The sequence below is a fragment of the Porites lutea genome, chromosome 4 (assembly GCF_958299795.1).
Source record: "Porites lutea chromosome 4, jaPorLute2.1, whole genome shotgun sequence".
Taxonomy (NCBI): domain Eukaryota; kingdom Metazoa; phylum Cnidaria; class Anthozoa; order Scleractinia; family Poritidae; genus Porites; species Porites lutea.
In genome coordinates this window covers 36,009,111-36,081,199 of record NC_133204.1, presented here as the reverse complement: position 1 = coordinate 36,081,199, position 72,089 = coordinate 36,009,111, and the positions used below count along the sequence as shown (strand labels likewise).

General features: G+C 38.2%; 5 protein-coding genes across 6 annotated transcripts; all 5 read right to left on the bottom strand.

Annotated features, from left to right (window-relative positions):
- Nucleotides 1–845: 845 nt before the first annotated feature.
- On the bottom strand, nt 846–9,276 carry LOC140933437 (substance-K receptor-like). 2 transcript variants are annotated; one of them, XM_073382994.1, is made up of 2 exons: nt 9,131–9,276; nt 846–4,276 (listed from the first exon to the last, which is right to left on the bottom strand). In XM_073382994.1, the coding sequence occupies exon 2, from the start codon at nt 4,256–4,258 to the stop codon at nt 3,134–3,136; it is 1,125 nt and encodes a 374-aa protein (XP_073239095.1). In that variant the 5' UTR covers nt 4,259–4,276; nt 9,131–9,276; the 3' UTR covers nt 846–3,133. The 2 variants fall into 2 exon arrangements, with proteins under 2 accessions (XP_073239095.1, XP_073239096.1); XM_073382995.1 differs by lacking the exon at nt 9,131–9,276 and adding an exon at nt 5,517–5,765.
- A 7,954-nt stretch (nt 9,277–17,230) lies between these two features.
- LOC140935506 (substance-K receptor-like) lies at nt 17,231–25,962 on the bottom strand. The gene is made up of 2 exons (XM_073385062.1): nt 25,845–25,962; nt 17,231–18,640 (listed from the first exon to the last, which is right to left on the bottom strand). Exon 2 carries the CDS (start codon nt 18,623–18,625, stop codon nt 17,507–17,509), a length of 1,119 nt encoding a protein of 372 aa, XP_073241163.1. The 5' UTR covers nt 18,626–18,640; nt 25,845–25,962; the 3' UTR covers nt 17,231–17,506.
- Nucleotides 25,963–33,454: 7,492 nt separating this feature from the next.
- LOC140933436 (galanin receptor 2a-like) lies at nt 33,455–37,976 on the bottom strand. Its single transcript, XM_073382993.1, has 2 exons — nt 37,778–37,976; nt 33,455–35,401 (listed from the first exon to the last, which is right to left on the bottom strand). The coding sequence occupies exons 1-2, from the start codon at nt 37,959–37,961 to the stop codon at nt 34,242–34,244; spliced, it is 1,344 nt and encodes a 447-aa protein (XP_073239094.1). The 5' UTR covers nt 37,962–37,976; the 3' UTR covers nt 33,455–34,241.
- A 5,500-nt stretch (nt 37,977–43,476) lies between these two features.
- Nucleotides 43,477–50,224, bottom strand: LOC140935505 (uncharacterized). Its single transcript, XM_073385060.1, has 4 exons — nt 50,024–50,224; nt 46,482–46,638; nt 45,626–45,661; nt 43,477–43,799 (listed from the first exon to the last, which is right to left on the bottom strand). The coding sequence occupies exons 1-4, from the start codon at nt 50,195–50,197 to the stop codon at nt 43,552–43,554; spliced, it is 615 nt and encodes a 204-aa protein (XP_073241161.1). The 5' UTR covers nt 50,198–50,224; the 3' UTR covers nt 43,477–43,551.
- Nucleotides 50,225–58,677: 8,453 nt separating this feature from the next.
- On the bottom strand, nt 58,678–59,972 carry LOC140934600 (galanin receptor 2a-like). The gene has a single exon (XM_073384198.1). The coding sequence runs from the start codon at nt 59,970–59,972 to the stop codon at nt 58,860–58,862; it is 1,113 nt and encodes a 370-aa protein (XP_073240299.1). The 3' UTR covers nt 58,678–58,859.
- Nucleotides 59,973–72,089: the final 12,117 nt, after the last annotated feature.

The following is a 72,089-nucleotide window of genomic DNA, read 5'->3' as shown; positions in this document are numbered from 1 at the left end:
GTAAAATCTGTGTGCAGTCCATTAGGTTCCTACCCTGCAATTGAAACTGACCTCTGCTTGCAAATTATCAGGTTCTTGTAGCTGTGGCCAGGGTGGTCACAATGACATCACCAAACGACACTCGTGCGCCCTTCAAAAGACCCGCATTGTTATCTGTGACAATATACCTTGCGACCAATTTTGTACCTGCCATCAAGGAAATACGGACAGATTTTGTTGTCGATGTCAGTGGCATCGATATACAACAAATGAAACCTTGGATTGCAACGAATTCGGCGAACCAAGGTTATAACAGGAATTTGGCTGAATTTAAGGATTTTTACCACGTTTACATTTCAAAAACTTCAGAGACCACATGAGACCATCGTTGGCAGAAACCACAAAATTTCACTTGCAGCACTAATGATACTCCGAGAGACTCTTGGCAAACTATTTTTAACTATTTTAAAAAGTCTACCTAGGTAAATACTTGACCATGAGCACACAATACAGCGAAGTTATATCTTTTGTCCGTTTCAAGGGCCTTATCGACTACTCCGAGTAATGTTTATAACGAGGGTTAGAAACTATACTAAGGGGAAGGCTTTACTACTATTCATAGATCACGCCACTTAAATCAATCTGAGAAATCTGAGAACTGTAATTCATCTCTCTGGGCTCGGAAGCTGAGCTAGCGATGCAGCTTTCTTGTGGGGGGGGGGGGGGGGGCGGGGGGGGGGAGCTAGAAGTCCCAGTCTTTCCGCTCATCTCATCTCTATCCTTAGGTATACTGTCATTAGCCAATTTTCCTCATGAAAACGGATAAATTCGCTGCCAAATGTCCGAATAAAATGAGCGCTACAACACCAATTTAAATCGTTTACTTTTATTAAGCATTGTTCGCATACATTCACTACATAATTACAGAACTAGTAGATATTTAGGGGAAAAGATATTGTTGACCGATTCTCAATGTATTGAGTGCAAATACAGGCCACCCCATGTAAAGCTGATGTTACACGAGACAATTCGCAAAGACGATGTTTAGCGCAACACAGCTTTGCAACAATGTTACGACATTGTTTCGAATGGTTCCAACATTGTTCCAACATCACAACGTTGTGTTGCGCTAAAAACCGTCGTTGCGAATCGTCCCGTGTGACATCACCTTAAGAGAAACTGGATTCCGCAATCCGGGAAATTTTTGCTTGTGGAATGCGGAATCCAGGGATTTAGAATCCCTAAAACAGCTCTAGGAATCCGGAATCCAACTAACGATTAGAATCCGGAGATCCGGAGTCCACGGCGTGGAATCCAGCATCCAAGACTGTCTTAAATTCCATTACATGGGGCGAAAACCTACAAAGCAAACTTACGGAGAAAGCGCAATTATAAAGTATAAATTACTGACAACTGTAACGCTAGGAATAAAAAAAATTACACTCCACTACACTAAAAACTGGCAATAGCAACATTACAATTCTCTATTTATGTTTCAGTTAGTGATCTTGTCAATATGCATCTTAAGCAAACAACTCACTGAAGAGTCTTCAAACCGGATACAACATATTAAGCAAAAGATTTGGGAAAGAAAATTTCAACATCAATCCTCTTCGCATACCTGTTTAGCTTCAAAAATTTGCCTTAAGAATAAGACATTGTAAATTCAGTTTCTTAGTTACTGACTCTACTTTTCAAGAGAGACTTTAGATACCAAGACGAGGAAGACTACTACGTTTTAATACGAAATAGTGCGCACTCGTGAACCAGCGACACTTTGGCAGGAGAACGCGATAGCGTTCGTCATTCTAATATGGTTTTTAACGAGAATCTCTTAGTGGTGGAAAGAAGTTATCAAATTTTAGAACATTTCTCATTTTACGATAAGGAGAGGGCTTAACCACTTTCAATAAAAAATAACCGTACTAACTTTTCTGTTAAAAAAAGTAAAATTAAAAAACTTTCCAGGGTACCTCACGTATCTTCATTCAACACACTTAGCCGCGAGTCAAGGCTTCTTGTCTCTCAGGGTTCATCTATCTTCCAAGACGGAATTTAACAAATTTGATTTGTTTTAGAATTCGCCCGAAAAACTTGAAGTCAATTCTTGTCCACAGTCATCCCCGTCCTAGAATCTTAAGATCCCTATGATAAAACTAAGACGAATCTTTTGTGCGTCATAAAATAACCACTAGGCAATCACTCTAGCGGTGACCAGCCCTAGGTGTCTATCTACCGTCAGTAGGCTAGAAGGGCACTTCGCAAGGAAGCTGTAAGTCCGACCGAGTGACCTTCCTTGATGGGTAGGCTTGTGCTTGGTAAAGCTGGTAAAACAAGTCAAACGAAATAAGACTTAAAAAACATTTGCTTTTTTGGCAAAATGAATGCCTCTAAAATAAAAACTATGAATATAGGCGAAATAAATTGGCATCAAGACAAAGCAAGTATCTTTAATGTATCAAACGCTTTTAGGTCATAATCATAACAATGGCGAATCTAATCTCACTCCTTAGTGATTTGTGTTCAACACTTAGGGCACGTATGGCCAGCTGTGGTTACCACAGTTCGAAACGTGCGGGAAGAGAGTCAAAAAACAAGTTTTCCTCTACCGTTAACCGTTATATATATTTTTCTGCTTTCTCAGGGCGCGCTTTTGTCGTGTTATTTATTTTAAAGTTTTCTTTCGGACCGAGTTAGCTCTCCCTTTCAGCGCTGACTCTCTTTCCAGGTCTTTTCACTGTGCTCCTGATGAGAATGACAGAAATCTGAGCAGACTATGCCATCACTCTATTTTCCTGTACATAAGTGAGCTTACTAAAACTAAATAATAGAGTACCATAGCTATTTCTCAATTTAGTTTTTGTGTCATCCCTAAATGAGTATTTACCACTTAGGTAATGATAAGCATTTATGTACTTAAAAAATCTAACGTATTACTGGCTATTTCCGCCGCAGCGGCATGTAGCCTACGCTCATGAACTAATGTTTGATCACTGAATCGCTGGCGTGTTTATTGGACTATTGTGTGTTTTTTTTACCTATGTTAACATTAATGGTCAAATAGGCTGCATCTTTCATTTAGATGTCCTGAGTGAATAGAATCAACCGGAGTTCGGTACCCTTCCTTAAATCAGCATGGTCCAACATGCACACATTAGCTCAGCAAGCGTTCAGCACGGCCGCGAACGCTGCCTTTGGGGGGCGTGACAGACCGGGAAAGAGGATCATTTACGGTTGCCAAACTTGGAGTGGACCCGTGACGCAATCTCAGCTGGTTTGGTTTACACATATCTCGAAATATCTCCTTTGTTCCCTCTCTGAGATGCTCACTGAATGCTATGAACAGCCACGGATGAATTGCAGCATTAGCATGCGCCAGCCAGAAGAACAGCCATCTGAGAACCTCTGGAATATCGCTGTAAGCATCTTGGTGAAACTTAGACATTATGTGACTGACGTGCACAGGGAACCAACAGACCGCAAAAACGGTGACAACTGTAATCAACATCTTGATCACTGTCTTGCGTTTTCTGATCTGATTATTGTAAGCATGTTGGTTGACACTGACTGGTGGCTTGCGCTTCCACAGAAACCTAGCAATCAAAAAATACAAGATTGCTATGACGAAAAGTGGAATCGCGTAGGTGATGACAACCCTCGTAACCATTTCCGTTCTGTAGATAAGCAGAGACGTCTCCGCCGATTGATCGTTCCACTCGTCGATACAGTAGGCTGTCCCATCGTCTTCTATTTCCATTTTGAATTTGTACAGCTGCCCGATGGATACTAACGCAGCACACAGCCAAACGGCGCAAATGGAACACAACACTGATCGGGATGACAGGGCCCTTCTTCGGAGACATACAATAACTAGATATCTGTCAACAGCAATGACTGTGAGCGTCCAAATGGCAGCACAAATGGAAGTTACAAGCAGAAAAGGAATGATCTTGCACAGGAAAGCTCCAAATGCTCCAAGTCCCCATCTTTCCTCATATAAGAAGTATGCCACTGAGAAGGCAGACGCTGTGACCACATCCATGAGATCAGCAACTGCTGTATTGACAATAAGCCAGTAAAACTGGTTCTTGCGAATACTCTTACGGGTGCGGACAAGATGAAAGATAAGGGAATTGCCAACTAGAGAGAACAAGAAGATAATGACGTAGAGACCAATCATGGTCATCTTTGCCACCTTATGATCTGTCCCTTCGTTAGGCAGCGGCTGGTCGTCCTCCCCATGGCTTTCTAGTTGGGTGAAATTGCTTGGCTCCTCCATCGCACTTCAGTTCAGATCCTACGAGGAGAATAATAGTTAAAATTAGTAGAGGCCTCATGTCTAACTGGCGTACCAAGAAAAACACCTACCTTAAATCATGATTTAGCAAATAACGCATCGATTTGATGGCTTTTTCTATGCCGTACAAAAGACGTGAGATTCTAATTGTTTTTGGCGTTTCTTTTGCTTCGAGATCTACCAAGTTGGCACATTTATTTTGCATTGACAATTTTTAGTAACCTTCACTAGGTTGACCTTGAGAAGAAGTGGCCCACTTTCAATAGTGTGATGTTAAAAAAAGTTTTGATTCAGTTGTTAAAGCAAAATATTGAGACCACTTCACCGATTCACTTTGCCTATAGCTCATTTGTGAAATGTAAACAGGAGATCGGTTCTATCCGCTAGTGGCATTCAACTTTTCCCGATCTACTTTTTCAACTTCTTTTTCAACTTCTACTATTCAAGTTCTTATTCAGTTGTAAATTACGGTAGGCCATGGTTATAGCTCCGGCGAGTCTAGCTAGTTGTCCTTTGAAGAATCAAATTAGGAACATGTTTGGGTAAGGCGTTTTTTCCGTCCAAAACACCTAAAGGAAAGTTCTTCGAGTAAACTTGGCTGTCCTCTAGCGTTAGCGGACGTAAACCTCTAAAAAAAAGTTTGAAAACTAAGACAACTTGTGCAAAAACAATTTTAAAGGCCAGTCATAATGCAGAGATGACTTGTAGAGGAGATTTGTGTGCGTAATAACACATGAATTTCTCCAAACAAATGATTCAAAAATTTGCAGACTCGCGGGTTTGCATAATTGTCTCGAATTCCAACACCATCTCTCGTTCATATCAAGCTATGAAAACAAGTACGTTTTCTCTGTTGCTTAATTCGAATCATGCAAGGATTTCAGTCTTTTCAGAAAAGAGCTAGATAAGCTATGCTGTTCTGGGCTTCTTTCTATCAAAAGCAGTACTTAACTGACAGAAAAATTATATCAATCATACGAAAGCCGAGGAAGGACTTCAGACTTCAGACTTCAGACTTCATACGTTGGTGATTTCTGTTTTCAGACTCAATTCTGGCATGTTGCTGTATGAGTTCTTCACGCTGGTATCAGAGATCTCAAATCTTGAGTCTGAAGTCAACTCTGTATGTCTGTAGTCTGAAGCAGTCTGAAGTCTGAAGTCCAAAGTAGATTCAGCTAGGTATCACTTTCAACAACAACCTAAAACGTAGCAAAACATAACAACTGCGTGAGGAACTTACATAGCAAAACAAGCCAAAACTGCGTTTGAAGTCACAAATCAGAAATCGGGAGTTCAAACTTTGTAAGTCTGAAGACTGTTCCGTCCCCCCTCGGTTTTCGTACAATCCATCAAATTCTATGCAAGACTTTGCAACAGGTAAACCCCGACTCCTCAATTTCAATTCGACCTTCTAGTATAAACAGTCAACCGAATGTTCTCGTGCAGATGTGATTGATGTCAAGACTGACAAGCGGCTTGAAGGAGAAAGAAGATGGTCCAAGAAATTGCATGTAAAAAAGCATGTCTAGACTTTGGGGGGAAAAATTGAAATGACCCATACCTGCTCTTATCGAGTAAAAATAATGATACTAATAAATTAGAAAGCTGCCACACCGCTTTGGACAGGAATGGTGCCCATAAACAAGATCAACGTTAACATCTCTCCAGATCAGCCATAATAAAATTCCTTGTACTATTTTTGCTTTTTTATCGCACCTAAAAGACTCTATTAAAAGAATTAACAAGAAACTAAAACCTTTATCAGTTTCCCTTTCCTACAGTGACGCTAATCAGGTAGTCGTGAATACACACCCGTGGAATGTCAACTATTATCAGCAATATCTATTTTCTTCTAGTTATTTGAGCGAGTACCTTTTCGTACTGAAACAAGTCGAAGGAGCAACTGTAAACAAAGTATTTAATGCACGTGGCAGTTCCATTTAACATTTTATCGGCAAAGTATTTTTTGCTTGAAAATTTAGCAGAGTGTTCAGCCTCACACGCGCGTGTACATCTAATTCTCATAATATGGTACTTAAACAAGAGACTCGACTTTCCCCGCAAGTTTTTTTTTCCACTTAGTTTCTTTCTTCAGAGTATCTAATTCAGTTGCCTATTTTTCTATGTTCTTTCAGCCAATAAAAAGAATGAAGCGACTAGAGATATTTCAGGTATTCCTTTTTCAGTTTCCCTTCATCATCATTATGTCTCAGCAAAGGGGTTTTATAATCTCAGACTCTCGCCTACGTAAGTAGTTTTAATTAATGATTATTGGATTATATCAATTATTGCGACAACAACCTTTAATACATATTACTTGTGCCGCGTAAATAAGCATTTTCACTTCTTTCAGTATTTTTTTTTTGGCAGCGTTACATATTTCCTGATCATATCCTTGCTCAACTGTTTTTCTAAAAAGAGGTTTTCCTACATGAGAATATCACCTGAATTTTCAGCGCACATAAAAAAAACACGCACTGTAAACGGGGCCTCTTTAGTTTACTTGACAATGTTATTTTGTGAACGACCAGATGGACCGATAAAATTAGAAGTACATGCTTGAAATGAGATATCGTTATTCACTGGGCGCGATCTGGTGTTCCTTTTACAGTTTCCCTTCATTGCCATTTTGTCACAAAAGATTTCACAACCGCTGAATTAGTCGCTTTTGACACCTTTATTTCCGGTTTTACTGCTAAGTTTCACATCTATTTAGAAAATTCTAACGATTTTTGGATTCTTTCAATTGTACCGATAACCATTTGAGGACTGGTGTTAAGCCAAGAAACTGCGAAATATTTCAACGTGATATTGAGAACGACCATATAACCGAACGGAAACTATTAATTTTGAAGTATCTCCATTGAAAATATTGTCTCATATTTAGCTCGCATGAAATCTGAGTATACTTTTTCCTCTTGGCTTTGAAATAGAGAAATGATGAAATACGTGTTTGTCTTAGCCGTATGGTAATTATTTAGCGTAAATAAGGAATTTTGCCAATTATAATATTGTGACCGTGATGATCAACTAAATTATAAGTACTCTCTCGAAATGAAATACTTTCCTTTATTAGGATTGTATAAATCCTAAATGAACTTTTATTTTCCCATTTTTTTGGAAACAAGTGGAAATGGCTTTTCCAATTTGGGATCTGTTAGTAGCCATCGCACGCCAGTATGGGTTTATCGATATTTCGCTATATCGGAGCAGAAATGAATGTTTTTCTCTCTCTTTGAGGGGATCGATGACATAATTCTAGATTCCTCGTAGATGTACCAACAAAATATACATTCAATAAATATTTTTCATTTAGAAACATTTAAAGAGTTACTTTCGGTATTGATCAATTTCAATGTGTGCTCGTGCATTGTAAATCCCGCTTAATTGAACTTGAAACTATGAAACAGTGACATACACATGAGTTTTGTTTTAGCCAGATAGCATACTTTGTGAAAAAAAAGGGCTATTTCCAACTGAAATATTGTGCGTGACGTACAGTATCGGTTTATTCGAAGTATTCCTTTACCCGCGTCCTTTGCATCAAATATGTTTCTATATTGGGCTCGCGTGAGTTCAAAATGCTTCTTTCGTTTTCTTTCATTACAAAATAGGGAAACGATGTCGTGCTTCAGGAATTTTTCGTGCTTTCATTTTAATTTCATACGTCAAGTCATCTCATAGCTGCCAGGTACGTCCATGATTTTCGGTGACGAGTGCACGAGACGATGCTTTACTAGCTGATTAACCGATCAGACCAGAGAAATGTTAAGGAATGTATCTACTATTTGCTTTGAAACTGAATGAAAGTTTGCGCGTTAGTTAGTAGAGTTTACTAGAAAATATTTTAGTGGAAGATTGATCGGATCAGTATATTGCCCTCTCCAACAGTGTGTAAAAGTTTGGACCCCTCTAATAAAAATGTCATTGATCCTCACCTGTTCTGTTCAGAGATAATTTTGGTAAAACCTCGACTTTTTGACAACTCAACTCTAAATATAACTCATTTAGCCTTCCAGTATTTACTTACTTATGAAAAGTGCTTATTAAAAAATAATGGTCAATGCATAAATAATTGTAGCTTGTTGTGAATCATTTGCTTAACAATTATACATTGTTGTTGGATTTTTAGTTAGATTGTTGAAGAAAAGTTATCTTTTACTGATAAATCAACCAAATTTCTGTCAATGTAATCATAATGTTTTACTACGAAATTCTTAAGGCTGTGTGACAATTTGTTGAAAACCACTAAGATGCAAACAAGATACAATATGAACCACAGGCCCTCACAATATTTAGATGTAGCCAACTGAAGCTTCACAAGGCTGTCTTAAGTCTGTAAGAGCTCGGTATTTAGGGTAAAAGGTAATAGTTTAGCTAGGCAGCAATAGAAATCGGGATTAACTGAACAACTGACTCTGATCGAACTCAGCAGTTACCCATGTCACTAAGCCCCCTACGCAAACTAAGACAACGTAACCTCAAAGTGCGATCACTTAGCGGTAGCTTTGCAACGGCAAAACAGGGGCAGATACTGTCTTGATTCCAACTTGATTCAACTGGGAAACACTGATCTGAGAGCAAAAATGTTGTGCTGGCAAACACTATAAGTAGTTATTCTTCCCGGTTACATCGTTATAGTGACAAGGTTTTTTTTTTCTTAAGGGATACCTACATTCTGACCATTTAAAGATATTTAGGTACGTTCATGTTGAATTGCGCAGTACATAAGGTGTGTCCTTGAAATGGAGAGTAAAGGCCCAGGACCATCAGCATCCATCAGTTTGCGCGATAAAATACGCTTGTAAGCTAAATTTCAGCTAGATTTAGAAGTAAGATGAACTATATTATTACCTTGTTCGTTAGTCTTGTTGCTGCTGCTGCACCCAAAGCAACTGCAATACAGTAATGCATCACAGTAACAAACAACTGTGTTTCTTGCCAGCTGCATTATCCATAATCCATATGCATTATCCATCCGAACCTTATTTCGAACCTATTCCGAACCTGCTCCGATTCGAACCCGGCTCCGATTGTATCTCATTGGCCAGAAATAAGTCGGAAATAATCGATACCTTAACGAGTTTGCACAGTCAATGTTCCATTTATATTGCCGATATTGATTTGAAAGTTGGCGAGGTAATGTTAAGAGGGCATAAATATCTATGAATTGACGTTAAAAAATAGCAATGACATGTTGTTTTTAATTCCTTTGTGCCATTCATACCGAACAGTTTATGACATCTTATGTAAATAGACTGATTTCTAAACACAAGACAAGGTAGTTTCTACGTAGTATTCTATCATCCATTTGTTAACTAGTTTAATTTTTAGGGTAGATTTTTTATTGAGTGTATAGGCAACGAGAATGTAACAAAAGATATGTCCTTTTATCTTTTGGTAATAAAGGCTATTAGTATTTATTAATATTATTCTAATTTTGATGCTCACTTTCAACCCTCTCCAGATGTGCAGATATTTTGGTTTTTGTTAATGATATATGAAATAAAGCATATTTGTTAGTTAAGAAATTTATAGCTAAATGAAAAGGGCACATATGTACTCTCCTCAATATATCTTCTTTCACCCTCCAACTTTGAAATCAGGTGAAAGCATGAAAGTGCAAGACTACGTCTCTTTCATTTATCAAAAATATCAGTTTTTATCCCCAAATTAGAGGGTGGGGCACTCGAGTGGGTTTGAATATGTGTTAGCTACTCTGGATTTTGCAGTCCAAATCATACCCCAGTTCTAACGAAGGTGCGAGATACCTTGCTTGTTGAGTGACACCCTCTAAAACAAACTCATTTGATTGTCTTTATTCATAAGAAGCATTTATATTTGTTAGAAAGGAAAAACGTCTACCCGTCTAGCACCTGTCATGTAATCGAGCGCAATCCTTTTGAAAACTAAAAATAGTTCTGACTGTTAATATTATAAAAGAAACCACTCAGAGTCTGCTCATCCAACTTCAAGGCAGTCAAGCCAGCTAAATAAACTACATCAATTCTTGTTACCCCCGGCAACACAAAAATCAGAAACAAATGCGATTGAAAGAAAATATCTCACCAAAAAATTACAACTAAGTAGGTCGGGGATCTCTTTATTATTGCTAAGAAAAAAGTACCATCTGATATTTTGGCTGAAAGGGAAAAGGGAGTTCTCCAAAACAACAATCAAAAGCGACAGACAGCGCGCGGCTAAATTGGCTGGAAATACTTGGCTCATTAGAATAATCGCTCTTTACGAAACAGCGGCCCATAGAATACTTAGCCCGTATAATATGGTAGAAAAAATAGGTATACATTAATAAGAGCCAATACGTTTAGCTCTTAAGTGCTAAATTAAGAACATGCGTAGTTTTTGCGATTGGACGCACGGTCATTTCTGAGTAATCATCAGATCCAAGAGAAGACCAAACCTCGAATCTACCAGCTGTTTGCCGAGCAAAGGCAGTAACCTCATTCCATGAATTAACATTTGACCACCCTGCACTACCGCAGCGGGTATCGAACCCCTCGACTTGTTGCTCTGCAGTTCATTGAGAGATCTATTGGCCGAGCTAATCTTCCCTTATTTCACACATACTTTCCTTTATTTACACCTAGGTTTAACCAGTTTTCACTTTTTCTGTTACTACACGATATCACCAGTGGGTTGTGGCCAATAATTCTGGCAGTTACTGATATCATCAAGATGAAATATTCTTTCTTTTTTTAACATTTGATATGTACATAGATAGTGAGCTACCCCTTTTGTACGACTTAGACTTAAAGTTTTCGACAATATCAGAAAAGAAAAACACCAAAGCTACGTAATTTTAAAGAATTTGAAACAGCCTCTTTGAGCCAATAAATGAAAAAAAACTTACCATTCATTAGAGTTTTTATCTTATAAGTCGTCTATTTGTTCACTTTGAATATTAATTTATAATTCTTTTATTATATTCAGATCTAAAAGCATGTCATGATTTCTTTCACACACATATTCAAAATTTACAAAAACGCACCTTTCAACCAAATTAAATGAAAGCACTATAGCTTTTTGTCATCTTAGTAAAACTGACAAATAAGATTGAAATATGCCACATCATCAGGAAATAAACTGTGCTAATACCTTAAGAGTTCAAAAGCACGTATACATTTTCCCTATGATAAAATTTTAAATGTTTTTATTAGTTTGAACTACCGTGAATATGAACTTGACTTGAGTTGGCTTAAAGTCAAACATATATTGGGGATAAAATGGTTTAATTTTTTTTCCCGCAGAAAAAGAGCCCTCCTTAACAGGCGTAGTCACCTTAATTCATTTTGCAAAGACTGGAGAAGGTAGACATTTCTTGCAGAGTGTTGCTCTTCGCACCGAAGAACAGAACACGGGAGACTGAGGCTGACCTACGACCATGAATGCCAAACGCAAGAAAGCAGCGACTTTTAAGACTGAAAAATAATTTAGGTCGTAATCGAGGGAAAGCCTGCTGGAAGACACAGTTGCAGCAGGCTCGAGGAAATCGCTAGAGAAGCCAGTCTGGTAATGTTGAATGACTACTTCTCAGGTACCAGCTAAAGCTTTACCGCCAACTTTTTGTCATGACAAGACTGAGTACCCAGATCAACGAAGCATATTCTTGCAACGCAAAGAAAACAAAAGCAAGTTGAGCGCAGCAGCAGATAAACTGACACTACGCCTGTCGAGCACCATTTCAAAGATTCAGACCGGTGAGTTCTATAATTGTTAGCCTAGAGAATGCAAACAATACTATTAGGCAACAGGGAAATTTCATGTTTTCGAAGTGCCGTTAAAAAAATCTTAAATCTACGTCCGTCTATGGACGATGAGCAATAAAACTCAATATGCCTTTCTAACTGAGTGCTTTCCCTCCTATTCAAAAAGAATTATTTTAATCTTTTAAGCCTCATGATCATAATTCATTACATGATGCCAAAGTATACATAAACGTTATGTTATGTTTAACTAAAGCTTTAGAAAAAAGGGAAGCGATGAAGCAGAAAAAAACCTCAGATTGGTTTGTCTATATCATGACTCATTCACAAATTGATCTCCTTCGGGGCTCCAGTGCAACAGGTTCTTGCTTTGCCACAAAAATCATAAGCAATGTGCCACGCAACCATTCAATTTCAAAGCACACTGAGTTATAAAATACCGAAACCAAGTTGAAAGCGATACCACAAGGCACATCAAGCCTACTACCCGACTCTCGAGTCCTTTGGCAAAGAAGGACCGAGATTAGAAGGACGACATTGGACCAAATACATTGTCAACTAAACAGTCCAAGGACTCGGTCCCCTGTCCAAAACCAATAAGGGTATTGGGAAACCTAATGGTAACAAGTTGCGCAGGCACTCAATGGTGCACCCAGACCGAATCTTAATCAATTCGCTTCAATTCCGGGGATTGTATCAGTAAATTTAGCAAAGAGGTAGAATTCCGCCATGGTTTTTAAACTCTGACAATATTAAAGGAAATGAAATTAGAGATAAACATGCACTGAAGGCGAAAAAATGTTAAAACAGGTTTTTAATTCGTTTTCTTTTTAAAATATGAATAAACCTGCTTTAAGGTACATTAATAATGCATAGTAGTTTACAGTAAACGTAGTTGAATGTTGTTACTCTAGCAATTTAGTTTCTGAGGTCTTAAAAGCGGTTTAGATCCTGCGCTTTTAGGGCCTTTTCTTTCAAGCGTCACACATTCCTACACCACTGTAACCGACCGTACCCGAAGTAGGAAAATTATGAGCAAAAATTCCGAAATCCTCCTCCTTGTCCAAGTGGTAATATGGTTTATAGGCAAGATAAAGGAACACATCTGTAACCTCACGATACGACCTCCAAGCTTCCCAAGCGGACCTCTTTCCCTTGCCCTTGAAGCAGGAGGTGGTGTCACAAACAGTAAAGCAGTGAAGCAGGGGCATTGCTCGAGATGTATCAGGACCAAGAGATGCACAGATGGCTTTAACACTTGCAAGCTGGAAGTGCTTTCCCATACCCAAACTTATCCGTACATTTGCAGAGGGACGGTAAAGATAACGATTACCGTAAAATTCCGAAAATAAGCCCCTCCATGTATAAGCCCCTCCAAATATAAGCCCCCCAAACTCGTAACGCAAAAAACCCTCCGTTAAATCGCCCCTCCGAATATAAGCCCCGCCAGGGGCTTGTACTTGGAAATTGCCCTCAAATACAAAGCAAAACTACGAAAAACCGGTAAACTTCATTCCAACTATGAGGCTAGCCCAATCGATTTTGAAACGCAAATTTCCCTCCGTAGATAAGCCCCTCCAAAAATAAGCCCCTCAAAAAGGGCTTTTGAAAAATATAAGCCCCGGGCTTATTTTCGGAATTTTACGGTAGTTGAAGAGCCTAATCATTATTTCAACAATGTCTGTGTCCACTGTTCGAATAAGAATCTTCATGATTGTGTCATTTATTGAGAGCGTGCAGGACATACACAGCAATTTTTGAGTCGGCTTCCTTGTGGTCACATCTTTGCATATCTGAGGCCCCTCTGCTCGAGGAAACATTTTCTCTTGAAGTGATATTCACCTCCTTATTTTCTGGAAACTGAAAATCTTTTACTTTTTCAGTCAAAAGAGAAAATAGCTCTTCCTCGTTGGTAGTAACTTGCAGAAACATTTTCCACTTTGATGGAAGCTTGGTTTCACTTGTCACTTTTCGTCTCTGACGTGCGCCTCTCTTCTCTCTGGTTGATTCTTTCAAACTCTTTTCCTTGTATTTTTTAACAAATTATGGGACATATTCAAAATGTAGTGGAATATCCCGCCATGGTCAAGGTGACGGAGTTTTCAACATCGAAAATAGCGCGATGAGTAATAAAGATACTCGGACAATCTTTTTTCTGAATATTTTATATTCTCAATCGCGAAATAAAGCACGAAGAGCTTCGCCTTCACTTTCAGCCTTGCAGCTTTCATGCGGACGTAAAATGGTGCCAAATTGGGCGCTTTCTTCCACTCTGTAACGATTTCGCCAAATAAAATGACTATATGCAACTGCATTATTTCTTAGTTTTAAGTCGACCAATCAAAACCCAAGACATTCAACCACCTAAACATTAACAAAAAACCTGTCAAAGCGGTTAAAGAAAACTAGAACCGGTCAAGGGTAGGTGAGTCTTATGTTTCTATAGTATCAAAAACACACAGAAAAAAAGATGATAACAAGAATCGTTAGTGCCCTCGTTCATGAGATTCCTGCCCAAAAAAGGGATTAATTCGGTCCCTACCTCAATACAGTCGAACCTGCATACAGCGGCCACCCTTGAGACTTGAGGAACTGGCCGCTTAATACAGAATCACTAAAAATACTCACTGGGCGTGGCCTAATGTCAATTTTAATGGCTCAACACAAAAAAAAACACTTCATGCAAGAAAACAATTATCAACACTCTTTCAAGCGATCAGAACTTTAAACAAAGTTCAGTGCGAACTTGTAACTTAACGGTATAATATACTTAACATTGTGTGAATACTGTGCAGTAAATCTGGTAACATCTGAAAAGCATTAACCATGCATACTAAACGGCCGATTATCAGCTTACAGTAGCACTGTACATGTTATTTCTTCATAGTGACGATGGATCGCATTTTAAACACAATGAAATACCGTATAAAATGGCATATAGCTTAGTTTCCGTTCAAGGCTGGCTGCTTAATACAGGTAAAAATACTGAATTAAGAAACACGATCATAGGGCTGCTACAGGGTGGCCGCGGCCGCTTAAAAGAGGTGGCCGCCTAATACAGTTAACAAATACAGCGTTTGTATGAGCGCAAAACCGGGGCTTAGAAAACTGGCCGCTTAATAGAGGGTGGCGGCTTCATACAGGGCCGTAATATACAGGTTCGACTGTACTTATGATAGGCAAATGAAAATACTGTAAATACTTTCTGGGCCTGGCGGAGCCTCCCGTTTAAAACGTTGTTACATGAATGATTCAATGTATCCCAATTGCCTGTTAGACGCAAAAGAAGTTGGCAAGTTTGGGTTAAAAGGAAAACAAAGAGCTCCCTCAATGGCCAGTTTATTTAATAAGCTTTTGTTATAGCACAAAGTTATTCCAGGTACAAGGTTATTACATTCCAGTAAGAACCGTTATGTAAGAAAAACCTTCAAACTTTTCAATCTTTCATTTGTCACTTAATTTATAATGCATTCAAATCAAATCAAATCAAATCCTTTATTTAAACACGTAACACCCACGAACACTACAGTTCTCGTTAACACGTGTACGTGTATACAAATTAAAAAATAAAAAAAAATTATGCTAGCAACCTATACATAACTACTGTAAAAATACTAGCTATAAATAGATCTACAAAATGGCTAAAAGCAGAATCTAAAACTAAAGCTATTTACAAAATTTACAAGCAGTACACCCTAAGCCATGTGAGCTTTAAGAGATCGCTTAAATGACGTAATGTCTTGTGATTCTCTGACTTTTGGAGGTAACTCATTCCAAAGTTTGCTGGCTAAAAATGTAAAGGATCGATGCATAAACTCCAGATTAAAGGGAGGTAGATCTAGCCTTGTGCTCAGCCCACGTAAGTTGTACGGTACATCCTTAAAATTAAAAAATTCACTGATATAAGGTGCCCCCTTGTCATACAAGCATATGTATAACATAACTAAAGATTGGAATTGCCTACGTTACTCCAAGGACTTGATATCAGCCATCTTAAGGAAGTCATATGACACAGACTTCGAATAGCCTAATATAGTTCTTAATATAAAATAATTAGTTGTCTCTATTTTGGTAGTCTCCGCATTGCCTACTCCCAGTAAAGGGGACTATAGTACTCTAGGTGAGGGAGAACATAAGCCTTGTAGAGACGAACTAATACGTCCTTTAAAATGAACTTACGTATTCTCCGCAGAGCCGAAGCCTTTGCGCAGGCCTTATTCAGCTGTTCCTTTATGTGCGCTTTAAATGTTAATTTACTATCTAGGACCACTCCTAGGATTTTAAGTGTATCCTTCGTATGGACATTAGAATCATTAGGATGGAATTCGTACTGGTATGAAGACAGACCAATGGCAATAGCTTGCATTTTAGCGGCATTAATCTGTAAAAAAATTCAGTCTGACCGTCTCGATAGCACACTCAGATCGGAGTTAAATGTCTAAAAAGCTAGCAAATACATTACAAGAACTTCTCATAAGGGTAATTTCATTTAAAAGCTTCTACTTGTACTTTTAAAATATGTTTCCCATCGTTTATTGCTCGATAGACCTTAATTCCGGTCCTCCTGCTGTTCTATCCCGGTATTGTTACATGCCGATATGCTTCTCTAACAATCAATGCTGAATAATGCACTTGAAAGCCAAATCAAAATTTTAAGATATGTCTCTTGCGACCTACTAAACTCAGGTGGAGGTTTCAAATGCATATTAATAGTGATTTTCAATCCATTACACCTTAAAGTTTTCATAGCTCGGCATATAATGTACATGTGTAGCACTGATCCCTTTCTTTTGTTTTTTTTTTTTTTTCAGAATAGTTTACCTGACTAAGCGGCTTTCCGACAGTCTTGTAATTCATTTTTGCAAATAACTCACGCTTATTCGCTACACAACTTAACTTTTATAAACAATTTACTTAATCTAGTAGTTCGTTTTTGCAAATAACCCGGGCTTATTTGCTACAGTGCTCACCTTGAACGAAGAAATTATTTCACAACGACAAAATTGCAGCTTCTTGGATGACAATTATGTCCAAAGAGAGTGTATAATTATTTGAATTTACAATCAACAAAGATGAACTTTGAAAAACTGTTGAACTGAATGGTTTTCGAATCTTCCACTTCAAATCTATTTTTTTATTATTTACTGCGTCATTTCTAATCTTCCTTAATTGGCGTTTTAAGTGTTTCGTCTCTTATTTTGTGCTCCATTTAGTGCCCAGTCCCACTGGCGAATCTGGCTCCACTGATATTGATGACACAGCCCCGTCAAAAATGGGTTTATGACAAAGCACAGGGAGAGCAGCATTTGTTATTTCAAAACGTCCATCAGTCTCTTAAAATTGTAACTTGAACCAAATTGATTGGCAGCACTAAACCAGAACCGTTTTTCTAGAACTGTTTTTGATGGTTACGAGTACTTACAGTTCCTGTTAAAAGGGAACCTACTTGGAGTGGAGGTCCTCCAAGATCTGCATGGATGCTTTATAAAGTTTATACAACAATGGCTTAAAGAGTATCTTCTGTAGTGGTAGTGCGTGAGTTTCGTTTTGGAGTAATAGGCCTGGACATAGGATCTTCATTGGTAATTATGCTTGGCGTGGAACCGGAACGCAATCGTAGTTGTTCGGTATTGTAGATTTTTCGAAGTATTTCCTTCGTCCCCTCTCTTAAGTGCTCACTAAAAGCAATGAACAACCAGGGATGAATTGCAGCATTAGCGTGAGCAAACCAAAAGAACAGCCACCTGACCACACTTGGAGTGTTGTAGTAAGCATCCGGGTAAAACTCAGACATCACATGACCGACATGAACAGGAAGCCAACAAAGTGCAAACACTGTGACAACTGTTATCAACATTTTGATCACCGTCTTACGTTTCCTCACTTGGTTGATGTAAGCTTGTTGATTAACACTCACCGGTGGTTTGCGCTTCCACAGGAATCTGGCGATCAGGAAATACAAGATTGCCATGACGACAAGTGGAACTGCATACGTGATGATGACTCTCACGACCATTTCCGTTTTGTAGAGAAGCATAGAAGTCTCCACCGAATCCTCGTCCCACTCGTCAACACAGTATTGTATTCCATCATCATCTTCTAAGGTTCTGTATTTGTAGAGCTGTCCACTACCAACCACTATAGCACACAGCCAAACAATGATAAGGGAACGCAGCACTGATCGGGATGACAGGGCTCTTCTTCGGAGACATACTATCACCAGGTATCGGTCGACAGCAATGACTGTAAGCGTCCAGATGGCAGCACAAATGGACACAACCAACAAAAATGGAATTATCTTGCACATAGCAGTTCCAAATCCTCCTAGCCCCCATCGGTCTCCAAACATAAAGTATGGCATCGAAAAGGCACAAGCCGTTAAGACATCTATGAGGTCAGCAAGAGCTGTGTTGAAGATAAGCCAGTAAAACTGGTTTTTTCGAATATTCTTGCGCGTGCGCACAAGATGGATGATAAGAGAGTTACCAACCAATGAGAGCATGAGGATGATGACGTAAATACAAATCATTGCTATCTTTATGGAAGTATCGACGTCTTGTTCATCGTACTGCTGCTCGTCTTCCTCTGCAATTGTTGGCTCCGTGGAACTACTTGGTTCGCTCATCTCGTGCTTTCTCAACTACCATAAAAAACAAAAATAGAAAGAAAATGTCAACTTACATTTTGCCGCATATAAAAATGAAACTTGACTGTCCTTCCACATTTTTCTTTGCCAAAATGTTAAAAAGATACGGAAAATTAAGTTCACATCTTTGTGTTTAAACAGGGAAGTTTCCGTTGATATCATCTTTTCTACATTTTTTTTAATTAGCCTCGCTTGCGTAGGCAGCAGAACTATAATCTGCAACGCGTTTTACTTCGTATTTAGGACACAAAAGGGGAGTCATTGTGCTAGGCGTTCCTAGAGGAGACCGTGGAAACTGGGAATAAGAACCGTTGCGTGATCAAGGCCACACATGTTTTGCAAAGAAAGTTTAGGAAAGATTAAATTTAGAGCTTTTCCGAAACGTGTCGGTCCACGAATTCTATTGCTTCAAAGCGTTGGTTACTTTGGAGCAGGTGAACACTGCTGAGTGGTCGAAAAAAAACAAGAATCTTAATTAGCAAAACTGCGATGGTCGGGTGTTTCATGCAAATGGATCTTGTGATGAGCATGAAGTTTATTTTCGGCGATCATTGAAACGACGTGCCATGTAAATCACTCTTTTGATCTCTGGCAATGATTTAATTTCTCTGGAATCGAGGCCCTTGAATTTTCGTGTATTTATACACGCGCATAGTCTGCGACCGCAGACGAATTTCTGGTCGTCGCTAACATGCGTACTAAATTAATTCAGAAACAAATAAATTTATCGACGACGATAAATAGGAAGTAAAAAATCCTTAGCGAGTAATTCCTGTTTCTTGTACAATTAATCGCCTCCTTATTTCCAATCTAATCTCCAAGCAATCTAGACTGAAGGACGCAGTGAGAGCGTTCTTGTTTAACATGTTTACCCGTCGAGTATCTTATTAATGGTGTAATCAGCGCCCAGGAAACACTAAACTCATCACTGATAGCATCTGAACCATCCAGCCCACCCTCCTTAAATCCGCCTTTGTTAACCGTACAGTGACATGCCATGCAGATTTGCAGTTAATAAGTTAATAAATTAAAACCTTCTGTAATGAGGGCCAATGAAGTAAAGCTTAACGTATTCCTATTCATTATTCTACCTTTTGTTAAATAATTTGAGGGCTACTTATTGGAGGACATATGTTTGGAATCAAGTTCCCTTGGCAAAATTAAGAAAAGTGTTTTATTGGATTTATACGGTATGTCTAGCACCATGTAAAGGAATTCCAGAATCCTGGAGTTTTTGCTTGTGGAATCCGGAATACAGTTCAAGGAGTCCGGAATCCCACAAAGGATTGAAATCGGGAATTCAAGTTCCAAATTGGAATCTAGTACTTAGAATCCGGAATCCCTGGCGAGGAATCCAGAATCCAAGATTGTATTCTCTTTCAAGGGGTGATAAGCCGAAGTAAGAAAAATCGTTGTTTTGGATGCGAAGACCTGAAGACGACAACTCATGGTTTCGTAACAAAAGAGAATAAGTTTAATGGTTTTACCTTTGTTGAATGTTTGAATAACCGATCTCCCTTCAAATAGTGACATTGTTTTTATTGCATTCCTGTATTTAATAATGCTACAAGCCAGCATTACCCATCGATTCCGTGAGGCCATGTTCAGGCAAAAGACCTCTTTAGCTTGTATGTTTGGCTTTCCCAAGTAAGGTCTCAAGGGAATTTGCCCCTTTGTCTTTTCATAAACAAGAACGCTCCTAGTAGTTTTGATTCTCGCTTGCTTGGAGATAAGATAAGAAATGAGGAGGCGATTAGAACGCGAGCCGTCGTCGTTCTTTCCTCAGAGCCACGCGTGGCGAGCGAAAAATGACAGTAACAGTAAAATTAAGTTCTCGACCTACTGTGACTCAAAAGAAAAATAAGGCTGCTCGCGGTCTAGGTGGTATAGGAGGCGATTAACTATACAAGAAACATGATCTCCTTGCTAAAAGTTTTCAATTCCTACTTTATCGACGGTCGAGTATTCTTCAGGATATTTACTTTTCATACCGTGTTCGACGATTTGTGATATTTCAATCATCCCCGACAAGAGCCATAAAAAAAATTATGACTCTTGTCCCTGAAAATAAACCGTATGCTCATCTCAAGACTCATTTGCATGCAATGAAAGTTTACTACACCCTACCAGTTAGCCTCACCATCGACGTTTTGCTCATTAAGATTGTTCTTTTTTTCGAGCACTGAAGTAATCACTTGTTCCAAATTAATCAACGCTTTCAAGTGATAGAATTCGTGGAACGAGCCATTCTGGAAAAGCTCGACATGGGATTTCCATTCTATGGACATAAAGTGCTGCAAGTAGAGTACGTGACAGTTAAGTACAAAGGCACCCGTATAAACACATCTGTGACACGTAGGTAACGTAAGACGCGGTAGTTGAAGTTGCTTCTAGTAGTAGTTGATATCTCAAGTATTTATTAAGCAATGCGACTTCACATCTTAACAATTGCGAAAATCTAGCAATTAAATGCATACAACAAAGTAAATCTTTTTAACCGTAGTTTCAGCAATTGCGACAATATTCTGAGAAACGTAACGCCTCAATTCACCACAAAACAGGATTTCCCGCTATAATATTTCCTCATCTTACTTTAACGACGGTCGAGTATTTTTCTCATGTAATCACTTCTTTTAAAGTTATTAACGCTTTCAAACGACAGAATTCGTGGAACAACCCATAGCGACCCATAGCGTTCGACAACTTTTATTGTGGGTCTACCACGAATGGTGTGTGGGTGTGTAAGCGACATTACGTATAATGCTTTATACTTTCACATTTTTCTTCTCAAAACGGCATTATGAAAATTGTACGTTGTTTTCGAAACTCGCAGATGATGAGAGCATCGTGCCGATTCTCATCCCCGGATTCTGCGCTACCATGACCCCATAGACGTGTTTACAAAACTGTCCTTATTATCACGTTCAGCTCTGTTTTTAATTTTTCGCACGTGAAGGTCATAACCAAATTACCATAAGATCAAATTTAGAAATAGCTCTCTAGAGATGTTTTGCACTTGCGGTTTTATCGCCTCGCTACGTCATATAAGCATGAAAGGTAACCTGTTCTATCGAAAAAAAAATAAAGCGTGATTTCTTGCACAGAAGAAAACTTTGCCAAAGAACCAAAACGTGACAAACATTAAGCGTTATTTCAGTCATCGCCAAAATTAAACAGCATTCTCATCACCAGACTCATTTGCATACAATGAAAGTCGTCTCGATTCTTACCCCCAGCTTCCAGGGTCTCTTCTAGGAACGCCTGGGAGCATGGTCCCCCATTACGACGGACACACACAAAAAAAAAAGCTTGCATTTTTAGACTCTCGCTCTGCTAAAGCAAGCTCGACTAATCATTCGTAAATATGCATGTGAATAAAACAAAAACTGAAAGAAAGAGTTTTTTTAGGGTATTATCACATGACAAACTTAACGCAAGGGGCACACATACACCAACCCATGGCCTGGCCAGTACCTCACGCATGCGCACAGCCATATCACCCGAGTAGTGGCAGCCATGGACAGCTGTTTCGCCTGTATTGGGGCTCATCAGCATGGCATATTCTCCCCCGTTTATTGACCCGACGGCTATGCCATGCTGATGAATCCCAGGAAGGGTAAAACAGCTGTCAATGGCTGCCACTGCCCGGGTTATATGGCTGTGCGCATGCGTGAGGTACTGGACCAGGCCGTGACATGGCTTGGTGTATGTGTGCCCCTTACTTTAAATTTGTAATACATAGATTTAGCCAAGGCCGAAAGCGAAGCTCTCGAAGGATGCTTTAGGAAATGTCGTCTTCAATTAATTATACTTTGGCCGTAAGTAGAGAGCAAACTGAATTCTACCTTCAAAAAAATCGACCTGCCCCGGCGATCAATTAAAAACGAACAACTGGTCAGCGGATAACTTTAAAAAATTTCCTCACTTCCATGAGTTGTATACCTGAGCCCACGATGCAGTCATGTGACACTGGTCAGCAGATACCCCTTTTTAACAGCTGTCAATTGATCACAACATGGATGTCCAATACCAAGTTTTACACAGATAGTATTAGAGCGTGGCATTTGGCATCTGCTAACATGAACGGGTGGATGTAATTTCTCAGAAGCATAAATTACAATATTTTTTTAGCCATGGTGCTCCGTTTCACGCGCGCAAGAGCTCCGCTATTATCACATGACCTGCATTGGCAAAACAAAACATACAATTAAGTTAAAGAGGTCAACTCGAGATTTGATCTGATATGCCAACTTTACCCCGCAACTGTAGCTACTACTTTTCATTCTTCTCTATATACGTGCGGACTACGAGAAAGCCTCCATTTTGACTCTGGGGAATATCTTCGTGAGGGCAATTATAATCGGTTTCCTAGACAACTGTATTCCACCTATTGTAATTCATTCCAAATTTACAGTGAAGAAGGCACAAATTTCTGCCAAAACATGTCAGTCAAATTGCTAAAATAGTCGCGTGCTACTTTTTAATAATGCTAGTTTTCAGCTGATGTCACTCGGTCACTGCTGGTGGACGAGAAAAACTGGTTTCCTTCACAGGATACTTACACGCTTTTTCATGCAGATTTTGCGAAAAAAAAGGTTTTGTCCTCCAGCAATGCCGCCTTGTCACATAATGGGAAACAATCAATTTACGCTGAAACTTTCATCAACGCAATGCGTTGTTTAATGAAGGACAAATATTTTTTACAAAAATGTGTGCACCACAACATCTCCACAACAAATTTGACATGGTTTGCTCACGTCTTTGAAGACTTTGAAGTTATACTGACCGTTATTATCAGTGTGCTTTACAATAATAAATCAATGTAAACAGACGAAGTTACGTGCATCCTACTTGGCTTCAATACCCAATAACTAATGACTTATGTTTACGAGAACAATGGTGAGGGGGGCGTTGGGGTCTATAAAAAACCGAAAAACCGCTCTAAAAGTTACCCAAAACCGAAAAAACGGCGATAGATTTCGATCACAACCGAAAACGGAATACAAAACCATCATAACCGAAGATTTATACAGCTGAATTTTCAAAACCCTACTCTAGATGTCAAACGTTAATGACGGGTGAAACACAGGCACCAAACGGGAAATTTGAAGAACAGTTCCCCCCAAATCTGTCGGCCATCTGTTGGTAGACTTGGGGAGCTGTTCTCCAATTTTGGCGTCTAAACAATATCACATCAAGATTTTAATATCATCACAGTATGCTGTGTCCTAGGATAGTCTAGGATAATTCACAAAGATCCTCGATTGAATAGCAATAGAGAACAACGAGAGAAGTCTGAGGGAAATTTCGCGTTCGCTAAAAGCTCTTCTATAGCTGTAAACTTCAATCAACAATCTAGAATCCCACATTGCAATTTGACCTGAATTGCCTGTAAAATAGACACATATAAAATAGCCTAACATCTGACTGCACAGAGACCCACAGTGGAATCTAACCTGCTTTATTTTTGACCAAAAAACCGGATGTTAAGAAACCCGAAAAACCGGAAACCGCAACGGATAACAAAACCTAAAAACCGAAGTTTTCAGTGCAAAAACCGACAAACCGACCTAAAAAATGGCCAAAACGAAAAATCCCAACGCCCCCCTCAATAATGGTTGATGATTTCCTTATTTTTTCTTAATACATTAGGAAACACAACAACGACGGCAGTGAAAATTTACTTTAAAATTTAATTTTAGTTCTTGAAAACGTCATTGCGTTTATTAAACCTCATTCAATTTGATCGTCAAATTTAAGGCGAAATGGTTGAATTTTTAAGGACCATCTCCAGCTTTATACATGTATTAAACAGAGAAGGGTTCTGTGTGTTTACGTCCTCCATAAAACTCCTTATAAGTACGTCGACGTTGGGCAGTGGATTTGGAACAAAAATATTTTTTGACGTTCTCTTTGCTGCCGTTATGGGGGTTGCTTAAGTATCCCAATAGTAACACACAGAAATACGGCAATAACAGTGTAATCAGACAACAGGCTAAGCGTACCGTTGAATTCCGAAGGTACCGGACAACAACCGTTAGTTTTGTGCTGCAAACCAAATGGCAGCCTCTTTAAACGCTTTCTGCATGCATGGCGAAAAACTTCACTTTGTAATTCAGAAGAAGAGTCACTCAAGGTGAACTAGGAAACGTTCGCGGTCAGTGTTCGCGCTTATAGTCCCAGGATTTAATTACATGATGTAAAATAGGTCCCCTTTGCTTCTAAGTTTCACTGAGTTTTCGGATACAGATGAGGAGAACAAATATAAAGGTACATTACTCGAGAAAAGTTCAGGGGTACCCAACGTCAATTTTCGGAAAATATTTGTTCGGAAGACGATTTGAGATCTAGAATTTTCGGAACATTTGCTGTAAAATTTCTTGCTTGCCTGTCTCACCTAGGATTTTCGAACATCTAAAAAATGGTACAACTGCTCATTTGTAACGGATTTTTATCCTAAAAAGGTCACCTAGAATTTTCAATTCAGGAGCCTTTTTTCTGGCTGAAATTTTCGAAAAGGTATGTTTCGATCCCTATAATTTTCGGAATACTAGACTTTCAGCTGAGAAATCCGAACAGATCAAAAATTTTTAGGGGATAAAAATAAGCCTATATTTATCGTTTAAATACTAAAATACTTTTAACAATGCTATGTTTAAGTGGTTTTGAACTCTATTCTCGCTGGGTGCCTATGAAAATTTATCCGCCAGTTACGTGTCGGTTTCTATCAAAAGATTTCGTGCAGTTTTTGACAACATAAACTACAAAATTAGGGGAGATTAGTTCGCAGCGAGTCGAAAGCTTCAATAGGAGGTTAAGAGAAATTCGAATAGCTTGTTGACTATGACGGCCGAGTGCCCAATAATAATGCTGTCGGAAATTTTTATTTGCATAAAAGCTTTTAATGATTTTCTAGGTTTTCATAATTCTGATCAATTCAAATATTTGCGTCAAAGGGGAGTTTAAGAAAGGACATCCATCAAAAGAATTGGGTTTAACCCCTGATAAAAGCTCATGTACTAGAAAAATAAAATCTGAAGCGATCACAGCAGTTACCGCGCTTTTTGCAGGTTTTCTTCCGGGCTCAAAGCCAGTGAGCCGCCGGCTAAGTATCTTGCAATAATCAAACGTCTTCAATTTGGCAACGAGGTTAAATTGATGAAATAATTTTCAAAGGTACTGACATCACCTCTCTCACCTCGAAATAGTCGAAATAAGAAGACACTTTAACTCTTGTTTGGGATGCTGAACTTCACACTCCTTCTTGGTTTACGGCAATGATTTGAATAATGAGAAAACGTTGTTTATGAGGGCACAATTAACTATGAGTGTTCGACAAAAATAGCCACAAGTTGTTACGTCATTTAACTTCCCGCTTCCCTTGCAACTATTTTAATACTTTTTTCATTAAAATATAATTTATATAATTTATTTTTAACTATAAAATGAAATAGCTTCAAAGAATTCAAACTTCCATTTAAAAGAGAAGTGTGTACGGGGAGAGACAAGGTAGGGAAAGAGAGGTGACGGTAAATTTCTTAGCAAGGGAGGGGTAAGTAGTGGCAACTATTGATGCAGATAAACAAAATAACTTTTAGCTTTCCGCACGTCTTTTCCATCTCGTTTAACCCTTCAAGCCCCAGTATCCAAAAACTAATTCTCCAGACTGATCCACATACATTTCTTTAAAGAATTGGTTAAGAGAATTTGTTTGTAGATCAAAGCTTGTCTCATCACGTGATCACTTTATCAATTCTCACGACATTTTCGATAACTCGAATTCCTCTCTAACTCGTACTGTTTTTCGTTTCCCTTGAGAGTTCGAGTCACTGAGGTTCTACTGTATGTATTTATATTGTTGGGAGAAAATTGACTTTGGTCACTCTTTTGACTTAAATGATTAACGGAAGCTTGTACCATCCAGACGTTATGATACGAAGGCTAGTTAAGCAATACTGATGAATTACGACCTGCACAACAAATGAAAAATGCTACATTTCGACTAAAAGAACTAAAAGTAAGAAAAAAGAGCTATGATTACAACTTTTAATTTCAACTAGCCATTTAGGGCTGGTTTGCACGACGAAACCCTTCTGCGCAAAACACGCGCAAAGCATGTGCAAAGGGCATAAGTCAGGGACACCCAACGAGAATACAGTTCAAAACCAATTAAACATAGCATTTTTGAACGTATTTTAGTATTTGAACGGTAGATATAGGCATATTTTTATCTCCTAAAAATTTTTCATCTGTTCGGATTTCCTGGCCGAAAGTCTAGTGATCCGAAAATTATAGGGATCAAAAGTAACCTTTTCGAAAATTTCAGCCAGAAAAAAGGCTCCCGAAAATTCTAGGTGACCTTTTTAAGGTACAAATCCGTTAAAAATGTAGATGTTCGAAAATCCTAGGGGGAGCAGGCAAGCAAGAAATTTTACGACAAATGTTTCGAAAATTCAAGATCTCAAATCGTCTTCCGAACAGATATTTTCCAAAAATTGACGTTGGTTGCCCCTGATAAGTCTGCCGTTTGCAACTTCTGCGTATCAAGCATTTACTACTGACTACTTCTTCCTGACTAGATCGAAATATTGGAAGTTTTAATTATTAACAGCCGAGAGACTTTTGAGACGCATCAGCTTTTTGAGGTAAAAATCCGTTAAAAATGTAGATGTTCGAAAATCCTAGGGGGAGCAGGCAAGCAAGAAATTTTAAGACAAATGTTTCGAAAATTCGAGATCTCAAATCGTCCTCCAAACAGATATTTTCCAAAAATTGACGTTGGGTTACCCTGATAAGTCTGCCGTTTGCAACTTCTGCGAATCAAGCATTTACTTGACTACTTCTTCCTGACTAGATCGAAATATTGGAAGTTTTAATTATTAAGCTGCACTCTTTTCCTCTCCTACTTCCTGCTTTTGAATAAATGGTTCATTTGGTTCGTGATAGCTGTCAGTAAGTGCTTGCTTCGGTCACGATCACAATATTGAGAACTTAAAGAACTTGAGCGAGCCCTGATAACTTTCATTGTTTATGCTATCGCTTTAAGCGCTAAAGAAAGAATACAAAACACAACCGCAAAAGGCCTCTCATTAGGTTTCCAGCATGGAAAATAGCATTAAGCGTTGCTGATTAGAATATGCTGCCTAGTTGCACGCTGCTAAATAAGAAACCTTGAAAAAGGTAGTGAAAATTGGCGGGCAGCCATTTCGGCTTCGGCCATTGATTGGCTGATGTTTATTGTCTTGGACCTTAATTCTCTGGGCCTAACTGATTTTTCCTCACCGATGAAAAATATATGCTGCTTTTCAAGGTTTAATTTTGCAGATATTCTAGCCGCGTTTAATTGCTTGGCTATTATATTCAAAGCTGGGTTAACTTAATCTTCTGAGTTAGTTAACTCCTGGTTAACTACAAACGGGGCTGAGCTGTTGTGGTGACTTGCCCTGGATTTGCGCCAATCGTCTTCGAGCAACTGGAACAATTCGGCCCTGATCAATATCTTCCTGTCAGGAGAATTCTAGGTTCATAAAATACTTCAGATCTTGCCAAAAATCGATGAAAAAAACACGGCTTTAAACACGAAAAAAGCAACTCAATAGGAAACAATAAAAAGATGAAATTGTGGTGGATGAATCGCAAAAGTTAAGTTAGCTCGCCTCATGTTTGCGTTTCTTCGGTTGACATTCAATAGAACGTCGCAAATTTTAGGCTGGGGTAAATATAGAAAATGGTTAATTCCATGTACATTATCTCCGTCATAATACGTGGACTCTAGGGCAGACTATTTTCGTGATAGAATCATTCTGTTTCGCAAAACCAGACTTTGTCAATTAAGAGCAATATAGCGATAACTGCGTTTTGAGGAGACGCGTGGTATGTTTACCCTCAAACCAAACATGCCATAACGAAAATAGAAGCAGATATCTATATATAGCACGAAGCAATATAACTAAATACGCTTTTAAATATATTTCCATTTCCCGTCTGGCTTGTTACATGGGCCTCACAATTCTTTTGGCTCGTCCAATACAAGTAATCCTTTCTGCCAAAATCATGTCTGCGCAAAAAGAGGGTACTTGTCGGATGAACAAGAAACGTTTTTGTGGTGACGCAGAAGGATGTTTGGGTATTAAGGCTAAAAACGGATAGTTCTTGGCAGCTCAGAAGTTGAAAACACAAAGAATAATGTGGCAAATCATCCGTTTTCCAGTTAATACACAAACCAGGAGACCAAATGTGCGGATAATGTGTCAACTGTAAGTATCGCCGGGTCTTGAAGAGTCATTTTCACTTTTTCAACATGGATTTTTCTTCTTTGGTATCTTTCAACTCTGTCTGGTTATCTCCGCGGCGCAATGAATAAAGCGTCCACGGGGTGTTTGGGTCAGTGATCATAAGTTCAACTTGTGTCAGGGATTGCTGAAGATAATCAAGAGAACATTGCGCTTAAAATTGTCCGGCACCTTTCCACCTTTCTTTTATTTTTATCTTATAATCATTACTCTGTCTTTAGATTGTGCTTAATTGCCTGATTTATACTAGATCAAGATGGATGATCCGACTGTAATGGGCTTAGGTGGTAGTTTCAGGGTATTGTGTAGTGTAGTTAGTGCTGGTCGACCCCCAACCGACGCACTTAACAAATACTTGGCCACCATATCGAATGGCCAATTTGAGCCCTTGAAAATACCTTATTTAGAAGAGCCGTATAAATGTTCGGAGAAGCAAACATTCTCTAGAATTTTCTATAGCTTGACGTAGGCAAAAAAATTCTAGATGATCCTTCCATTCACGTACAATTTTTAAAGCATATCTAAATAAATTCCCCTAACGTTCAATTTTTCGCATTTCAGTCCCAAGGTTAGGAAAAAGGAAACCTAAAATTTTCGGATTCGAAAAGGAGATGGAGAGAGGAATCAGCAAAAGTCTCAGTGATCTCTTTCGTAAAACTTAAAATTGAATCTAAAGTTTTCGGGAAAATAATACTGAGGCTTTAAAATTCGTAAAATGACTCAAGTTCCCCGAACAGATACAAATTTTATAGCGCCGCTTAAAATTCATTTCTAGAGATCTAAAAGTACTCTGGATAGCCTAAAAAGTTTTTTCATTGTATCTAGGATGAATACGTCGTTGGGTAATCCTGGAATTTCTTGTCATATATTATTTATATTATCATTGCTAAATGACCACCTTCCTATCCGGTTAATAGCTCACCAAATAGCTTATCAGAGCGCTGTACTAGTTATTGCTACCACAGAATTCAAGGAGCCGTAAAAGGCCGAGTTTTTCAGGCTTTATTTATTCACAGCGGGAAAAGTTGCACCTAACGCTGCTCTATACTCGCCGAAATTGGTTAAAATGATTCCTTGACCAAATTTGCTGTGCGTTGACCTAGCTTACTAGCGAATTGAAGAGCTTTAATTGTAAGACGTTACATTGTCAGATGTATTGGTCATGCTTTGCTTAAAAAATACTGGACAAAGGAAACTCCACTGAGCGCCTCTCCCCAATCATTCCATAAAGAAAGTAATGGATACCGTTACTTGAAAGAGTAGCCAATCTCTGCAACTCGTGGGTAATCTTTCCTCGATCGTGTTTGATTGAGGTTAGGTGATGTGTCAGTAATCCGTATCCGTTGCCTAGCACTATTGCCTGTAACTCCTCCAAAACATAGGTGTCAGGCGGAGCTTCAAGTAACCTGAGGTGGTCTGGCTCCCTGATGTAAACTGCTAGGAATGCTTCAAGTTTGTTGCTCTGGTGAACAATGTTGCAAGCTAATGAATGAGGACCCAGTTAACCCTCAGTTTGTTCTCTCTTCATTCTTGCTAATAAGCTCTGACTCGTCGAACTAAAAAGGGATTACCCGCAGTCAACTAAATGAAAAAACTGTATATGAACAGTTCCTGGTCCTTACAAACTAGACTCCAAGCCAGGAGTCAAACACGCTGGAAGCTAGGTCTTGACAGGAGCAAATTCTTACGGAAAATCAGGAGAGACACCCCTAAGGTGGTTGATTTACCAGCACGACACTCTTCCACAAGCTCTTACAGCCAAACGAGCCATTTCCTTTGGACTCCTCCGCAGAGGTCAGAACAGAATCCTGCGAAATGAAGAACAACCGATTTTCGCGGCGTCATATCCAGGCTTGCTCCCTGAAAAGGACACTCCAGCTGTACCTCTAAGTATAAAAATAACGTAAGAAGACGCTAGGGTTGATACGGATAGTGCAAGCGGTCATCGGGAGACTCCTGATTTCCATGAAAAGCTAGGAGCATAATGCTTTTGGTACTTGTAATACTTCTGTGTAGTATTAAGCAAGCTGTAGCCTTGAGGTTGATCACTACTGAGGTTAACACTACTTTATTGAGAGCGACAATATAGCCGAATGAAAAACATGTACTCGAAAAGCATCACGATAGCAATAGCACCGGAAAAATAAACAGCGGAAGTGATTGGCTATAGCGAGAATCATTACAGTACTGGGACAAGGTAAAGGAGAGTCACACCAGGGAAGAGACCCAGTACCATGATTACTTCTCCAAAATAACGGGCACCTAAAGAACATCTCGTCAAACGCCAGCAAAGGGTGTCCGGTGAAACACCTCTGACTCCATCGATGGCACCAAAGGGATCTTATTATCAGGTAGAACTTTCTGTCAACCGAAAGCTACCACTGTGCAGAATGTGACATAAGCCCCGTGCAAACGGACGCAACTCATTAGGAAACAATAACAAGATGAAATTGAGTTGGATGAATCGCAAAAGTTAAGTTAGCTCGCCTCATGTTTGCTTTTCTCCGGTCGACATTCAAATTTTAGGCTGGGTTAATTCCATGTACATTATCTCTGCCATAATACGTGGACTCTAGGGCAACAACTCTCAACATTTACATTTACCATATTACAAGCATTCCCTCTCTGCAAGGTTTATATGCTCGGATTCGGTCAGGTTCGGAAGGGTTCTTAATGTTTCAGCTCACAGACCCCACTCTTAAAAATATTAAGACTTGGGGTTGTGGCTAGTGTGGCGGGCAAACTGTTCCACTGCTTTATAGTTCTAGGTAAAAAAGCTGTATTGAAGATAGGGTTTCTTTTCGTAGGGAATTCTAAAGGATTTGGCGTGACTATTTCTAGAGTGTCTCGTAAGTGGTATAAGTTCTTTAGAAAGATCAACTTCAACTAGGTTATTTACAATTTTGTATAACATAATTAATCTTTGGTCGGCTCTTCGCTTCTTGAGACTGCGCTAGCCAAGCTCATCAAGCATGGTAGTGACACTTACTTCGCGTCTGTAGTTGTTGTAAGCAAAGCGGGCAGCTCTTCTCTGTACCATTTCAATTTTATTTTGGTTCTCTTGGGTGAAAGGATCCCATATAGTAGACGCATACTCGATTTGTGGTCGAACAAGAGTCTTGTATGCATTAGTTTTGATGTGTTTCTGGTGAATTTGTAGGTTTCGTCTGAAGAAACAAAAGGATGAATTATCTTTCTTAGCTAGAGAGCATATATCTTCGTTCCAAGACAGCTTATGGTGTACAGTGACGCCAAGATATTTAACTGCATCTTTTTCCCTAAGGATCTGGTTGTGTAGGATGTAATCACGGGTGAGGGTAATCATGACTTCTTACGGGGTACCTACCTTATCAAAGGCCTTCGCAAAGTCCATAACTATAACATCTGTTTGCTCATTGTCGCGGAGGTTCTTGTATAGATCTTGGACAAATGTAAGAGCCGAGTTTCGGTTGAAAGCTACCATTTCTTTTGTTCTGTGATCGCCGAAGGGTAGCGCAACAATGTTGGATCCGTTTGCACAACTCTTCCAAGATTGTTCGGGCCGCGCACGAGCATTATGCATGGTTTACAAAGACTTATGGGTTGTATCCTTCCCACGATGCACTGTATGTCCCAACATTATTGGGCGTTGTTGCATCCGTTTGCACACCACTGCCAACACGCACGCAACAACTCCCAACATTGTTGGCGCAAACAATGTTGGGGGTTGTTGCGTCCATTTTCACGCAGCCATAGACCATGTTGTAGTGAGGACAGACTGATTTAACATGAACAAATTAAGGTTGCGTTCCTTTTTGACCAATCTAAATCGGGATTTTACGATTCGAAATTTGTTTTTTCGTTCCATAAAGGACTAAACCAATCTTAGATTATTATCTGAGCTATCCGCCTTCCCACTTGGATCGTTCAGATCGGTGGAACAAAAATCTGAAATCAGATTGAGATATTTAACAAAACTGCTTTTCGAGCTCAACAACGTGCATGCTCGTTCATCAATAAACATGGCGGGTCAAGGTTAGTTCAGGCAAAAGTTATAGATATTCCGTCGTTGTTCTATGCCGCTTAAGGATTGTAGTATATTAAACTCGAGTTCCACTGTAACTCTAAATCCGTACTAAAATAAGCTAAAATGCACCGTGAGATTTCCAATGTGTGTGCCTCTAAGGTGCGCTTCTCAGCTCTTGAGAATTCGTAATTGTCTTCTGAATAGGTTTGAATCAAATTCCAGATCAATTTCAAGTTGACGAGTCCCAGTATAAACCACCAATAGTGGAAGAGCTTCCATTTGTCCACAAGACGCTTAATTTAGCGGAAAGAAATAAAAAACGGTGTGTTTGAATTGAGAAGAAGATCAGAGCATTAGGCAGCTACGTACTGTATGGATTTTATATCTTATTTCAGATTTTAGTTCCGGCAAGCACGAAAATTCAAACAATCTGGGTTGTTTAAATCCGAAAAAAGTTTGGCTAAAAGAACGCAACCTATGAAGGGTTAAATCAAGAGGCTTTTCTAAGAATTCAATGAAACGATCTTAAGTTTAATGAATATAACAAAATTCCTTAGTATAACTGCATTTTAATGTCATAATTGCGAAGGCAGAAGGGTACTCCTACAAACAACTTGTGCGAATGTCTTTATCCCCTATATATCAAATGAATTAAAGGCGTCCCCAAAATACTCTGTTCTCAAGTAAATTTGCTACAGTTACAAGGCAGTTTATTACAAAAGCAGAATCTTACGTCTGGCTAGAGATAATTACAAATGCAATAAAGCAGAAAATATCAGTGTAGTTAAAATGAACCGTAGTCCATGTATCACGTTTTATGACTCTTTGTTGACTTCTAGTGTGATCACGCTGTCACGTTTGATGAGATTTGTGAACAAGATTCTCGTTCTGCGTCTAGCGCGATCAATCGGCTTCACAAATTTCACATTATTTTTAAAAATTGTGAATTGGCATATATTGGCATATATTCTTCAGACTTGATGCTAATATGTGAGGATAACATATTGCCGCGGCTTGGTTTATTTGACCTTTGTCTACAGGTAGAGAAATACATCTTTGAAGTCTCAACAGAATCTATTCTACGCCCTAAATCGTGATGTAGCTAAGCAAGTAACTTATAACTAGGGACTTGCAGTCAACAATCTTTTGGCATGGCGGTATGCTAAAGCAGTCACTCTTTATGAGTCCTAAGCCACTGACTAGTAGCAATGCTTGTACCAATGACGAATCTACATTGAATAGACTCGCCTTCAATGACCCTTTACATCTACAATATCGCGTCAAACACGCTTCGTTTTCAAGCAATTTGTTCCGCCGTGTATCCATTGCTCTTTGGCGTGGGAGACCTGGACAGAGGATCTTCGGTAGTAGCCAAACTTGGAGTAGACCCACTACGACTACGCAGCCTAAGTTTGTTTCGTTTCCACATATTTCGATATATCTCCTTCGTTCCTTCTCTGAGATGCTCACTGAAGGCAATGAACAGCCAGGGATGAATTGCAGCATTGGCATGCGCAAGCCAGAAGAACAGCCATCTGAGAACCACTGGAATATGGAAGTATTCTTCTCGGTAAAACTCAGGCATTATGTGACTGACGTGCACAGGAAACCAACAGACTGCAAAAACGCTGACAACTGTAATCAACATCTTGATGACGGTCTGACGTTTCCTGATCTGATTATTGTAAGCTTGTTGATTGACACTGACTGGCGGCTTGCGCTTCCACAGGAACCTGGCAATCAGGAAATACAAGATTGCCATGGCGACGAGTGGAACTGCATAGGTAAGGACAACTTTCAAAATCACTTCTGCTTTGAAAAAAGTGTTGTTCATCTCCTCATTTTCATGCCACTGTTCATAACAGTATTGTATAGTTCCATCTTCACTCTTTTCTGTCTTGTATTTGTACAGGTACACACCGGATACTAATGCAGCACACAGCCAAACTGTAATAATGGAACGCAACACTGACCGGGATGACAGGGCGCGTCTTCGGAGACATACAATAACCAGGTATCGGTCAACGGCAATGACTGTGAGCGTCCAGATGGCAGCGCAAATGGAGACAACCAACAAATATGGTAAGCCTTTGCATAACACTGTTCCAAATACTCCTAGATCCGATTGATCTGCAAATCCGAAGAGCCAAATGGAAAGGGCGGAAGCTGCGATCACATCAACGAGATCAGCCACAGCTGTGTTGACAATGAGCCAGTAGAACTGATTCTTGCGAATACTCTTACGGGTGCGGACAAGATGAATGATGAGGGAGTTGCCAACCAAGGAGAAGAAGAAGATAATGACGTAGAGGCCAATCATGATCATCTTTGCGGTTTTATCGGGCTCATAGGTGGACTCGTCTTCTCCCCAGTATGGCTCATCCAGTTCAGTGTCATTCCCCATCCCTGACAATTCTCCCGATCCTGATCCTGACCCTGACATCTTGCGCTTAGACCCTACAAAGAGAACAATAATAATGATAGAATATAATAATTAATAATGATTCAGTAAAGAAAATAATGATGATGATTTAATTAAAAGTAATTATCTTTATTATTTTTATAATTATTATTACAAAACACGTACTACAATTGCAGCTTTGGTTTCAGAAAGGAGCAAATAGTTTGACAAGTAACTTTCATTTTAAAGAAAGAACAGCATTGCACAAAAATGCACGTCTTTTTAACTCTTCAGTAAAAAAAAATATTAGCTTAATGTAAGCTGTTCTATTTCATGCCAAGAATGTTGGAAATTGCTTTTGCGAGAATATTAATTTCAGTTTAACGACCCCAGTTTTTTGTTAAACACGTACCACTGACTTTTTTTCATAGCCAGTCGCTGCTTATCGAGAACATTGCTGGTATCCCTGTGTCTTATTATTTTGGATCACATGTATCTGCATGTAAAAACTACTTCCACAGTACAGTATGTACAGTATGTATACAATTCGTGAATTTTAACAATGTGGGAAGGCTAGAAATCTAGGAATCGATGAGTGCGATGGAGTTGATCGTCTCAAAAATATTTATGCGTGTGGAAGAGCCGGGTGGCAAAACAATTCGTGAGGAAAACTGAACTTTCTAAACCCTCTCGAACCTCCCCACCCTCCCTTCTCCTTTCACTTTTCTAATGGTCCGTAGCTTAAACAGGTAAAACAGGTAAGATTAATTGTTCTGACTTTCATCCTGTTTCTCCAAGATCATGGCCTGCAGGGTTTTATATCAAATTTGGCGTCCAAGAATCTAATAATATTTTACCCTCTTGGACTAGCTGCTAAACGTTCTAAATAACATATATATTTTCCCTTTCATTCAAACCAATAAAACGTTGACATGCAACTTATAATTATATATTTGTTCTATAATAATTAACTATTCCACAATAAATTCATATTCTTTTTTTTGTTTATCTGTAGCGATTTTTTTTCTACAGGTATCGATTAGGATCGTGACAGCAATGTTTCATGCGATACAAAGCTCCATTTCTGAGTTGTTTGTTTGTTTGTTTGTTTGTTTTCGTTTAATATCTTTCCTTTTTTACTCAAACATTGCTATCATTATCTTTTCCTTTGCAGTTACCGGTGTTAATTTGTTATTAGATATCAATCATAGTTATCTGGATATGATTATGCTCAATTATATTAAAGTTTTTTGTCTGGAAAGTTCTAGTTAGGTGTTCAGCGACCCGATAGCTGCACATACGTTATAGTCCACTGGATATCTGATACTGGCAAACAAATTTTTCTTTCTTTTTTCTTTTGTACTGACCCGAGGAAAGAAACCGTTGGCGGAATGAGAGATCAGTAAAGACCTGCTAGTCTATAGTTGTTAAACAAGAAACGAACAAAATACTTTTTGTATGATCAAAGATTTTTGAAAACAAACCTTTCCGAATTAGCCATGATAATTGTTTCTTTTTTCTTTTTTACTGACCCGAGGAAAGAAACCTTTGGCGGAATGAGAGATCAATAAAGACCTGCTAGTATATAGTTGTTAAACAAGAAACGAACAAAATATTTTTTGTATAATCAAAGATTTTTGAAAACAAACCTTTCCGAATTAGCCATAATATTTGTTTCCACGGTTTTAACTGTTTGAACATTGATCTTAGTTATACTCAGTACGTCTGGATGCTGATTATTACAACGTAACTTTGTTTTGCTGGGCGACAACTCTTTAGTTAATATGTTGCTGAAAAACGTGGTTCATGACGGTTACAAAATTAGACAAAACTAGTTTCTTTCCTTCTTTTTTTTTTCTTAAATTTCACAGCACGTGAAAAACAAAAGCAGAATAAACACAACAGTGAAGAGTCAAGTGAGGGTCAAACAGCAGCCAATATAGGCGGAGTGCCCAGAGGCCTTTTCCATCCCCCTTGGCTCACTAATTGCGTAGGCGTTGTAAAACAAATAACTTAATTACTCATGTCATCAAGCTTTTTACAAGTGAAGGTATTCATTCTTCTAATGTAGTAAAAAGCACCACAAAGTAAGCTACCCTGCAGAAGGTATGATAAGACGAGCGAGTGCTGAACGAATCTGTTTTGTTCCCGCGGGAGAGGCGTAGCGCAACTAATCAAAAACAATCCATCCCGCTTTTCAATCCTTTCTGATTTCAAGTTACCGAGAGATTTTTTTCAAAGAACGGTATAACTCAGCCACGTTAGAAACTTCTCGCATGTTGAAATATTTGAGCTGCGCAAAAAAGGCGTGTCCTGAAACTAAAATGCGTTTGCATAGCACGAATCTCACACCGTTCTCTGACCTGTCCTATGCATAATAAAAACAAACTTATCAGTGTTGTTTTTAAGTTAAATTTACATGTTTGCAGTACCTTGCTTATCAGTGCTTCTTCTTGGCTCAAATAAAATGCGATGAAATGAGAAGCCTTTATAAAAGAACAAACACACTCCTTGCCAACAAAGGTGCAACGTCTTTTGGCAGCGATGAGCAAACGAAATGCATTGTTGGGAGTTTGTGGACTGCCTCTGATTGGCTAGACTGCGAAAATCGGACATTTAAACGATGGCCCGCCGAATTTGTTTTTTTAATGGTATACGTTGATGTGAATACATTCTTCAGCAAGATACAAATATCTATGACAGCCTCAAAAACTTCTGTGACGTTTTATTGAATTTCCTTTGAGTGAACTATTTGTTATTTATATCATTCTCACGAAAAGGACTTTTTGTTCTGACAAACAATAATTAAAAGAAGCTACAACTTACGCGCTACCACATGTTTCCTAATTTTATTATACCGTAGAAGGAAAGATTTACTAATTTTTATACAGCTTTTTGTTCTTTTATTTATGATATTTACAAATACTATCGGCAATTGCCTAATATTCGACTCTGGCCGGCTAATTTTATTCTAAGCACAGATGGAAAAATTTGACACTAGGGGTTGCTTTCAACTTAGTTTTACAGGGAAAATTATGAAATGCACCGTACTATACCTTTGATTGGTGAGTGATTTGAACAGGATTACAAGTAGAATATTTTCCTTGTACATGTGCTATTCCTTTTCGTCCTGACGCGGGTTTTTTAAATGATGATAATAACATGCGTTAAGTACTGTTTGTACTGTTTCGTGCAGGGGTTAAGGTCATTTCGAACACGAGAACAAAAACAGATATTGAAACAACCAAACTTGACAATGACGAGAGTATTTATTGTAATAAAAGTTATTTTTAGTGCTTGAGAAATTGACCAAAACAAAACAATCATGGGAAGCCATAACACATGTTTTGAAGGTGACGTTTTATGCATTAGCGTCAATGGTCATTGCTGGCTGAAATATAAATTTTAAACCGTCACTTTGTTTTTCGAAAGCCAAGCTGAAAAATGCATAGAGGGTAAGAGACAATACATTTCTGGTTTTATTTTATTTAAAAAATTGTATTTATATTCAAAGCTTTATAATAGCCAGGAGAAATTCATAATAAAAGAAGCTAGAGGATAGAACATTTTATAAAAAAATTGTTTTTATAAGGCCTATACTGATCTAAACACTAAAAAAAAATTAATATTAATAATGAAATTGTAATTGTAATCTATAGTCTGTTGGTATTTTTCCTTCTTTTGTTTTTGAATAAAATTTGCATATTTGACGTTTACATACGATCTTGATGTTGAAAACATAGGAGCGTATTGACCTTGGTCTGGCGTGACTCATGTCCCCTCCTATCAGCTCTTGCCAAGTTTTCGATCGGTGTGAGGTTTTCTGGATGTTGATTACGTGACCACGAATGCCAAGGTCTCACGAACGTCATCAGTCCGGAATATCCCTAAATTTAAGGACAGGGCCAACTGGTCACGCGACACTTTTCAACCAATGAGAGGGCGCGCTTGTGTTTATCAACAAACAAATCAAAACATCGCCCCAGTGATCAAAAATTTTCAAAACAACGGACGGAGTCGGACAGAATTAAAGATGAGCTTACAGTACTCGTCTAGGTTTCACATTTAATATTTCAAAGAAAACATTTTATGTAAGAGAATAAGAGCATTAATCATTGCAAGGAACGAATCATTGGGGTGTTCTAACTGATTCCGGACCGATCGCGCAGGTCGTGGCTTCACTGGCATGGCTTGCAAGATTTTTGATAGAAGCAAACTAGTCCCGTGAAAAATAGCCTTAGAGAGAGCGTGAAAATTTGTTGAGATCGTACAAAACAGGATTGGTACTACCTATTAACTTCTACAGGACAAGAATCAAAGAATCAGTCATCATAACAAGAATAGAAAGTAGTTCAAATTTATTAATTTTTCTTGTTTGTGTTTTGTGTTGTTTCGTGTTGACTTCACGCATCTGGTGCTTTCTTTGCTTGCTGTAGTACCTGCAATGGTTTAATTTATCCCAGATAATCAGTGCATGTTCAATGAGTAGCGAAATACATCATTTACAATTGAGATTTGCCTTGTTTCTTTTATGGTTTTTTAACGGTGGATGAACATTTGGAGAATGCAACAACATTAAATCTTTCCAGATTAGTGAATTTCAGAAACAAAGCGGTTAGTATCTACGTTGCGCTTATGATCTTCAAATTTCATCCCCGCAAATTCGGCAAAGTGAGGCGAAATGTTGGACGTGAATATCCGTAAGACTAATAAAGTTGTTTTGGCCTTGAAAAGAAAAAAGGCAAAGGCTCGTACTAATGCGAAAAAAAGTAATAACACGGCTCTGTGAGAAACCCGGGAGTGAAAAACGTACGTGTTTTGGACCTCGGAATTCAAAAATTGTCTACCAAAATTCTAGGTTGTCTACCATTCCCACATTCAACATGATAAAAGTTAATCGATAGAACAATCGAGGAAAAATATCTAGAACTTCGTAAAAAATCTGTGAATGGAAAAAATAATAGACACTTGTTCACCAACTTTGAAAACCGACCAAAATCTCGCCTATACATCGCGTTGTTTAAAGGATAAAAGAAGAAATAAGCCACAAAATGAGCAATATATCGCTTCCGATACGCTGTCCACTTAAAAAAATTGTGTATGCCTCATGAAAAGTCTTTAAAATATGCCTGAGAGCCTCGAAACGATGACTGATTCTGTCCGCCTCCGTCTGTTGTTTTGAAAATTTTTGATCACTGGGGCGATGTTTTGTTTTGTTTGTTGATAAACACAAGCGCGCCCTCTCATTGGTTGAAAAGTGTCGCGTGACCAGTTGGCCCTGTCCTTAAATTTAGGGATATTCCGGACTGGTCATAGACTCTTTAGTCCACTTGTTTCTTTGAGTTGTTTACCCTCGATGAAGTCATGCCATCTTTAGCAGTTGAAGAGACGGGCAAAAATTGACTGGTTGGCCAAACGTCTATCCATGATCAACACCACCAAATATTTTTAACAGCAGTCTTCAGCCTTGAATGTCAACTGCATACAAAATAATGAATAGATACAAAATATACTGTAGCTTTTGTAGGTATCAACGATCTTGAAAAGACATTTAGGGTAAAACTGTAGAAGCCTTTACAAGCCAAATGTAAAAAAAGCGATAAGCTAAGGGTGGTTTTACTGAGATGCGTTTTATTTGCAGGTTAGTTCGAAAGAGGCATCTTAGCTCAGTTTCAAGAAAACAAGCTGGCATTTGAAATTAAATTTTCAAATTTGCATTAAGGAACTTTTATGGTTAACCGCTTATTTTTTTACCGTGTTATAATCCTGCATGGAAGCATGGAAAACTGAATTGAGCCAGAAGTGGTTTTCTTCACAAAAAAAGGACAATTTTGTCGCGCCTGCACTAGTTTTCCGAACGCTTTTTTTTTCCTTTTCAGTCTCTTGAGTTTCGTTCTTGCCAACCTGTTCGAATGAAGTCTGCCTCTGTCACTGTTCGTCGATTCAAGCTCACATGAAGCTCTTCGCGTGATTGCCGCACCTTCAGACAGTTATAAAAACGCCGTTGAAACCAAGACAAGTTTCAAGCTGCATGCAGTTTAATTCCGGTCAGATGTTTTGCAATTATAGCTCCCGGCTCAATACAAGAACAAAATACACACATGAACACTTCTTTCAGTTCGTCAGTTTCATTTAAAAGACGCCATTTGGTCTTTAACAAAGGATGTAAGCAGATAAGGAAAACGTATATAGTCATTACACTTAAAAGTGGAAATGATAAGAAGTTTGAAAATTTGCTAGCTCTTGGTCGCTGAGGGTTTATAAAATCGCCACCGAAACCACAAAACCTACCACATAGTTTCTTTTTTCCGTAGGTACGTTTAACTAGTCATTATTTCAAGCTAAGACGAGGAAAATTTCCTGTTCTGAATATATTTATCAAGTTTCCACTCTATAATCTCTCTAAACGCATGTGAAAGGTCTGAAAGGTGCGTGTCTCCCGCAATATCTGCGTACCTATGATCTGTATATCTATTGGTCTATAAAGATTTCTGAAGAGAGTCTCTATAGGACAACTGAGAACGAATTATGCTTCTTCAGATTAAAAACTGAGAGTTACGATGGATCTGTTATGTCCTGCAGATGCCCATAAAACTGAGGATACAAAACGTTGCCTGGAGATGGACCAAAGGAAAGGCTGGCCAAAACCAAATGACGGAGGCCAGCGATGGAGGAACCTCTGTATTGTGTGACGCACATGCCAACTATAAGAAGAGGCACGATTAAGCTACTCGGGACCTTATGTTCCAGTCGACTAGAATAATTTAGCAACAGAACGGGAACGTCAGTCAACAACGGCGCGCGCAAATCAGACAACTGGCTTGACCGATGGTTGAGCGGCAAATTGGGCACTGGAAGTCGATCGAGTTTAGTCCTTTCCGTGCCCCTTCCCGTAGTCAAATGACGTTCCCGTTCTGTTGCTATATCAGCCTTAGAGAGATTAAGAGTCACGTTTACCAAAGGACAGGCAGGCCAAAACCAAATGACGAAGGCCAGCGATGAAGGAACTGGAAGAGATGAATCTCTCTATTGGGTGAAGCACATGCCAACTAAAACACGAGGCAAGATTAAGCTAATCGGGACCTTATGTTCCTGTCGGGACTAAGATAGTAGAGAGATTAAGAGTCACGTTTACGGCAAACGTGAGCTTGTACCACGTGACCAAGTTTTCCCTAAACTTGGACTTTGCTGTTTATTACTTATACTTCACATTAGTTCTGTGTATAAGAATTGTTCTTGACTGTTTCTAGATGCACGTTTTCTATTATGAGAAATCTGACGTTGGCCGTTTGCCGTAAACGTCACTCTGACAAGCCAAATGGTTTTCATATGTCGGGAAAATCCCAGACGATCGGGGCTTTTACTTTTTGCCGACCGTCCCAGATATATCGGATAATCGCCAAATTCTGTCTCTAATTCTACCGATGAATTTGGCCGGAAATGGCAAGTGCGCAAAAAATTGAAATTTGGGTGATGAGGGGACTGGAGCCTAGCAATTTGGTGGATTGGTAATGAGCGAAATCCATCGCCGACGTCCCCGACGGTGCAAATTTGAGTTTTCATTTGTCGGGAATGATCGCCGACCACCCGCGCAGAAATCTGGGACGCGTCGGGAGATAGAAACGCTCCCGATTCTCCAGATTTGTCCCCGTCTATCCCAGCCGATCGGGATATCTAAGATTTCGAGTTTTCATTAGTCGGCATAATCTAGGACAGTCGGGAAACAGTAAAATTTCCGATCGTCTGAGATTTTCCCGACATATGAAAACCAGGCTTAAATAGAGACCTTTAGAATCAGGTTTTTCATGAGAAACCGCAAACTATTGGATTTCAAATTTTATTTTTAGTTTAGTGCCGACATGTTGTTTTTCGTCAAGTCGAAGTGCATCACCTTTATAGCCCAAAACACATAAATAATTCATTGCCTCGAGATCAAGAATCTAACTAGCACATCGCAGGCGGATGTAGAAAGCTACCTCGTGCCTTTAAACGTGAGGATGCACAGTTGTTAGTGGCAAAAAATCCTTGCCTTAAGTCACTTACCGCTGGAAGCCCCTCCTGTCATTCAAGCATGAACTGCAAACGGCAAAAGCGACCGCAAGGCCGGGGTCACGTGACATTCTCAGGTTTGCGGTTTCCCATGAAATACCTGATGTTATAAAGGTCTCTTTTATCTCTTGTAAGTAAGTAACGTTTAAATTGGTGGTTAACTACACAGGTATTTCATATGACTACTTAATAAACTGATCACTTTATGAGCTACATCTTCCACCATTCGGGAATAATGCTTGATTATCTTTGCTTCACAATTTATCTTCTTGCTGGTTAAATCATAACATTTGTTGAGTTTTTCAGCGTCTTGGCAGATCTGGTGATCCTTCATTATTACGGTGACGTAGTATCGGACGCACTGTCGATGAACTGTCACGGCGCACTCTTCAAAAAGATCTTTCTCTGTCAAAGAGAGCATACCAGGTTTTAGTAAAATACTTTGGAGGTGGGTTTAATGTACTGTTTAAAAAAACGAACAGAATGTGCCTCGAGTTTTTAAAGCTTATAATACACGACCTCGAGTTTTTTGAACGGCTTCAAAATCTCTGATACAGATCAACTCATTCTTGCACCAATATTTTGATTTGGGGTTATTTTGGTCTAAAAAATTGGACGCTAAGTTTAGCAGTGTCTTTATCAGATATAAAGATACTCATTAAACATTAATTTCTTTTTTTGTCTTTAAGAGTTATTTAATTAATGAGTTTTTGAATTATGTGTAGGCCTCATGAACTGGAGAGTTAACATCAATTAATAATAATAATAATAATAATAATAATAATATAATAATAATAATAATAAAACATCATAATTAATAATAATTTTATTCAACTTCAAAAATATGTACATAATATACAGAAATATCTGAAGTAAGAATTAAGCACTATATAACATTAAGAATTACGTAAATCATAAAAATGCAATCACTGTGTCAATAACGATTTCCCAAATACATTCCCTGCGGCTCAGATGCGGTCAATACCTCTTGCTGGAAGCCCAGAGTTTTAAATAATAGTAATAATAATAACAATAATAATTATAAAGGAGGCTGAGATCCTAGACATCGCTTTCCCTTGAGATGCACGAGTAAAAGACAATGAACTGGAGAAAATAGAGAAGTACCAATTTCTTCGAGAAGAAATAAGAAAGTTGTGGAAGCTCTAGAAAGAGACGGTAATGTGCCAATTGTGATTGGGGCATTAATAGCTATATCCGATTTGTTTGACAAATACGCGGGGAAGCTTAACGTTACCATCAGACTTGCAGTGATCCAGAAAGCTGCTCTGTTGAGAACAGCTGGACTATTACGGAACGTTTTGGATATTTAGGGACTCAAATGTAACGACTCCTTTGGGACGTTTAGGAACTTGTTGTTGGTTGCTTCCAAGGGTTATTTACCAGGCAATGTAAACCTTTTAAACCTGAGATTCCATAATGTAATAATAATAATAATAATAATAATAATAATAATAATAATAATAATAATAATAATTTTTCTTAGTTACATTAACTTTTTTTAAGCTAAATTAAGTGCTTTTTAATTCGACGGGAATTGTATATAGTGTTTTTGAATGAATAGTTTTTTCTTTTTTTTTTTTAAGCGAATTAATTGTAAATAGGATTTTAATAGTTAGCATTGTTGTTAATAAAATTTCTTCTTATTATTATATTATTTCTTTTAAAAAAAATAATAAAATAATAATAATAATAATAATAATATGATTGTGATAATAATAACGAAAAAATGTAAAACATTTAAGGATAAAGGGCAAGCTTCTAAAACATGAGTTTTCGGAGACGACATGTCACCATTATCAAAATGCAAATGAACAAAGACTATTTTAATAGACATTATTTAAAATAGAAAACTAAGGTTGAAAACCTTACATTAAAATAGAAATTAAATACTGGCGAAACTTTTCACCTTGTTTTAATTGCGTTGCTGTTAATAAATTGTACCTAAAATTGAACTGCGACAAGGCAAAAAATATAATTTTCTACAAGCTTGTTATGACTAGTTACTAGGTTTTTTAACTCGAACCAAACTCAAACTCCCATTCTTCACGTATTTTTAGGCCATAACCTGAATCTGCAAACGCAAACTGCAGTTTTAAATTTGCGGCTTCCCGAGGCTTCGCATGAAAAGTTTTAAGTTAAAGGTCTCTGATAAATATGTGTATAATTATATCTTCGATTAACGAATACTGAAAGCTAGAACATTCTCTTACCGACGTCATCTATGTAGCGATGAGCTTCAGCTACCTCTGTAGAAAAATATGAAAGGAAATAAATCAATTGATGAAAGAGATACCAAAAATAGAATTTACAATTATACGTTTGATATCATGCTGGACAGGTTCTCCTCAAGATATCTAAAATAATGCACTTTTATTGCTAGTTCGCAGCTCGATTTTCACATAATCTACTTTGGCAACAAGGGTGTCGTTTGAGTGGATGAAACTTGATAGACATTAACAGTAAAAACCCCATAAATGTGATTTGTCGAGAATGGTTTAGGTCCTTTAGTCAAATTCTTGTCAGGAAATCTCAACTAATCAGGACAAAGATATAATCTAGTTTTAGTTGTAACTAGTTCAAACTATGGAAATAAGCAAATATTTATGAGGCATTATGAAGCTGTAAACAGAAGCCCCTACTGTAAGACATAAAAAGTCTGATAAAGGAAAACCACACCAAAAAATAAGTGGGTATAGTGACGGATAGTTAATAAACCTGGATTACTCTAAGGGACGGACCATTAGTTATAGCATGAATATTTTTTAGGATTAATTGGCGTGGAAGAATTTTTTTTTCATTTAATTTTCCCTTGCGCGAATTTTTTTTTTGTACTTCGCCCGCATCCCCACCCCCCACCCACCCCATAAGTTTTCTAATGGTCCGTCCCTAAGTAAAAACCACAAACTGATCCTCACTGTGAAGAACTGAGAGATAAGATATTATTTATCTAATCTTAAAATTTAAGTCTTAGAAAGATAACTAAAATGTTTTCTCTTTTATTTCCGTATCCATCTCTGGATCAGTGTAACGTCTTTATTCCGGCCCAGATAGTATACTGAAACATACTTGTATTTCGTACAATGTTCTTTAGACCACCATATTGCATGTTCGGACAGACTTCCAATATCTTATCCATCATAGCCATTTGTAACATCCAATAGCGAAAGTTATCAATCAGTTGTCCATGACAGTCAGTAACACCTGACAGACACGTGACCATCCCCTGAAATAGACACGAAGATTATTAGCGCTTTTTTTTTCTTTTAATGAGGCTACCCCAATAAAATGTTTCTTTTCCCATCGCCCCGTCTCTTGTGATGGTGGGTCGGTCGGTCGGTCGGGCAAGAAAAAAAATAGAATGAACACTTGAAGGGGTCTGGGTCCCAGAGAAGGCCGGGCTGGTATGTAAGAAATCAACTCAAAAACGTGGTCTTTTCGACTATGAAAATGTCTAAACAGCCTTTAAAAAACGTAGTATCGATGTTAATAAAAGACAAGGACATCACATCATACCAATATGTTGTTAATAAAACAAGATCATGTGCTTGTAAATTAAGAACTGAATTAAGACTTGAGGAATCTGGAATTTTTTTTTTTTTTTTTACTGTTCGAAAAAAATGGGTCGGTCGGGGGATGGGAAACCAAACATTTTATTGGGATGGCCTGAGGGAACTAATCTTTTTCAGGTACGTAGGAAAGGGTATAAAATAATACAAAAGCTTGTGACACAGTGAAACCTCGATATAAGGAAGGGCCAAGGGGCTGGCAAAATTTGTTCGTTATTTCAACGTTCTTATTCATATATTTACCCTATAATTACTGGGGTAAAGAAAATTGTTCGTTATACCGACGACTTCGTCATATAGAGGTTCGTTATATCGACGTTCTACTGCATTATAAAAATTGTACCGTTCAGTATAGCTGTTTTGTATCGGAAGTGTTACATAGTCACAGTCTCTCGTTTATTCAGATTTTGATTGTGAAGTTAAAGGTGTGGAAGGTGGGAGAGGGGACTTAAAGTAAATTATTAGTCATTCAAAATATTTCCCCAATTCTGATTGGCTAAAAGCACACGCATAATTCACCATAAACAGTTACTTAAGACCAAATTTGGAAGAATTTTGTGTTTACGGAGGGAATGACGTCAAAAATGCAGCCCGCCACAGGTTAAGGTACTGTTACCGAGAAGACCTGGGGACGAGGTTGAGTTGTTTTGGTTGTGAAAAAAAAAATGGCGGACATTTCACTCGTTTCAAGAGTACGAACTACAGCTGGACTTAGGCGAAATAATAGCTAAAAACAAGGCAAAAACAGCAAGAAGACAACTCCGAGGGCGAAATCTGTTATTTGGAAAATATTTGCAGAGCTGGAGACACCTAAACGTACACTATCGAAGATGAACATCAATGCAGGTAAGCATTTTTTAAACTAGGAATTATTTTGAATGAATAATAAAGCAATTAATGAATTCGGCTTTCGTAGGATATGAAGAATTAAGCAGATCTCGAAGGGTGTTATCCACCTCGGCCTTTGACCTCGGTGGATAACACCCTCCTCGATCTGCTTAATTCTTCATATCCTACTCAGCCTCAATCATTAATTACTAAATAAAATAACAAATGCAGAAATTCAAAAACGTGAGCCTGCCAAAAAAAACCCTAGCCTGTTTCAGGCTCTCAGGTAGTTCAGATAGCTCAGTTGGGAGAGCGCCGATCTGCCGAGCGGGATGTCGCGGCTTCAAACCCCTGCCGGACCAACACTCAAGGTCTTTAAATAACTGAGAAGAAAGTGCAGCCTTTGTAATGACATCTGCAATTGGTAAGACTTTCTAGTCTTCTTGCATAAGGACGAAAAACCGTAGGTCCCGTTTCACAGCACTTTCACTGATTTGTTGTTGTGGGACGTAAAAGACCCCACATCACTATTCGAAAAGAGTAGGGGTCGTACACCCTGGTGGTGTGGCCAACCTTTACGGTTTGTGGGATTGGGTAGGGATGGCACCTCGCATGGGACCTGAGTCCCGTTTGTGCACATTCCCTCTGGGTAGGCCTGTGTCCAGAGAAGCTGGTACATAAATAGTGAGAAAGTGAAAGGCGCGCGAATAGGGGGCAGGGCGAGAAAAAGTTTCCTCCCGTTTCATTTTCACTGTTCGCACTTTCTCAATTTTAAAAACCCTTGCCTTCCCCACTCGCCACATGGGATTGCCCTGCATGCAGTAGCTAACCTAATTTCGACCCACACCGTAGGAGACTTGAATAGGACAATTGCACGATGATGTCAAATTACTACAACTACGGGCATGCAGGATTTCGGTTTTCTTCCGCAAATAAGAACTGTGGATTAAACTTCCGTGGTATTAATAAATATATAAAATAACAAAGCGAGTGAAAGCAAAAACAAAATGAATTCTGTAGTTATCGTCAAATTGCGTCATCGTGAAAATTACTTTTTAGTGCGCAGCTTCAAGTGAAACCCAAGAACGAAGTACAGTTATCTGTAACGAATGATGCTCCCTAGAGAGTTTGAGGCACTTTGAAAGCAAAATGTCAGTTTGTACCACCCTCACAAATTTGTTCTTCTGCTGCATAACACGCTCCATATTTACAATTTTTAAATTTTGCTATTTTGTGTTGAATTTAATTTATCGAACGATATTGTGCTATCATTTTCAAATGTCGTTCATTCGTAATTAATATAATTTATCATTAATGATGATTGGCTAGAATAACAATTCTTACAGAAGCAATATCACCAGATAATGTATTTTTCAATGCACAGCCGTTTTAGCTTAGTATTCTTTTTTTTTTTTGCAAGGCACAAATATATAAAAAATATATATCCAGACAACTTCTAACTCCTTCGGCTATCTCTAAGCAGGCAACGTTCTCCGCACGTCTTTAGATGGACTCTTCCCTAAAAGGATCATCCACAGTAGGTGACTCTATATTCAGGCAGACGCCTTTCAAAGACCAAGCAGTGCTTGTCTCAGAGAGAACTGAGCGTACTGGATAGGGACAAAGGCTAGTACCTTAGCCACATTCAGGACACCTACCTGAGTCGGACTTAAACATATATCATTATATGGTCTCAAAAGTGCGCGCGCTCTGATTGGCTGTTTTCTTGTAATGACCGGGCATATACAATCGTGTTTTTAATGAACATCCACGTTATGGTCGATTGACAGCTGTCAAATAGGGTATCAACTAACTAGTGTCACCTGACTGTATCGTGGGCTCAAGTGTACATTGTAGAACTCACTGAGATGATGTGCTTTTTTATTTATTTATTTATTTTTTTTAAGTTAGCCAGTTGTTGGTAGGCTCAGGCCCATACTGAAAGGCCATATAATAAATAACTTATTAACCTCGTCCGTTCGGTCATTACAGGGAAATCTCGGCCTCGGTCTGAGATATCCTTGTAACGACCTCGCTGTCGGTTGATAAGTGGTATTTTTAACTCTCTCTCTTCCCTTCCAGTGTTGTTTTGTGATGTTTTTTGGTCGGTTGACGTGGAGAGGGTGAAAAGAGTCTAACACAGCATTTTTACGGTCTTAATCTGATTGGCCCCAGATATATTTCACGCGTTGTTTTTATCTCTTTACTGCATACCTGAAGTCTACTGCAATGACTTTCTTTACCATTGGACGTAGCGCCCAGAGCTTCCTTGTAACCCGCTTTGCAACGTCTAAGCAATGTAATCTCACACTGATTAGCAGTAGAAGCTGGTAAGAAAAAGACTGTTGCAATAAAGGACAAGCTTAACGTCGGTAACCACCAAGTCATGCTTTAAAGTTTGTAATTTGCAACCAAGGAAGCCTAAAAAGAAAAATTCAAAAAGGAATGTTGATTAGCCCTATCATGACAAGAATAAGCGTATTACAATATGAAACATAAACAAAAATTTAGGCGGTTACATACATACACTGTTTACAGGTAGCCATGATACGAGACCTAAAGGAGGATCATGACGTTATCCCTACATTAAGATCTCTCCTTACCCCATAGCCCACTGACCTCGCCCAGGAAAAGTTGGCCACACGACCGGGGTCCCCTACTCTTTTCTAACAGTGGTATGGGCTCTTTTATGTCCTACAAGAATCAGGTAAGTGAAAGTGCTGGGAGACGGGACCTACGCTTTTTCGTTCTTATCCGAGAAGACTCGAAAATCTAACCGTTGCAAATGTCATTACAAAGGCAACACTTTCTCCTTGGTTATTTTAAGACCCTGAATGTTGGTCCAGCCGAGGTTTGCACCCGTGCGACCTCTCTCGCTCAGCAGAACGGCGCTCGGTGATTGGAAAGAACGGAATTCATCCTTGATAAATTAATAGATCATTTTCACTCACGTGGTCAGCAGCTATGTACTGTTTTAGGATCATTGTACCCTTCTGGGAAACTGCCCACCTATCCCTTCCCTGAGCAAACATTAACACTTACTTCTCACCTAGGGCAACATTTTCAGTTCAATTCCCACAGGATTTTTTTGTTACATCAATAGAGCTGCCGCTTTATCGGTTTTACACCAACATGGCCACTATGCACGTGGCATCATGTGAAAGGATGTTTTACTTCGAAATGTACACAGGTGGAAACATCCTAACAAAAGCCTCGTGTTCGTTACAGTCACAACTCAAAGATAATTACAGACATGATCTTAAGTACTAGTACTGTTTCTGGTAGAGTGAACTAAACAACAGGTTCCAGCGACGGTTATTGGACTAGAACATTAACTGGCCACCAGGAAAACTAAACCACTGAAGAGATCGCTACGTTGGATTTTCTGATTTAACAACAGGAAAAACAAATAAACAAAATGAAACTTAATTATCGTATTTTCTATGGGATGTTATTCATTCATGTATTCATGTATTTTCATTGGGATGTTATTGAAGACTGGTTGCAAGTATAAATCGCAAGCAATATATGTTTATAAGGCAATTAACATTTATTAGGTTAAAAGTGAGATTTGGGCAACATGGATGATTGAAAAAAAAAATTGAATTTATTAGGTTTACGCAAAATCCATCTTATGAGTTTGCCTACAGCTTACAATTAGTAGCCCTCACGATCATTTTTTATATTTTAACAGTATTTGAAATTTTTTGATAAAATATCTTTCATGAGAAACGTGATCCTGTCACAAAGCTGCTGTGTTCCATATTTATTTTGAGGCTTTTATATTGACTGAAGTGCGTTTCGACAAAGGATTTCTGTCAAATTTCGTCAATATTTAACTGAAGATTTTAATATATGATCCATTATTTGCATTGCTTATGATGATTTTTACATAGGTAAAACTAAGCGACGGCTCCATGATGGGAAGACTCAACACTTCAAGTCCATAACAAAATGAGATCAATCTTCAGCTATTGCTGACCATGTCACTGCAACCGGACATAACATTAAATGGGATCACTTTGAAATCTTAGCATCTGGAAAAACAGAAAATTGTAAGATAAAGGAAACATCAGTTGTTCATACAAGACCTTAAGCCAGATTTTAATGTCAACATCAGCAACGAAAAGCTGATGCTTTTTAGTTGTCGCTTAATTCTTAATCTCATTTCCAAACCCCCTGTAATTTTTGTCCCTTGACATTTTCTTTCAACGGTCACTTAAGATCACTTTTGACAATGTACGTTGAATAGCATACGAAACGTCAAGTTTATAAAATGCAAAAACTCACAATTTTTATCGCCGCTGTTTGTGTTTTATTTTTGATCAAAGAACAAAAGTCTTTAAGTGTTCTCGTATTGCACTCTAAGTACGCATGCTCAGCACTTAAACGCGCGCTGATGTCACGTGATATGAAAATCGACGAAAACAATCAATTTCTACTGACAACTTCCGGGCATTTTCCTCAGATGGTCTGCGCACTATTTCCTTTAAAAGCTTATTAGCTTCATATCTCCTCGTGATAAAGATATGTTAACATGCACAGTAGAGAGATAAAGCAATTCTCTTCAACCACCTTAAAGAATGATGAATTTTTAGGTGTTACACTTATTTAGTTCATTTTACAATTATTGTTATTTTGCTGTAAATAACAGAATTGCGATCTGCACATTCGCCTTTTTCCTTTTTCAAACCTGCTCGTTTAATTCAATCTGCAATGCATCAGAGCCACGGCAACGAAGTGCTACTAGGAATTTATTGAACATCTCGACTCCAAATAACAATATACACTGGTTAGATTAAGACCATACATGATTTCAAATCCATCGGTATTTATCAATGTGTTATCGACGCAATTCGTTCGTTCGTAGCGACCGAAATTCCTAACCAGTTAATTGAAAGCATTTCTGTAATCAATAGCATCAAGTACACTAACTTTTGTTCCGAGGCGTACGTTTTTCTGTACCCTTCTAGTGCTCTTAACAAAAGCCTACTGCAGGTTTTTTTACGGCAGCTAGTCCCTGATAAAATGCATGGTCTTTCGACAAAATACTTCTTCTCCAAAAATCTTAAGGATTTTTCCAGACGTTACTTTTTCAGTCGACGCTTGGCAACGACAGAAGTCAAGTACACTACACAGAAGGCAAAATATACTTTTGTGAAAGTTTTCTGTTATGAACACAATAGCTGCGTACATTTTTTCTTTTCAAAACTGTTCATTTCTGGGATAACAGAGTTCAAAATGTCTTGGTAAACAAACACAGGGACGTCTATTGAGTGAGCCGAGGACAGTTTTCTGAAGGACCATTTATTTTCAACCTTTCTATGGAATCAAAGAAGCTTGATCTGTTCTCTCAAGACGACGTTAAAAATGCAGGTGGATGGTGAAGTCAGTGTTGTTCAAACTATAGTAAGCAAGTATAGTAAGTCGTGAAAACATTATACATTTCTTTCTTGGTCTACAATATACAGATTAAGTTTGAAGGAGTTTCCTAAAGACATCTAAGTTAAGGATTCAGCAACAAGTAAAGAAAATGTAAGCCGACTAATGTCTACTATGAATTGAGTCTTGGCGAACGATATAGGCATGACGCAATCTTGAGTTTAATTAAAAGATGGAAAATTCTCAGCTGCGTCGCTTTAACATAAATTTTAGAAGAGGAATTCAAACAATCCTTTCGCTCTAAAGTAGATGGTGAGCTTTATGCTGCTAGAACATTTAGGTCTGTCACCAAGAGAGTATTAGGTCTGTACCTTATTTTCTTTCATTTAGGAGTTAAACTGAAAGCAAAAGGTTGTCTGGTGTATTTACAGTCCAGGGGTCAATTTAACTAGATTTTTACAAGTGTAATTTACAAGTGTAGCCGTTGTTTTAGAGTCTGAAAAGAACAGCTACACGTACTTGTAAATAACACTTGTACAAGTTTTATTAAATTGACCCCAAGGGCCCGTTTCTCGAAAGGCGCGGAAACTGTTCGAGCCCTAAGACAAACTTTAAAATCCAAACCTGTTGAATAGGTAGCACAGTTGCTAGCCCACAAATCAGAGCGAATCAGCTTTGCTTTGTTAAATGATAGTTTCATCGCATTATTTTCAAAATTATTGAAACTTTGATCTTGAATGCATTAAAAAAAAAAAAAGCACACACAAAACAGCTTTCCGGGCGCGAAAACTTACAGGAACTTTCAAGAAACGGGCCAGATCTGATATAGTACCCCGACAGAGAAGTATCTACATCAGTGGTAGCCTGAGTACTAGCCGGAGTGTATAGAGCAAGCGAGTGCTTCCAGGAATTACCCGAAGATGGATTTTTGCCTGATACGTGTACTTTGGGAAGGCCCATGGGAAAAGCAGTTAAAGAAGTGTCCCAAAAGTTTCTTACTTTCAAGTCATGAGGCACAGATCACTTGATCGCATGATTTTCAGACGGAAAAATTAAGGATGTAAGGATGAGAAGCTTTTCATCTGATTTCCCGAGACACTCATTAACCATGTATTTTAATTTCATCGTATTTGTTTATAAATTATTAATGACTTTCAGAGCAAAGTTGAAAACCCAGTTTCACAGCCTGGTTTCCCAACAGACGTTAAGTGGAATGTTAAAATACGACCGTAAAAAAAGGTCATCCTTTCATTCAGTAGTGCTTTTAATTAACTGAACTCAACAAAAGCCGCATGAAAGAATCCTTATTCTCTGCAATAGACTGAAATTTAGTAATTTCATTAGTTGATCTGATAATGGTTCTAATGAATATCGTCAGATGGTGCTTCTTTGGCCAAGAATTTCAGCCTCGATCAGCCCGTAGGGTCTCATCCGTTGTACATCTCGATTTTGTAATTGTTTCCTTTTTTGGTCACACGATTATTTCTCAGTATGAATAAGATAAATAATATTTGAAAAATAGTTTTAATTTTTACAAACATTTGGCATGGCACTGGAATCTCTAGTAGCTTCTAGTCGATTTCTTGAATCTCTTAGAGAAGAAGCCTGGAAATCATCGTTCAGATTATCGAGAAGTTCGCTGAGGAATTGGGCGGGTAAAAAAAAGCTTTCTTTTACGTAGAACTGCTGGGCTTTTTTAGAAACTGGGGACTCGAAAAATCGAGATTTTTCAGCTGTATTTTATCCAGAATTTAAAGCAGTTATTTCTCTTACCTGGTGCCGACTCCGCTTTGTTCTCCGTTGTATTTTCCTTTGCCGCCAATAATAACTTCTTCCCGGAAAATCTTTCAAAAATATATACCTTTTAACGTGTTAATGAAACGGAAGTGAAATAACCGAAATTAAAGACAAGGTTCAAGGATTGAATGATTGAAAACCTTCGCTCTTTTTGTAATAATAAACTTATTCACACAGGACAGTGTCCACAATTCCTCGATCTCCGACTGTTGTTTGAAAAGCATTCTAAAAGCGGCCGCTTTCCAATATGATATGGAAAGACAATCGTTTTTCAAATTCGTGTTAATATTCAATTTGTTTCGTATTTGCTCTTTATAACTTAGCATTGTTACCCACGAGTTTTAATAAGCTTACGGGCTTGTCTAAACACAGATGATAACATATGTTTAAAAGTGATTTCAGGCCGCTACGGTTACTTGTACAGTCACTCTTTTAAAGACAGTTGTCGTCGGATTTACTGTCCATAAAGTCAAAGATGAAAGTAAGGCGGGGAACACTTTGAAAAAAGAATCACGTTCCTCGTAGCTTTCCTATCTTTATTTTGTTTTTGTTTTTTTAATACAAATATCAGAGAAAGACTATTTAAAGTCCGTATAAACTCAATTCATGTAGTGCCGGTGCATTAACCATTCATATTTACTTTTGGGAAGAAGCATAAATTTACATAGAATGTGAATTACATTTATTTACTTTTGGTCTACTCATTGATCCAAAAATGAAAATGATAGTCCACAAAAGTTCCTTACTTCCGCTGAGATTAATTCTGTAGTTCTTAAATTAAAACTTTGAAGTGTACAGCGCACATGAATTAAGATTTAGAGATAAAGTTTACAACTGAATGACAGTTGCTCGGTTTAGGTACGAATTTCCCCTAAATTCAGCAACGTAACGTTGAAGAAATTTCCAAAAATAATAATGATTAAAACATACTTTCAAAGACAGTAACCCAAGTAGTTTTTGTTTTATTTTGTCATAAAGAGAAACCTGATCGAGATAAGAAAAGGAAGATATTAAATAAATGCACATTTATCTCATGTAAGAAATCATATTCAAAAGAGCTCGATCACCATACCACAATGACACCTAACAAGTTAGCTTACTGATCCGTTATGGTGATTGTTTCCTTCCTCTATTCGTCCATTCCTTAGAAAACAACTGCAACAACTATTAAAACGGTAGACTTACCTGCTATCTAAGGTATTCTGTAAGTATAAGTTCACCCAATGAAAGGGTTGCGTACGTCTCTACTGAGGCTGTGGGCATCGTATGACACTAGGGAAAAAGGGAAGATATGTGCAAGGGAAGATGTGGTGACTTATAACAAGTAATGAAGGAGGCTGAGTATATTATGAAGAATTATGGAGATCGAGGAGGCTGTTATCCGTCGAGGCCGTATTATTATTAGCACTTGGATATCCAAACGTCACACAGGGGGGTCTTACATGAATATCTTCCATGCATAGATGACGGTCCGGTCGACTGTTTAGGTTAAACGTGCGATCATGTTTATAACTTTTGTCTATTCCTCGACGAGGAAAAAATTAATCCATTATTTACCACAGCAGAAATGGAATGTTCTCCTGTTTGTATTTCGCCGGACTAAGATTTATTCTGATTTTACGGCAGCCTGATTCTATGAGTGAATATTCGATTATAGAAATTGGTAGGAGGACTATATTAGCTTTAAACTTTTCTTTGCTCTTTATTTCATCTTAAATAATTGTCCTCTCGATTCCCTTTATCCCATTTTCTATACAAGTTCAATTGAGTTTCCTCTTCACGACACCTGAGAGAATCGTACGTCTTCCAGTTCCAAAGCCAGTATTTACATGCTTTCAGAAGGAAACTACTGATATATTTCTCATAGTTGTTTGCATTTATGTACAACCTGAAGATGGCATTCTTTATACACATATATCTATTTACATATTACGCCAGTTTACCGTTAAGGAGCTACTTTTACCATTAGAATTCAATTAAACATAGGATGTGTGCAGTTCGAGAAATTGATATAGATGCATAGGTCAACATCATGATAGCACAATCTACTATTTTTCAGAATTTGTATTTTCTTTCCATCGAAATGATAAATAATCATTATAAAGAAGACACGTCTATTCAACAACCAAACATAGACATAGGGTACACCGTGCGGTGAGTAGATCTGCCATTAACGATACCATAACGTACAGGCAAAAAAACCTTCACAGAAAATTAAGTCAACCTACTAAAGCTCAAATGTTTTGGATGACTAATCACATATGAGATGGGTTGAAATTTTCAAAGAGAAATATGTATGCGATAAAAGATTTCTGAACTCTTTCTGGGTTTTGCACTCGAGTAAATCAGTTTTTCAATTAGCGGAGTTTTTAGGGTCGCATACAACTGAACGATGTTAATAGTCTTAATATATGTACGATTATTGCCTATAAGTAATAATATATGTTATCTTTAATTATCTGTTTATACTCTTATGTTCCCAGGGTTTATTGAATAATAACGTTTTATCTTGTAGAGTACTTTCTAAACTAAGGCCTACGCCAAACGTCAAACTTTTCATGAGACGAACCAAACTTAGTGAGTTAAGTTCTTAAAAAGTTCGACGTCTGGCTCAGTTATGTTCGTCTGAATGAGTTTGGATTGTCCAACACGTTCCAATCTATCTGTGTACTTCGGACGGATAGAACGTCTGAAGATCGTCTTCGGGACAAAAGTCGATCTTCACATGTGACTATTTTTAAACTAATAAACTAAAAATTTGTATGATAATGTATATTTAGCCTTGTTCGGGAGAAAGTTAATTACTCAGTTGATTGGTTCATCGCATCCTAAGTTTGACGTTTGACCCAACAGACTTAGGTTCGTCTTATGAAAAGTTCAACGTTTGCTCCAAGCCTAAGAAGATTTAACTTGAGTGTTTACTTCTTCGGCTCGTTTTCATTTAAATCAACGTTAGTATTTCCTTAGTATGTTGTCTTTAAACACTCCGTTTACTTGAGGGAATTTTCAAGAAGTGATATAATAGTGAAAACTTCGTCTTAATATTTGACCTCGCTTTACTGCCTCGTAGTTTTACAAAACAATGCATACGTTAACAAAATCTGTATAACAGCTAGAGACTTGACTCATGAAGCAATATTATATTAATGTCCCGTTCACACTCAACTGGAAAATATTCACTTACACCGGGCTTAATATGAAGAAAAAGTGGCTTTTACAAATGGATGAAGTAACCTTTAACTGTGGTATACTTTCCGCGCTTTTGTCAAGTTTGCAGAAGAAAAAATTCAGTAAGAAGCTCAGTGTTATCAAGAGAACAATTCTAAACTGTACTTAACTAAATGGCGTTTGATCGTGTTATCGGCTTTGGCCTGCAAGGGGAAGTTAATACTTAAAGATACATTTAAACCTTGGAGGTCTTTGTGGATCTGACCCACAGGATCCAACGTAGCCACCTAGTATGTCCCCCTGTGGGCTAGCTCGGGACGTTTCGAGAGAAAGACTCTCGAGAAACTTCCCAGAGGACAGTCCTTGATATTGTCCTTGATAAGGTTCTTCAATCCCGTCATCCCGACCCCAAGTTTCGCTCAATCCCGTAATCCCGAGGGATATTCTTAGCATCCCGCATCCTGCGATTGTTTTCCATTGCTTTAAAATCCCGTGTCCAAGCTTTCAAATAAGGCAAATCCCGGATCCCGAAAAACTTATTGGAGACATTTCCAGAGGTAGGGAGCGAGCAGAAGCGGCTTGATTCGCCGACTAGACTATCAGGCATCAGTGGTATAAATATGTTAATGTTTGCATCTATTTACAACGTGTCCATATCAATCCCCCGGCATTCCTCAAACCATGTATCGCTTCTAGTTGCATTTTAAAATCGGGTTTCGTACGTCACTTCGTCAGATTCGCTGGTTTTTTTGGACAAGTCACGAAAGAATCCCTTTATACCTCTACGGGATGGGTCACGTTCCAGAGTAGAGAATCCAGACCACTCATTGGTCCTCTTTGTAACACTGTCGACTGCTGGTTGTTTGAGGCAGCTGGCGAGTAGGCGTTTAAGTCCTTTGCGATAGCTTTCGTTAAAAACGAGATAAATGCATGGATTAATGGCGCCATTGACGTGAGAAGGTACAAAGAGTGACCACACAAGAAACAGGGGCCAGCACTCTAACTTGTTGTAGGCGAATGCTATCATAAAAAGAGCGATGTAGTTTGGAATCCAACAAAATGCAAAAAGAAAAACGACGGAGACAAGCATCTTGATCACAGCCACATTTTGCGCCTGTACTCTGACCTGTGACATATTCTCGACAAAGACTTGTCGCTTCTTTAAAACGAGAATGGTCAAGAAGTACATTACAGCCATCAACAGGAGAGGCACGACGTAGAAAAAAGTAAATTTAGCTCCCACCTCAATCTTGTAGTACCTAAGATTAGTTTCCAGATCGTCGGACCACCGGCCAAAGCATTTGTAGCCTTTGTTCCCTCCACGTACTCTGTATTTAATAAAAACCGTACACAGCGGTGCTGCAGCAAGCAGCCACAACAACAGGACAACCAACTTGACGTTCCGTTTAGAAAGGGGTTTTCTAAAAACGTGGGCCATGGCCAGATACCTGTCCGCAGAAAGGGCAATCAGAGTAAAAACGGACGCAGTAAGAGAGACCATATTGAAAAAATGAACAAGCTTGCACGTGATGTCGCCTACCAATCCTCCAAACCATCGGTCTCCGCTATACATTACCAAAACCGAAATTGGCACAGAGACGAGGGCGTCAAAAATATCAGCGACGGCCAGGGATATGATAAAGAAATTGAATGGCACTTTACGAATTCTCTTCCTTGTTTTAGCGATAGTAATTATGGCACAATTTCCAAGGAGGGCGATGATCGCTATGACGGCATAAACAGCGGTCAAAACGATTTTTGTGGCGATACTTGGAGAACTAAGGGAACAACGGAGCATCACTGTTGAGTTGTTCATCTCTGCAAAAGAATTAACACAAAAATATTCGCTTTTGACTATAATTATAGATACAGTACAAAATAGTACAAGACCTTCAATTATTGGTTTGTCCAAGAGTAGGCTTTTTCATAAGCAATGACATCTTCAATATAAATGTTTACATTAAAGGTGATGTTACATGAGACGATTCGCAACGACGATTTTTAGCGGAACACAGAGTTGCAACATTCGGAACATTGTTGCGACATTGTTTCGAATAGTTACAACATTGTTCCAACATTGCAACGCTCTGTTGCGCAAAAACTCTTCGTTGCGAATCGTCCCGTGTAACATCACCTTAACAAGATGAAGCATTCCAAACTTACTAGATTCTTTCGAACTGGCAGTTCTTCACAGTAGGATTTTAGCCAGGTGGATATTTTTTAAGTAAAAATTCAACTCGAAACCGGACAGACGACACAAATGAGACAGTTTTTTTCTTCTGGGTATATGTTTGATAGTCTTGTGAATCATATTTAACAAGTCGTTCTGCCTTAGGGGAGGGGTAGGTGGGCAGTTTTCCAGAAACCTAAATTGAAAAAAGGTATTTGAAAACGTTCAACAAGAACTACTAAATATACAAAATCCTTCCTTTAAGATATTGGTCCTTATCGACAATCGACTTCTTTTGTTTTTGATGATACACTTATTTGCTTAAAATGGGTGAAAACGTAGCTTTGGATCAGTTAAGTTTAGGCATCATATAAGTATGTAGAATACACTTTGCGTGGTGTGATTCTCAGGCAGTAAAAGACGTTTTTCCGCTGGCGGTTTATGTTCCAAAAATGTCATCGTCTCCTTTTCGCAAAACTGAAGATATCTTGGCCAAGGTTTATCTATCTGATTAATGTCCTTTAATGGCGATTTTATGACAGCCGTGTCTAAAGGAAAGTCTGCAACTTCAGTATGCGCTGCACCATTTCTATATTAACTTCAAGGTTAGAAGTAACTGTTGAGTGTGATTTATTGAAGACTTATTTAAACCTTGTTCTGTGCAGGCGATTTTAACGTAGGTTAGAAACCGAAACTTTGCTTTTTGAAAGCAATTTCAAGAAGAAAGTAGGCGAGCAAAGTGAGAGAGAAAGAGACTCACCCAGCAAACATCCACTGCATGAAGTTTGTACGTCCGCGTCAAGTCCAAATGGGAATGTAGTTTATTTTGTGGCAGATCAAAAAGGAACAATGAAGTGCTCTTGGAATTTCCTCCAAAAAATAAATAATTACGGTAAATGTATAATGTATGATAACATTAATTTAAATGAGGAAGGAAGCAACAGAGCCAAAGACCATCAAAGAGCCGAATATTTGAATAGTGTCTTGCCGCCGCTGCCGGTCCAACCCCCTGGCAGCTGTAAATGAATTTTTTTTGTAAAGCGTTCACAGATATAATGTTCAAGAAATTCCTCATTTCAGTCACGAACCTAAAAATCTATGGAGAAAATAAAGAAAAACCATAGAGACAGTATTCACCAACCTAAGGTTATTCATTTATGAAAAGGGACATGCAAAATGTTCAGCTTTTCTAGCTTTCTCTTTTCTTTTTACAGTCTTTTATAATGTTTCCATGTATAAATTAATTGTTTCTTGTCTAACTTATATGAAAATATAGTAGCAATTCATTAATGCTTTGCAAACATTCATTTAGGAGAGCCATAGTCATAACTTTTCATTTATTGCAGTTAAAAGAAGACAAAGTGTCTGATAAAATTGTTTTATCTACTAATAAAACTGACGAAAGCGGTACAATCATAAAGGCTAGGGGAAGCTATGTTTAATTGTATCGAATATTTTCTTTTAAAAAAAAAATGAAACGTATCAATCTAGTTTTTAAGTAGCCCTTCTCTGATTGGTAGATTCTGTCAGCCCACACATGAGGCCCACGTAAGAGGCGTATCGTTACTGTGAAGAATACAGTCATGCTAATTATACACAGTTTCACCTGGAGACTGAACTTTTATATTGTATACGAAAACGGTAACAAGAAATTAGCGGTTATATTGATCTTCTTGGCGATCCATAGTAAATGAAATCCTCGGTCCTTTCTCCTTATCTCAAGACTTATTTTATTTACGTCAACTAACGTGATTTTAGCGACTGTTCAGTAAATCACAAAATCTATAGTTGCCTTTAGATAGTAATGTGTACTCGCAAAATTTCAGCCAAATATGTGCAAAAATCAGCAAACTGGAAATCACTTGCAAAATACGAATCAAGTTTCCAACTCGCAGAATGGTGCATGGCACTGCGCCAAAGTATTAGTACCCCTGAGGTACTACCATAGCTCCATTACCTTGATTTGATTGTGAGTAATTGAGTGGGTAATATCTGAGGAGATTTATTCGAGAAAAAGTGACTGAATAATACAGATTTCCTTACAGAGTAAAATAAAAACATTTAGCCAAGTCATAGTTTTTCTTTTTTTTCTTTCCATGTTTTACGCTCCGTTTTGATCCTAAAATGAAACAATTAAAAATTCCAGTAGGCATATGCGATGGCTATACGCCTATACTCCAAATAAATGGTGGTAATCAGGGGGAATAAGAGGGCTCTGTCTTTTTTTAGGAAATCTTGTGGGCCCCAAAATTCACTACAAAATATTCTATTTATGGCTTATTTATCGAGTTCACATCCCAAAGGATTCAGGAACGTCCCTAAACTCCGATAAGACGTTTTGATTATCGTGTTCGCATCTTAAGGGAATCGTTTTAGATATCGAAAAACGCAATTTTGGCTTTTTGAAACAGATACCTTTTTCCGGTGAAAAGGGCAAGATAGCAACCTGTCAAAAACAAAACATGTACAGAATTGTCTGGATTTGCTTTTAAATAGCACCAGGCATTATATTTTTAGCCCGTTATAAAACACGCTGGGAAAAAAAGTGCTAAAAATCGGCCACAAAATGTGTCCAAAGTTTGTTTAAAAATATGCGTGGAATGTCACAAATATCTCTTAAACTATAGAAGATAATGAGTTGAGACTTTCACTTTCTATTTGTCTTAAATTTTTCTTTCAAATTCTACATTTTTTGGGTTAGTACTGCGCATGACCAAAAAGTCCATTTTGTGACGTCATCAGTTGTGACGTCACAAATATGAAATTTGAGATTCCAAATCGGACAAGTTCTTTAATTTTATGTGCACTATATTTGTGCAAAGTATCACACTTTCAGGTTTAATTCTCTTGGAGGAGAAGTCTTTGGGAGTTTTGATTTTTTAATTGGCCACTAGAGGGTCACGTGACTCTCTACCAACAAAACGCCTATTCCAAAATTTTCCTGGAGTGAAGTATTGTTGCCTGTATTAATTTCAGTGTCATGCCCTTAAAGGAAAGAAAGTTATAGCCCCAAGAACTCCAAAAATGTTTTGTGCCTATCACGCCCCCACTCAATCTTTTGGCCGATTTTTACCACTTTTTTTCCCAGCGTGAAAGCAAGGGAGACACATAATAGGTGATACGGGGTAGTTAAAATTTTCATTTGTTTGCATTGAGTTGATCATGAAATCGTTTACTCGCCTATTCAACTTTTGTTTTTGTTTTGTTTTTCATCTCGCCTAAGGAAGATTCACCTACATCTAAATCTTCAAAGATTTAATACCGTATGATTTCGCAAAAAAGCAAAACGCTTTCTACTTAAAAATATGATAACACATTATTATTGTTATTTCGCTGTTGCCCCCTAGTTTGTCTAAATGAACGAAGAGACATACCATAAGATGTTTTCCTAGAACTGCAATTGAGCAGCGAAAAAGTAACTAAACGGAGAAAGGAAAGGAAGTTAATGTAATTAGCTAAGCAACCACTTAATTTGGTTTTTTTATTGATTGAGGCTCGCTGGAAAAAATGAATCACCAACTTCGTGGAGGGAAAGCGCACCGTTTTCTAATATAAATATGTGCAGATCAGGTTTATACCCAATACAATAAAGGCTTTATTAGCATTATTGGTTATTGGCTTATTTGTTAAAGGGCATTTTGGCCCTCGAATTAACTCCGCAATGCTATTTACTTGTCATGAGCGTCTTGATGAGTGACCACCAAATGATAGCAATGCTCTATGCCCAAAGCAACTTTCATTGAATCAGCTGCTTGAGGCTAACAAACGAGAATTTCAAGCTGTCCAAGGGAGAAAAAAATTGATATTAATTTTAAAAAAGAATATTTATTTTTATTTTTATTACAGCAAAACGATTTGATACACAACTAAGCCTTGTATCCATCAATTTGGAAGCATATATTCTAGTTACATAAAGTGTATGTATCTTAATCTGCAACTACAATGTAGCCACAAAAAGGTAGAATAAAACGATTCAAGATTGTTGGAAAACGACCTTTTTTGTTAAAAGCTTGACATTCCTTTCTTGGTGCCAGTAAAACTCAAACCCATTTAGATCGGGGAGGCTTTTTTTGGCTTTTTTCACTGCGAAAGTTAAAGATTCAAAATGCGTTAGCCAACTTCTTGATTTCATCGCACACCTTACTATTTTTATTAGTATTTTTGCCCAGGGGAGAAATTGAAAATTGGGTCCCGTCAATAAATTCACTAATATGACATCATAATAGACCTTTGTCACGCGGCCGCCATTTTGTCTCAGGAGATTTAAAAAGCTTTGTTTATGCACGGCTAGCCGTGCATAAACAAAGCTTTTCCTGATCTCCCGAGACAAAACGACCGCCGCGTGACAAAGGACTATGACGTCCAATTATTGTTATTGTGTCAATCAAGTTATGCAGTTAGATAATGGAAATGATAAACACCTTATTCTGAATATATTTGGAGGTGGCCTTATCAGGAGCAGTCTTGAAGTTATAGAGGGAGGCCTCGGAAGCACCCCCCCCCCCCCGGCCTGGTCGCAAGAAGGAAAAAAGATCGCACATATGTTCCCACCCTTCTTCTTCTTCTTCTTCTAATGCAAAATCATGTCTCTGAAGTCGCAGTGGACTATGATATGGCGACGGAAAATATGAGTACGACTCTCAACTCTGAGATTTCAGCTGGTTATAGCTGCAAAAAAGAATTGCAGACCTATTTTTTAGGTCGAAATTCAAGTAAAGTAAAGTAAAGTAGCATTCAGAAGGATTGGTTTCTTCTAACCTGCGTTTTAAAATCGATCAATGTCTATAAATATAGTTGACCAAGGTAAAAATTAACCTTTTTTGCAGGAGCCACGTGCACTTGGCTACTTTTTGAATATTTGGAAGTGGTGGCCATACACTATTAAAGTATCAGCACTAAGAAAACAAACAGAAAACAAAACAAGTAGAAGACGGTTTACTCAATGTTATTTGAGTGACCTCCAAATTTACGATGTTTTAATCTAAATGATTCCAGCAGAAACGACTTGAAATCCGGATTTCAACGCTAAGATATCTGTTTTTGGATTTTCATTTTCACCGTTCGATTGGGAAATCCAATCCTTAGGAACAGCAGTCTTGTACGCCCACGCATAATTAGCAAAAAGTAGACTAGACCGCAGTTCACGAGAACAGTTTTGCGAATCCCTTTTTCGGATTTCCCAATCGAACGGTAAAAAGGAAATCCATGAAATCCGTAATTGGATTTCCTAATTGAAATCCAACCTAAGGACGGATTTCTCGGAGGTGAAATCCGTTTTCGCATTTCGCGTTCGATTGCAAATCCGAAATCGGGATTTCCCAATCGAACGCAACCCAAGATGGCGTTCAGATTTTCTGAGTAAGTTATGTGCCAGTTTTGCATACCCATCTCCGTGACAGACATTAGTGCCTGTATTAAGTGCAGTTTTTCGCCATGTTAACATGCGATTAAATGAGCTCATTTTAACCCAAATTTTTGTTAAGCCCAGGATTAATGGCCTAAAGGCAGCTGCGCCACTGGGAAGAAAAAAGATCATGGAAATCAATACATGTACAGAACTGTTACAATTCTCTGAATCAAAAATTTACAAGGCGTACTTCGCTAATAGAATAATCTGAGAAAACAGCCTCTCTAATCGTTCCACGCCGCTAGGGATGTTTCGCCAGGAGAGTGCATAAATCTCGGGCTTCACCGCTACCGCACACTGAGACGGCAGTCCCAAAGCCTCGTTGACTGTGAATTTAGACAAATGTTGAAATCACCAGCTGCTTTAACTGGGGATTTATGGATTAAAGAACGAGGTATCCCGTTAGATGTATAGCGTGCCTGTTTCGTTTTATATGGATAAAAGATAGAGATATATAATATTACTTGTGTACCGGGTGTGCTTGTTTTGCCTCATTGGCCGTTTTCACACTACTAGTGTTACAGAAGTAAATGCGCTCTTTCCATGAATAATATTTTAGCTTCTAGAAATTGTGATTTTACGTAAATATGCAAACTGACAAGATTAACCATCTTTTATTTAACTAATTTTTATTACGATGGAAGATGGACTGCTGATGTTTTGATATATTAACAGTTATCTCTTTTGGAATCAGCTGAATCAGCTTTAATGCTCGGACATCTTGTCCCCAACTTTGACATTGGTTTAATTAATTTCTATCTTTAGTGTTAATTGAACGATAATGAGTAAAACCTATAATCAGATAAGTTCAAAGGGTAGACTATAAAAACAGCAAAAGTCTTTGATAAATCGGATGAAGAAGAACACGGATGGTGAGAACTAAAGGAGAAAAAGCAGACAAGGAACTGAAAGAGATAGGAGAAGAAAAGTGAAGGGACAGAGAAACTGTCAGGCGATAAGAAACTCAGTTAAGGAAACTGTAAGTCTATTACTTAAAAATAAATCCAATCGTCCTTCTGAGAAAGACTCCATCACCTAGTCCTGGTCAAGCAAAACCTCTATAGCTTATCACTTGTGGAAAGTTCGTTAACACCAGGAACGGATTATCCGTCTGAGACGGATAATCCATCTTCAAAATCCGTCAAAATTGAGGGATGAACAGATGGATTTATTCAGACGGATTGTTCATCCAAAATTTTCAAAGGAAACGTATTATCTGTGTTATCCAACGGATAATCCGTTTCTAGGGTGAAAACGGCCATTTCACCGCGAATCGCGGTAGCAGGAGTTGTTGGGGAAAATGGCCAGATAGTGAAGTTTAGCCCGTGGGCTACTAGAAAGATGCATACCTGCAGCGTCATATTCATATCATATTTCTCTTAATGCCCTTGTAACGGCGTTTTTCGGTTATAGAAGGACGAATGTCCTCAGAACTATATTAAATGCATTTGAAATTGAATCGCAGAACGAGTGTTCTTGGAGGTCGGGACACGTTTAAACACCTTCAAAATTCACACGGCGAACGAGAAGATAATTGATTGAAGGTACATGTCTACGCGCTACGCATCGTTTTGGGTATTCGAATTTATTGCAAGGCTTCTTTGGCTTAAAGGTCAAATGAACCAAAATTTCGACCTTTTTTATTTTAGTTCAATTCTAGTGAAATGTGTTTAATATGAACCAAATAAACATACTATGAAGTTTCAGCTCAATTGAAGCAAGTGTCTCCGAGATATTCGCAATTAAAAATTGCTGATTTTTGGCCCTTATCTTTCGTAGAGCGGTCGGAAAAATTGTCGGAAAAAACAGCTTGTGACGTCAATGTTGGTCAGGTGAAAAAAAGCGGGAAATTCAAAACAGAGTTTTGGAGTCGACTTGGCGCAGAAGTGGTTTGTGCGGCCATAAACCTGGAAAGAACAGGCAAATTGTCTTCAAAAGTTGCAAGCTGCGGTTATTAATTCTTATTATTTAATTTTCTCGAAGAATACCTCATAGTGAAACGGACTTCAACGACATTTATTAATTTCCTTGAGTTGTACTGGAAATGTACTTTCGTAAGTCCGACTTTTTTCAAGATGCATTCACAAAATGTGTTCATATAAGGAAGTTCCTGGATATATAAGGTCCGAAGCTCCACCGTGGACACAAAAATAAAATATTTTTGTATCATAATCTGCCCCAAGAAATTCAAGTTTGCGCACAATGTGTTTGAAGTCACTGAACTTTGTCGCACTCGAGGTGATATTTTATAAAACCCACGCTCGATCGGACACTTCTAGCTTCGCAGATCACTAAAATGTAAACAAAATCCTCAATGTAGAAGTTTTGACGTTGATATGTGGGCAGAAAAAGAGTTAATCTTTATCTAGTAAATCTTCCCCAAGATAGGTTTCAAAGCAACCATAGTTTTTTAAACTTGATCGTTTCGCGCAGATTAATTTTTTTTGTGTTGTCAAGTTGAACATGCATAACACCTGTCAAAAACCTACGCGCCAGTAAGATTTCCTTCAAACAAAGTTAAAGTCACATTGTTGCAAAAACTTCTTTCCAATTATGTATAAGATTTAATTACCGATTGAGGTCACTTTAAGGACCATAGACGCCACTGGCAAAGAGATGCGACAAGCAAAGAATAATTCCATAATGCATAAAATTCAGCTTAAATGAACTAAAAAAAGCTTCAATAAGGTTGCAAAACAACAAATTTTCATTAAAAAACATAAGGCTTAAGGCTCTTATACCTGCTGAGAAAGAAGAAGTGAATTTTCTGCACGGAAACAACCTACCTAAAGATCTTTAAGCAAGCTTCGAAGCCAAGCCATGATTCCGACTACTTAGCTAGATTAGCTACTTTTAATAACTGGTCCATGCGAGGGTCTTCATTCAAGCAAATTAAATTCAGCAAACTGAATCATTAGAAAATACAGAAAACTGCACGTGTACAAGGATTTGTTTTGCTCGCTTCGGTCAAATCCAGCTCCAGCAATTGTTTACGGGCAAAGAGTCGATTGTTTTGGAGTCACTGCCGGCAGTTGTCGTTCTCCGCTACTTCACAGCGAGTGAAAGGAAAATTTGCGTACAGAAAGATAACAAAACTATGTAATTAAAACTGAAAAAACTAAAGGAAAAAACTCTGACTATTATTAAGCTTAAAAGCGCACAAGGTTGTTCACTCGCATGCGTTAGCCGTTATGGTTCTTTGACTGAAGACAAGGGTAACGCGGGTTCTGCAAAGGTAAATAAATCTGGGCATGTAAAGAAAGTAACCATAACTACTAATAACAGAATACAAGCAGGTTTTAATTCAACCCGGTGAAAGAAGGCGAAGCACTGGACACAAAATCGACTCACAAATCGAATGCACAATTATCAGAAAAATACAAACCTGTTTGGAAATGTTCAAAACGTTTTATTCCACCTCAGACTGACTGAATGATCTGTTTTTACTCTAACATTGGTTGTTCTGAATCCAAAGTAATTTTCAAGTGACAAAAAAACAACAACAACAACAAAAGCCTTTACAAGGAGCAAACGTTCGCACCTCGTGTATTTCATTCAGTCTCGGTCAGAACTCTCACAGAACGAGACAAACAAACGCAGGCGATAAGGGATGCGCAAAAGCTTGCGCAGAACGTTTTTCCACCCTGAAAGACCAACATTGACGTCACGTAGTCTCCAGTCTATCACGCGGCCATTTCAGAAACGTTTTCGTGAAGTCTTCGGAAATGCTCGGGTTTTGATCTTTTATCTTTCTATAAAGGCTTGGGAAGAAAAATCTTTACCCAAATCTCACTTAGGATGGTTCCTTTTAGTGTTTGGTGAAGGTAAAGCGACAAAAGAAAATATGTCAATTTTTTAGTTCATTTGACCTTTAATGTTAATTTTCTCTTAGTGCAATCAAAATTCACAAGAATGCATACCTGCAGCGTCGCTTGTTAAAGTGATTTTCTTTCCAAGACAAAGGGTGTAAGATAATTTTTATGTGCTGTGTCAATTTTTGGCATCAGCAAGATTCCAACTCATTGTTTAAATAAAGCATTGGTCACGTGACCTCTTATTACAATTGGCCTATTATTAATGAAACTGAAGTATTATAGAGTATTGAGTTGTTCAGGGGTCACAACCGAGGAAAACGTGAGTTGAAAAGACAAAAAAATTCGTAGGAACTCAGATACCCAGTTCCTGAGATTTGAACGAGAAAAATATCATAATATTGTATGAAAGAAGATCATCGCAGTTAGTACTCGTAATAGCACGATTTGTAGGCATTTGGCATAAATAACACGAGTGATATTTCGAAATTGTTATACATAATTTCACGAACCGTTAGGCGAGTAAAATTTGAGACAATTTTGAAATATCACGAGTGGTATTTATGCCAAATATCACGTACAAATCATGCTATTATTTGTTTATATTACTACCCACAAACGGTAAGTAAGTAAGTAAGTAAAAGCTTTATTAATGTGTCAATGTATTTAGTTTTCACAACTAATTGGGGACACAAAAATAAACATTATTTTAAATAAGAAATAATAATAATTAAAATACGTAGCATGTATAAATTGTATAATAAAACAATAGGTATATAAAAGGTAGTCTCTAAGAATTGCAAAGGTTACAGCAGCTATTGTTGTTGTTTAAGAGTGACGTTAGGTCTTTTTTTCTAATATTCTTTTTGAAAGATTCAATATTCGAGGAACCTTTCAATTTAATATCTAGTTTCGACCATATATGAGGTCCTTGATATCTAAGAGAATGCTTTCCATAGTTGATGGTGTTAAAAGTCGGAATATCAATAGTCTGTAATTTTCATATATAGGTATTTCAAATTCAGCTGAAATGCCACTGCTCTTAGCCAATCAGATTACTGAAATTTCTTATGTAGTAGTATAATAGACGCAACGTTGCGTCTATAACTGCGAGGATCTTCTTATCTTTTTCTTCACAGCGCAGTTCTCATATATGATTTTCAACTATTCATAACTTCAAAATAAATATATTTATCTGGGTCTTGAGCAACTACCCTGGACAGGCCATGTCCCAAGTCGTGACACTGTCTCTGTAAACAAACACGATAGCAGCATCCAAAAAAGGGTAACCAAGACAAAGAGGCGATTGAACACTACACAGACCTAGCTAGAAAATTCGGCAAAGGCGGGCCATAATTACGCAAAATTGTTAAGTCTTTGGCGATTGAAGTGCGGTATATACAGGAAGGCCTTCAGCCGACCCAGCAACTTCTCTTTGAGGTTTTTGTCAGAGGCGCTCAAGGTATGCAATCACAAGAGATATGCGAGACGGTGAGTAAGTGAATAGATTTGCCTTGAGACAAATGGAAGTTTTTTTTGTCTCCACTCCTTTTTTGACTGTCTATTCTTTTCTCATATTACAAACAGACCAGACAGCAAGGGTTCTCACTTTAAAATTTCAAGATATGTATTGCTCGTTAATCCACTTTTGGATAAGTTTTTTCTCCCACAGCTACAACAGTAGACTTGCTAAGGCCTATGTTCAGCCTGCAACACAGTTTCATGATATGCACAGTTAGAGCTTTTAAAGTAGCACAACTCTCTTACCCAGTTCAAGTGCAGGTCCCAATACCTCTCATTCAGCAGCTCTTTAATGTAAGGGCTCTTAAAGAAATTTATTTTTTTGAACAATACATTGAATGGTAATGCTAGACGATGCTCTCTCTCACTGATTGTGAAATGTCTATAAATCGTGAATTTACATAATTTTTATTTGAGTGCAAATCTTCTCTACCTTTCCATATGGAATACAAGGTATCTGTAATATCATTTTGCATGTCTTGGGGCTTCAGTCATGCTACTAAGGCTAAAAAATCTACAACTGTTGGTTGAAAATCTCTCAATAAAGAATTGCTATACAATAGCGTATTAACAAAAGTCTTAGTGGAGACTTTTTTTGAGCAACTTGTCGATATTCTCTTAATATTTTGAGCACTGTTTTGGCCTCTTTTGGAGCACGTTTAAAGGGTAAAACGAGCCCAATTAGAAGAAAGGCCATATTCATTGGCCTCTGCAGAAATTCCCAGCTTTTTTCGTTGCACTTTGATGCAGAACATTCCGTGAAGCTGATTGGAGGTGTTTTTGAGTGATGATGCATGTTGGTTATTAACATTGCATCGCATCGAGATGTCACTTTTTATGAGCTGAACATCAGACAGGAAGGCGCCGTTATTCTTTCACTTCTATGTTAATACTGTATAATTATATTTTTTAATTTCGTTCTTTTTGTTAAATATCATTTCTGTACTGTGTACAGGTTCAAATATTTATGTTGTCAGCTTTAAAGACTATCAACTAAGGATAATGCAGTTTGACAGACTATTA

Bases quoted from the DNA above. Each gene is read 5' to 3' on its own strand.
- LOC140933436 (XM_073382993.1), bottom strand. From the start codon at position 37,961: ATGTCCGATTTTCGCAGTCTAGCCAATCAGAGGCAGTCCACAAACTCC. The intron at 35,402-37,777 runs GTACTGCAAACA...TTCTCTTTGTAG, and splicing joins AAGAAGCACTGATAAGCAAG to GGTCTAAGCGCAAGATGTCA.
- LOC140933437 (XM_073382994.1), bottom strand. From the start codon at position 4,258: ATGGAGGAGCCAAGCAATTTCACCCAACTAGAAAGCCATGGGGAGGAC.
- LOC140934600 (XM_073384198.1), bottom strand. From the start codon at position 59,972: ATGAACAACTCAACAGTGATGCTCCGTTGTTCCCTTAGTTCTCCAAGT.
- LOC140935506 (XM_073385062.1), bottom strand. From the start codon at position 18,625: ATGAGCGAACCAAGTAGTTCCACGGAGCCAACAATTGCAGAGGAAGAC.
- LOC140935505 (XM_073385060.1), bottom strand. From the start codon at position 50,197: ATGACTTGGTGGTTACCGACGTTAAGCTTGTCCTTTATTGCAACAGTC. The intron at 45,662-46,481 runs GTATGTTTCAGT...ATTTTTCTACAG, and splicing joins GAACATTGTACGAAATACAA to AGGTAGCTGAAGCTCATCGC. The intron at 43,800-45,625 runs GTAAGAGAATGT...TCTCTTTGACAG, and splicing joins TCGCTACATAGATGACGTCG to AGAAAGATCTTTTTGAAGAG.